The 62,486-nt window shown below is 37.1% G+C and overlaps 3 protein-coding genes across 3 annotated transcripts; all 3 read left to right on the top strand.

The window, feature by feature from the left end:
• Positions 1 to 11,724: 11,724 nt before the first annotated feature.
• LOC311581810 (olfactory receptor 6F1-like) lies at positions 11,725 to 12,684 on the top strand (the record flags this gene model as incomplete). Its single annotated transcript, XM_084754341.1, has 1 exon — positions 11,725 to 12,684. One exon carries the CDS (start codon positions 11,725 to 11,727, stop codon positions 12,682 to 12,684), a length of 960 nt encoding a protein of 319 aa, XP_084610467.1.
• Positions 12,685 to 21,977: 9,293 nt separating this feature from the next.
• On the top strand, positions 21,978 to 22,985 carry OR14A2 (olfactory receptor family 14 subfamily A member 2; the record flags this gene model as incomplete). Its single annotated transcript, XM_084748150.1, has 1 exon — positions 21,978 to 22,985. The coding sequence occupies one exon, from the start codon at positions 21,978 to 21,980 to the stop codon at positions 22,983 to 22,985; it is 1,008 nt and encodes a 335-aa protein (XP_084604276.1).
• A 27,733-nt stretch (positions 22,986 to 50,718) lies between these two features.
• OR6F1 (olfactory receptor family 6 subfamily F member 1) lies at positions 50,719 to 51,660 on the top strand (the record flags this gene model as incomplete). Its single annotated transcript, XM_084748139.1, has 1 exon — positions 50,719 to 51,660. The coding sequence occupies one exon, from the start codon at positions 50,719 to 50,721 to the stop codon at positions 51,658 to 51,660; it is 942 nt and encodes a 313-aa protein (XP_084604265.1).
• Between the last annotated feature and the right edge of the window lie 10,826 nt (positions 51,661 to 62,486).

The raw sequence follows: 62,486 nt of genomic DNA, 5'->3' as shown, positions 1-62,486 counted from the left end.
CAAATATCATTTATCATTGAATTAGAGAAAATGTCAACATAAGTAGTTAATAGTCCTCACAGATGAATGGATGTAAGGCTAAAATCACAGGTCAATGTACATAAATGCAGAAATATGTTGTGTAATATTCAATATCATTCATGCATAAAACTTTCAATCTTATGTAAAACAGAATATTTGTATTGTGAAAATAAAGTCGTTTTCTTTTGTTTGATACAAGGCAAAATTGAGAATATCATCTCATCAATTCCACTGGACATACTAGTGATAAATCTTTACAAAGGCTACAGACATAAAAATAAAATGAAATTACGGTACTTGCATTAACTCATTGGCCTTCTGTGTGGTTTTTTGTTGTTGTTGGTTTATTTTTGTTTTTAGATTATAACATAATTACATTTCTTCCTTACATTTTTACCCACAAAACCTCCTTTAAATACCTTAGTTCTCTTCTTCACATCAATACCTACTTTTATTCAAGTTTTTATGGCATGCAGAAATGTATTTGTATACACATACATATTCTAAAATAAACTTCTTCATTTTGTATGTTTCTTGTATGTACGTTTTCAGGGATGGCCTTTTGGCTCTATACAACCAATTTAGAACTTCCACTAGGGCTCTTTGAAAAACCAGTTAGCATTAATAGAATTTAAATATTACAGTTTTTTGCTGTAAAAGTTGAATATCTATGTTTAAAATATAAGAAGGTACTATTTTAGTTCATATAGAAATACAGAAATAAATTTACTAATCCTAAAGTTTTAATGTGTCAGATACAAATACTCATATTTGTACATTTTTGACTGTTATACAAATACACATTTAATATTTCTCTTCAAACTACTGAAAAACTTGGAGAGATATTCAAGAGCATTGTTTCAACATCATATGTAGCAACAAATAATGAAGAAATACTGATTGCAAAAGATATTTATTACCTTTTGATGATACATGTCAAGTTCTTTATAAATCTAGAGAAAAGAATGAGTCATCTGAGAGGAATAAAATATAATAACACTTCTTATAATGAAAAAACCACAGATTTATAACCAGATATTTTCCCAGCTATAAATGTAATTTTAAACTTCTGGTGAAACCTACGACAGGTATTAAGTCATTCTTCAAGTAACCATTTAATGCTTATGAGTAATAAGAGAGTTTAATATTTATAAATTGTTTTATCAATTTACTTTAAATTTTATTACTTCAAGTTTAAAATATTAAATAAGTTATTCTTGGTTTTCTGCTGAATGTGTATACAGTTGAAATGGAATTTAAAGAGCCAAATTTAATAAGATTGAACGTCCTCTTTGCCAGTATTTTTAAGAGTTGTTCCCTAAACTTAATACATTAAGCACCATTTATCTATTTTAAAATGAACTATATATTATTTCAATATATTAAGATATATTTCTAGTAAAATAAACTATTAAAACACACTAAGTAAAGTATTCATTATTCAGTCAAGAAAAAAATCTCTACAAACAGAGAGCGGTGACTAGAGCACTAGATTAATAGTTAGGGACATTTGGTGGCCATGAAGGTGAGCTGAATTCAGATTCCAATACCCACACCGTGGCTCACAAGCATCTATAACTCCAGGTCTAGGTGTTTAACACTCTCTTATGGTCACTAAGGCTACTTCATGCAGGTGGTATGCACACATCAGTACAGGCAAAGCATCCATACACACGCATTTATGAATAGATAAGCATATATATGTGCATGTGTGTAACATCAATTAATGAAAAAAGAGATTGTAGAGTTAAAAGAAAGCAAGTGGGGAATATGGGAGGGTTTGTTGAGAGGAGAGGGAAATGAAAAATAATATAGTTATAATTTCAAAAACTAAAATGAATAAATCTTTTTAAATGTTTTAAAAGAGTTTTACACTATTTTACACATTACGGATAATGCAACTACTCTATATGTAATACATTCATAGTGTATTAATATGGTTATACAAATATTATACAAAATTTATATAAATATTAGAATATAATACAAATACATTATATTTTGTATAAAATATTTTAATCCTTAAGTCTTTTCAGAATTTGTATATAACCAGCTGTGCACATTTTTAAATGATTGAATAAATCAAATGGTTTCACAAGTACAAAGTATTCATTAGATGGCCTAGAAACACAGCCACCAGTCTTTTTATTTTATGTATGACATTTTAGTCCACCATGATATTGCTGTCACCTTTGAAATGAAACATATATGAAATAGTAGAGATTTTTCTGTGAATGCTTTTCCTTTAAAGTAATAGACTGTGTTTTCACACATCCTCTTAATGAAAATTACTGATTGCTCCTCAGGTGAAAACTATAACATCTATTTTTCCAAAATATTCAGGGTTTGCAATTGGAACTTTTCCCATTTTAAAACTTTCAAATTATAAAAAGAATTACTATGAAATTCCGCTATAAATAAGTGGAAGATCAGGGTAACAACCATGATCACAGAACACTCACCTAGGCTTTGTTCATCATTCAAAATGAGAACAGAATTAAGCTCTCCTTTGTTAACTTTTGCAAATTAAAGTTTCTCAGATACTTCACTAAAATGTTCCTATATATACAAGGTAGTAGTAAGTCTCCATTTGAAAAAAGTCCATCTCCAAGTGAAAAAAGTCTTTCCTTTAGAAAAATGAGTACCCTCATTTTGTTTTATCTTAAATGTGCGTATCCTCCTGAGTTCAAAGGCTCTGAGAACACAGTCCTTAATTGGACACAATGCCCATTGCTAATTTAGGTAGCAGTGGTTTCTATTTAACTTGAGAAAATGGACCAAATTAAAACCCAGGAATAGAATTAGGCTCTAGGACCAAAGTGTCACATATATCACCTGAAAGTACAGAGATGGTTATGGAGAAAATGAAGTAGTCTAGGCAGCACAAGGAGAGTCTCCACTATCTGAAGTATGTGTTTAGGACCTGCATGGAGAACAGGACAATATTCTCTGTGATTTTGACATCACAAACAAATCAGATCTTCAATCTCTCTCCTTTTCTCTTCTCTTCATAGTGATATGATAATCTACGAGAGATATTGAAAGAGCAGAATGGAAACCATCCCTTTAAAAATTATAAATAGATATCACACACGCGCGCACACACACACACACACAACACACACACACACACACACACACACACACACACACACACACATATTTGATTATTAAGGCTGTGGTATTTGCCCTGTTTGGGTCATGAATTGTTTTCTTCCTGTTTTCCCTTTAGGAATAGGAATCATTATGAACTAATGTGTATAAGAAATATGTGAATTAAACTTAATTTTATATGTGTTCACATTTAAGAGTCTTTTGAGTTTCAGTAGAGACTTACTGGACTTTGAAATGTTTAAATTGTTGAGATGTGGGGGATTCTTATAGATATGCTAAATGTATTTTGTATTAAAATGAGCATTGTAACAAGACCCCAGGCCTTAGTCCAACTGCATCCATGATATAATTAATAATCAGGCCATAAAACTCCAAGCTGAAAGTCCTGCCCCAAATCAAAAGATACAATTAAACTACCTCTCAGATTGACAACAGAGATTCCCAGGAGTATGGGCTGAAACCAACCGCTCAGGACTAATCAGACAAGAATTTTCTATAACTGTTAAGCTAACCAGTTTAGCTGCCCATATCTAGATTAAACAATATCCAAAGACCCTGGGAATACAAAGGGAAACTTCAGTCCATATACCCTCATTTGGACTGGTAAGCTTCTTGGGGCCCTACCAGGCACACCGGCATGTACCTCCTGCCTGTAAAGCAACCCAGAACTTATTATTCCCATGAGTTTTATTTTTCAAGAAAACACATGTACACTTGATCCTATAATATGTATTCTACAGCCTCTCATTGGAAAAGGTGAGTCAAGCCATCTTTACTTTTAAATTGGACAGACACAGAGGAAAGTTACAGTAGGTGACTTACCTGAATCAGATTGCCCAAAGTATTTAAAAATTCTCCAACTATGATAAGACACTAAATTCTGACCTCCTGACCTTCCATCATAGATTTCCCAGGACCGTTCTCCTATAAATTATAAATGATCTCCTGTTGGGGTCTGTGGAAGAAAAACAGCTCTAGAACTCATGGATTGCGGCCCACTGCTTAGCAAACCCACGATGGGTATGTCTTGGCAAGGCATAACCCCGAGAACTATGTGTCCTGAGGACTTCATGCTGTTATGGAGCATAGCTCTGCTTGTTACCTTTGCAGTCCTTATGATCCCCTTAATATGTGAATTGTATGAGTACCATAAAGGAGGCTTCCAGCTGCTCACTGGGCAGTATTATTGGCATACTCAAAAACAATGCTTGATCTCTTTCAGGCATTGCTGCTATAGCAGATTAATGATTTAACCACCACCTTTTGAAAACAATCTACAAATGTATATTGTTAACAATGATTGTTACTCTAAGAAAGAATTTGTAAAACTAGATTGTTCAACAAGGTTGGTTAAAGATGTTTTTGCTAGTGTCTCTAACTTAGAAAGTCTTAGGGAAAAATAGATTGTTTAGTAAAGTAAGGTAAAGATATTTTCGCTATTGGCCCTGATGCAGGAAATCTTAGGGGACAATTGAAGTTCAAAGAAAATACACTCTCATTAGCAAGGCTAGGGACTTTTTAAGGATGGCTAAGCAAGAACAGTGGACCAAGCAGCATTGGCTGATGTGACTCTTTCAGGCTGGGCTGGTGATGAAATAACAATTGATTTCCTTATTCTATTTTTCTGCCTCAGCTTCCTGATATGATTTAATAAAACATATTAATGAGTAGATAAGTACCTTTAGGACTTAAAGTAGAAATGGCTGATTATTTTCCTGCATTTTAAAATTAATTCATTCATATTACATCTCAATAATTATCCCATCCCTTGTAACCTCCCATTCCTCCCTCCCTCCCGCTTTCCCCCTACTCCGTTCCCCTATGACTGTTCCTGAAGGGGACTTCCTCCCCCTGTATATTCTCATAGGGTATCAAGTCTCTTCTTGGTAGCCTGCTATCCTTCCTCTGAGTGCCACCAGGCCTCCCCCTCAAGGGAACATGGTCAAATGTGGGGCACCAGAGTTCGTGTGAAAGTGAATGCCAATTCTCCACTCAACTGTGGAGAATGTCCTGTCCATTGGCTAGATCTGGGCAGGGGTTTAAAGTTTACTGCATGTAATGTCCTTGGCTGGTGCCATAGTTTGAGCAGGACCCCTGGGCCCAGGTCCACCCATCATGATGTTCTTCTTGTAGGTTTCTAGGACCCTCTGGGTCCTTCTATTTCCTCATTCTCCCATGCTTCTCTCACCTAGAGTCCCAATAGGATGTCCTCCCCTCTGCACCACTTTCCTGGTAAGTGAAGGCTTTCATGGGACATGCCCCTTGGGCTAATATGCAGATATAAGTGAGTATATACCATTTGACTCTTTCTGCTTCTGGGTTAACGCACTCATTATGATCATTTCTAGTTCAATCCACTTGTCCACAAATTTTGGGAATTCCTTGTTTTTAATAGCCAAGTTACTGTATTCCATAGTGTAAATGTAGCACAGTTTCGTTATCTATTCCTCTACTGAGAGACACTTAGGCTGTTTCCACGTTCTAGCTATTATGAGTAAGATTGCTATGGACATGGTTGAGCAAATATTCTTGTTGTGTGCTGGGGCATCTTCTGAGTATATTCCAAGGAGTGGAATAGCTGGGTCTTGAGGAAGTCCTACTCCCAGTTTTCTGAGATAGCAACAGATAGATTTCCAAAGTGGTGGTACTAGTCTTTAGTCATCAGAGAAATGCAAATCAAAACGACTCTGAGATTCCATCTTACACCCATCAGAATGGCTAAGATCAAAAATTCAAGCGACACCACTTGCTGGCGAGGATGTGGAGAAAGAGAACACTCTTTCATTGCTGGTGGGGCAGATTTTTTTATATAGGAATTTAGATTTGTGATTCTTTTAAGATCTTTATAAGATTACTTCTTAAGGTATTGATTCCTTATTTGTAACTTCAAATTGCAGCATGCCAGTAAAGAAAAGCTGGCTGAGAAATTACCTTGCCTGCTTATACTCTGTTAATATGTAACCAGTTGCTTATGTACAAATGTATGTGGGTTCTCAGAAATAACTTGTTATTCATGTTTGTTCCTTACCCAAAATACATAAAACATTTGATGATGTGAAGGTATTGGGGAACATGATTTTCTTATGTATATTCATTACAATCATTTATTTATAGAGAAATAGAATACAAACACACTGTGATTTTTGTGCTTCTTGAAAGATTTTGTTGGGGCATATAAACTGTAAGAATAATGATAAGGAGAAGGATCAGAAAATGGGTAAGAATAAGGATAAGGATGAAAATAAGAAGATAATAAGAATAAAAAGAAAAGAAGCTTGTTGAAACTTACCTTCTGGAGTCTGTCTTATTTCATCATTTTGTGTGTGTGTGTGTGTGTGTTTCTTTTTTCTCCTTCTTTCCCTTTGTTTTTTAGGTGCTTGCCACCATCAGTGGAAGCTCCCACTAGGAGCCATCAGCTCTAACCATAGCTTGACACCATCAGATAAGCCCCCTTAGGAGCCATCAGCCCTAGCCACAGCTTGACACCATCAGTGGAAGCTATTGCTGGTGACTATCAGTTCTGGCCTGGAAGGTTGCCCTCAGAGAAAGTCTACAGGTTCACCAGCCAGCCAGTCACAGGATTCATATCCCACCTCGGTTTTCCCTAGTTGATGTCAAAGCTGAGCTTCGATAATCTCCTCCTAGTCTGTAAGACCAAAATAAATTTTATAAAAGCACAACTGAAGGGATGCTGTAAGAGTTATGAACCGTGAGCAACAGCATGCTAGCAAGAATGCCCAAATTTGTATTTTGGGGGACAATTGACTCCAAGTTGATGAGAGGAAAAAGAAGACTCTCTAAAAGTTAGATTTCTGCCTTCCTTCAGATACCAATGCAAAAGACTAGGATATAAATTTGATAGTTAATTATTCCTGTCTCTTGATACCAAATTTTGCACAAATAGCAAGGCCTCTTTTTATATACCAGCTTATAAGGAAGCATATATCTTTTAATCTGGACTGAAACAAAACGAAAGACATTTGAAGCTTTAAAAATGTCTAGCTTTGGCTACAATCATAACACTTTAAACTATCTTAACACTTTTCACCCATTTTTCTATGAAATAAAAGGATTTTAAAATAGCTTATAGCTCAAACTTTGGGGCCATAAAAATGCCCCATGCCATACCTGTCCAAACAACTCTTCCCTGGAAAACAAGATGGCTATGATGTTTGTCTAATGCCCATATGCCCCTGTACCATTCCCTACTAGTAGACTACCTTATAGTCTTATTTTAGAAGCCCACTGCCATGAATCCTACTAATCTCTTGCTGGATGATGATTCACAGGTGCTTATCAACGGCAGTTATGTAATGAATGATGAAACCAGGTATGTGGAAATGCATTAGCTAATTAAACTGAAAGAGTTTGGGCCAAAGCCAGGTACCTCAACCAAGAAAAAAGAACTAGTTGATCATAGCAAGGTTCTGAGATGAGGATAAGGTCCATCACCATATACATGGACAATGGCTAGGCTTTTCCTCCAATGTGTGTCCAAGGTATATTCTACAGAGAACGAGAGCTTCTTGGCACTGGATAAAAGGGCAATAAAACAAAACAAAACAAAAAAGTCCTTCCTAGAGGCTATTTTGCTTCTTCTACAAATTTCTACCCTTCCATTGCTCAGGACATTAAAAAATTACTTCCTTTAGGCAAGTAGTAGTATGCTCTACTTACCTGGCTGCTGGACAAATGGCCCTAAGACCTGTGAGGATTTTTGATACCCTGGTGGCGTATGTTGATCTGGTGTAGCCAGAGAAAATGGAAAGCTCAAGCCCTCAGTGTGATGGAGGACACCAGATTGAAAGATCATTATCCAAGTAAAATTGGTGGTACTCTTCCAGGTATCTGGCCTTCACCAGGCTCCTCTTCTGGGTCTACGAAACATTCTGAGTTCCATCGACCAAGGTATGGTATACCTGGACTGGACAGCCTGACATGGAATGGCTCAGCCAGATGCCAAGTTTGTGCTAGAGTAAAACAAATATTAGACAAGACTTTAAACATGAATTGTATTAGATTTTGTCAAATGCTTTTTGGGCATCTAAGGAAATGACTCTATATTTTCTTCTTTCTGTGCTGAAAATATCTGGCCCTGGGATTTTTTTTTTTTTGGAATACTTTTGATATTGCTTCTATTTCTGTATGAGATATAGGATTATTTAATTTGTTTACTTGATATTCATTCAACTTCATCTTCAGATCTTGAACCATTCTGTAGCTGCCATTTTATTCTGGCATTTTTGTTTGTGTTTTTATGCTGGCCTTTATTCATCTGGTTTTCTCTGGTATTGTGTGGTAGTTTCAGGTGTCCTTCACTGGCTGTTGAGAGCAACTCATAGGTGATTAGCTATAGGTTGAGATCCCTCATGTGTAGGCATCAGGGAACCCTCCAGTGTATCAGGTGGGTGACCTAAGGTCAGACCCAGGAACTTCCATGGCCCAGACAGTTGACATGAGTTCAGATCTATCTGTGTCCACAGTGTGGTGTCTCCTCTAGGTAGAGAGACTCAGACACTGCTGTTTCGTGCTCCACTGTTTATTCTGAGACACAGAGCACAGATGCTGCATGCTGGGGGATGTGGCTAGACTTTGAAGACTGAGCCAGTGCCAACTTGGACCTGGGAACCTTCTGTGGATTGGCTCAGTGAAAAGAGGTCAGATCCTCTTGTGTTACAGACCATGGGGTCTTCTTTGGGCTAGAAGACCCACTGCTGGTTTTGGCCCAGTCTTAGACACAGGCACATTAGCGGCTAGACTTTAGAGACTGTGGATATGACTGCAGGGACCCAGAGACTTTTTTGTATATTAGTCTGGTGGCTAGTGGCCAGAAGCACCTATGTTCCACACAATGTGGACTGTTCTTACCTTTGAAACATCAGCAGTGGTGTTTTAAAACTCTTAGTTTGGTCCTTCAGTAACTGTAAAATTGCCGCTGTCCTGCTGATCAGACTCAATATCGACTCATTCACTCAAGATTTTAATAGCTTTGTGACAACAATCTTACCATCTGTACATGCACCCTGTATATGTTCGTATTTATCCTTTTTATGAAACTCCCCCTACCTTTCTTTCTACTGTGGGATATCTTTTTTTTTTTTTATTCCATGCTACCAAATATTTCAAATTTTCATAAATGATACTAACCCAGTATTGTTTTTATTTTTGTTTTGTAAGTCTCAGATTAAATATTAAGATGTTTTCATACTGAAGTAGTTTATACTTTACATATTAAAGCTCAAGCTTTAAGGGGAAATGTTTTGGAGGATGAAATGTCAAGGGCTAAATTTCTGTTGCTATACTTTAAAGAGCCCAGACCATAGGCAGTGGCAGCTAATGAAGTCATCTGGGACACCACCCTTAGTTCCTGTTGTGATAGGTCTAATTCTGGGAAGAATCTCTTTTATTCTTCAGTCCTCAGGGCAAAGCAATCTGACCCTCAACAAAGGGAATTCCTCAGGGGATCTATGTGGATGCCTCAAGGCTCTGGAATGATGAAATCATGGTTCTTATCAAGTAGATCTCTGGACTCACCTTCTATAACTTGGCCACAACAGGAAAAAGAAACTGAGAAAGAAGAAAGACTATTGTGCTAGGAAGCACACAGAGGGTGCATCATGGTCAGTAATACGTGGAGATGGCTCTTTTCGTTTAAGTTTAACCAGCAGTGTACTCCTTGCACATATTTGCTGAAAAAGAAAATTCAGAGTGTACCTAACTGATAATAATACATCTTCGGAAAATAATGATGCAGAACAACTAAGGTAAGTACACTAGAGGAGAAAACATACATGTCATTCGCTAGTTATCTGCAGGCAATGGAGAGCTCATCCAAATAACTGCCAGTAGGGCTTTCGTAATTTTGAGAATGCTATTAATGGGATGCAATATTCTTCCTCGTGTATGCACTGAATGACTCTCTACATTAAAAGCTTAAAGATGTGTATGGATTACTTTCTATATTTGAGTATTACTTTAATAAAGGACTTTATTGATTTTGAATTCATTCTCTCTGTCTTCCAGTTCATTTTCTTACTTACTTCAAGGGAGGAGTGTGCTGTCTTGTCATTCCTTAAGCAAATTTAGAATGCTTATGTATTTTAGTGAAGTCACATGGTCTTTGAAAGGGGATGGCATCAGTCTGATTTCATTTGCAACCCTTAGTTAATTAAAACAATACTCACTGTAGTTTATGTTCCTAGTGGTGAAATAAAAATTATGCAATACCATTCTCCTAAAAACAATAAAAATAACTTCTGCATTTTGGCCTTTCTAAATATAAGTTAACATTATTCTTAAATAAGATTTAAAAATATTCACACACTTAAAAATTAGTTCTTGATTTTTTTGTAAAATGTCTCCTAAATTACAAGTTCTATTTAATTTTTCAAATCTTGAATGAGTTTGCAGCCTGAAAACACAATTTTTTGTTACAGAACTGAGGTGACATCCTCAGCATATTTAGGAACTGATACTATAAGTTCAAATAGGGGCAAATAAAATATTAAGAACATAGCACACTTGGCTCTTTAACTAGGTCTGAAAAATATCTTCCCAGAAAAATATTCCTTAACATAAATCATAGAATCTGAGTAATAAACTTATAGCATCAAACATGCATATATCATTTTAATGGAGTTTTATAAATTTAAACCTCCAGAAAGGTTTGAAAAAAGAACCTCCAGACAGACATCAAAATGACCCTATTTTAGTTCTATTTCTTCTTTCATTGTGATAGGAGGTATATATTCAGTATATTTATTATAAGGAGTTCATAATTTTAAAATTTTGACACATATAAGAATATTTAATTTAGGTTATGAAGTTATTTTAACTTTGTATTCCACTTAGATACATGTAGAAATATATAATATATACTATACCTGAATATATCCATTGTGAATTTTAATCACTCTAATGACAAGAATTCTCACTTTCGTAAAATTTGTTTCTGATCAATATCAGAAAGGAGGAAGATTCAAAAATCCTAAACATAAATAAGCCAGAGTTCAAGAGAGTTAAATGAATATTCATAAACAAATAGTGTGGTTTAAACTCATGTCCTTTCTTCCTCCAACTCATATGTAAATAAATATCATCATTTTAAAATTGTAGGTAGTACTCTTAACAGGTGCACCATACAGCTGTGAAAGCCTTTACTACCAACTGTATCATCTGCAGATTTCTATATCTGCACATTAGGGAATGTTAGAGAATGTTAGGGAATGCTTTCTTCAGTGTCAGGCGGTTCCATGTTCTTCCTTGGTTTTCCATCAAGTTATGTGGATTACATTCATGCCTTACAACCTCAGTAATACAATGACAGGTGTGATACCTGTTTAATTTGTTTTTACTTTGAAGAGGCAGATGATTAAAATATGTACATAACCTATTTTCAATATGAAATTAGAAGGCCCATGTTTATTATATGTAAAATGTCAGATATGTTTCGAAAGCTTTTATTTTCTCTGGTTGCTAGGGATCATTTACAGCCACTGTAGAAATGAATGATTTGTTCCAGCCTTGTTTATCACTCACCTAAGATCTACTGGGTACTGTTGGACCATTCCAGGGCAGTGAAGATGAAATATGGATGTAACAAACCGAACAGCAGTGACAGAGTTTATTTTCCTAGGATTTCCAGGCTCCGCCTCGCTGCAGCTCTCACTGTTTGTGATGTTTCTTACTGTGTATTTGCTGTCTCTCATGGGAAACACCCTCATCATTTTCCTTATTCTGATGGATTCCACACTACAGAAACCCATGTACATTTTCTTAGGAAACCTGTCGTTCCTGGAGATCTGGTACACGACAGCCACGGTGCCTAAGTTACTGGCCACCTGTGTCACAAAGGTTGTCACTATTCCTGTTGCGGGTTGTGTTGCTCAGTACTACTTCTTTTTCTCCCTGGGAGCCACCGAGTGCATCTTGCTGGCAGTTATGGCTTATGACCGGCACGTAGCCGTTTGCCGTCCCCTACACTACTCACTTCTCATGAGTGTTCACATTTGTCTGCGGTTTTCGGCTGGATCTTGGATAGGGGGCTTTATTGCCCCCCTACTACCCACTATACTCATCTCTCAGCTGAACTTTTGTGGCCCACAGAAAATCAACCATTTCTTTTGCGACTCGGACCCCATCTTTAAACTCTCCTGCTCAGACACATACTTGGTGGAGGCCTTGGGTTACACCTGCAGCTCCGTGGTGATTCTCAGTTCTTTCCTTCTCACAATGAGCTCCTATGGCAACATTGTGGTCACAATAATCAAGCTGTCTTCCCGAGAGGCGAGGAAGAAAACGTTCTCGACTTGTGCCTCCCATCTCACGGTAGTTACCATCTACTACGGCACCATCATCTTTGCCTACGTCCGACCTCCATCCAAGTACAACTTCACAATCGGGAAAGTGATTTCAGTTTTCTATTGTGTGATCACCCCATTAGTCAACCCTCTCATATATACCCTGAGGAACAAAGATGTGATGAAAGCTTTCCAAAAAATTCTAGCACAAAAGAATTTTCTATTGAACAGAAATAAGCATGAGTTTTGAGAAAGCAGCAATGATGTTTTGTTTGGAGGGAGTCTCAGGCCTCATTTGATCGTGGTAAGTATTTGAATTTGTTTTTTAAAAATGGAGCTCTGACATGACCGTTCTTTGCATTTTATATTTTGCTTTGAATGTTACTTAAAAGTTATTTTATAGTTATTTTATTTATAATCTTTAGTACAATATCAAAATGATAAAAAGAGTAAACAACGAAAGCTTTTCAAAATTTGTTTATTTTTAAAGGAAGCCTAGACCATCAAGTCTGTAGTAAATGAAGCATGTTCTTCCATCTAAAAGACTAATGGAAACTTAAAGTACCTCAAATATACACTCATTCAATAAATATTTATTAAACACATGGTGAAGCAGACACTATTTTATAGCTTTTCAAATTATTTGTTAACATGGATAGAGCTACATAATTTTACTACAAAAATATTAGATAAACATGATCTTTCTGAGTAATGTGATATGGTAAATAAGTGAATAAAACTTAGAACATTAGCAAGCATATCATGATTCAAACATTTAAGAGGGTTTAGAATGGAATAACATAAGAACGGAATATTTAGCAACCTTAAGTAACCATTTAATTCCAGTAAATATTAATTGAACTGGTACACACCCACAATATTAGCTTCCTAGGATACTGTGTCAGGATAATTATGATTTTATGCAACATAGCAAGTTCCAGTCTCGAGAAAAAAGAAAAATAACTAATTTTATTATCATAGAGATATGCAGGTTTTTTCATTGTTTTATAGAATTCTTCTTTGCAAATTATGAGTCTTTATGGTTTTCATTTATTTTAGTGCAGTTTAGAAACAAAAAAGATGGCAAGGCGATGGAAGAAGTAAATCGCCAACATCTTTATGGTGAGTGTTTGCACGAAAGCCCATCTTCTAAATCTGAGAGCCTTGACTGAGCATCATCTAAATATATGAGAGGATAAACATGCCGCCCTAGAAACAGAGTGACAATCTGCAGACCAACAATACACCAGCTGAGTGCTTCCCAGAATGAATCTCAAGAGCCACTATTTTTAGGCAATTAAGAGAATATGACAAAGTAGCAGTTGGCTACTAATGTTCATGGTTAAAATTTTTTTGGAACTCCAAATTGAAATCTTTCTGGAATACATAAAAATATAAGAACATGTTTTATACTTTGTTTTTTTTTTATTAATTTGTTCATTAAAATCTTAGCCATGTACATAATATATATGGTCCCTGCATGTCTTTTCTTTTCCCTATTGCCAACGAAGTCCTCTGGATTGTGGAAGACGCCACCCCACTTTCATATATTCTTATTATGACCCAGTAAGTTTATCCAGTGCCTCTGGTTAGGGATTGATGTGGAGCTATCCACTGGAATATGGAACAATGAATACAAAACCAAAGAAAACCTTATCTTTCATCCTTCACCTGTCAGTACCGTTCTTTGGAGGTTTCTGTCTTTATGAGCCCCTCCCCAGGGTATGGATATTTACCGGCTCATCTTAAGTATTCCTTGTGGAAGCATGACTAGATGCTATGAGTTCACAAATGCCATTTTCTTGGCAGGCTCATAAGACAGAATCCCATGTTCCTTCTCTTCATCACTTACCTTTTACATTCTTTCCATCACCTCTTTCCCAGTGTTCCCAACCCTATAGGATGTGTTAAGAATATCCTCTTGGTAAGTGAAGGCTTTCATGGGACATGCCCCTTGGGCTAATATGCAGATATAAGTGAGTATATACCATTTGAGTCTTTCTGCTTCTGGCTTAACTCACTCATTATGATCATTTCTAGCTCAATCCATTTATCCACAAATTTCGGGAATTCCTTGTTTTTAATAGCTGAATAGTATTCCATAGTGTATATGTACCACAGTTTCTTTATCCATTCTTCTATTGAGGGACACTTAGGCTGTTTCCATGTTCTGGCTATTATGAATAAGGCTGCTATGAACATGGTTGAGCAAATTTTCTTGCTGTGTGCTGGAGCATCTTCTGGGTATATTCCAAGGAGTGGAATAGCTGGGTCTTGAGGAAGCTCTATTCCCATTTTTCTGAGATAGCACCAGATAGATTTCTAAAGTGGTTGTACTAGTTTGCATTCCCACCAGCAATGAAGGAATGTTCCTCTCTCCCCATATCCTCGCCAGCATGTGGTGTCGCTTAAATTTTTGATCTCTGAGACAGAGGGGAGGACATTCTAGTGGGACTCTAGATGAGAGAATCATGGGAGAATGGCAAAGTAGAAGGATCCAAAGGGTCCTAGAAGCCTACAAGTAGAACATTATGATAGGCAGATTTGGGCACAGGGGTCCCACTCAAACTAAGGCACCAGCCAAGGACAATACAGGCGGTAAACCTTAAACCCCTACTCAGATCTAGCCAATGGACAGAACACTCTCCACAGTAGAGTGGAGAGTGAGATATTACTTTCTCACATACTCTGGTGCCTCACCTTTGACCATGTCCCCTAGAGGGGGAGACCTGGTGGCACTCAGAGGAAGGACAGCAGGTTACCAAGGAGAGACTTGATACCCTATGAACATATACAGCGGAAGGTAATCCCCCTCAGTCACAGTCATAGGGGAGGGGAATAAGGGGAAAATGGGAGGGAGGGAAGAATGGGAGGATACAAGGGATGGGATAACCATTGAGATGTAACAAGAATAAATTAATAAAGGAGAAAAAATCGAAAAAAAAAAGAATATCCTCTTTAAGATCGAAAAATCCACAGTAACTTAATCTGAGCACCTTGACCAGCTGAATTTTTGCATCAGCTATTCACAGAATGAGAAACTTCCCTGACCAAGACTTAGGACACTATGGGTCTCATTATAAATGTACTTATTGAGAAGGAAGTTTGACCTGTCCACTTAGCAAAATAAAAATAGTATTCGTACTCAGAATCTATTACCTTTCCAGTCATGGGACTCTGATCAGTTTGAAAGTACAAGGCATGAATTAACCTCTATGGAGTAGATGTCAGATACAATCAGAAAATGAGTGTTTAGCCACATATGGCCCATACCATTATTGCACACAGTGACACTTGACTTGCAAATTTGTCTTTCAATATTGAAAGTTCATACCTGCAAATATGGTAGCCAACTACCCCCTAGTTTCTATAGTTAAAGCTTCATACATTTGTATCAACTTTTATCAAAATAACTTTTCCATGTAAGTGTGATGCTTAGGCTAAAAATAATATCATCTCTTGAACATTTAATTTTCCACAAAAAATATCAAAGTTATATGCCAACAATATCGATTCTGAACTGATAAAAGGGTGTTTCTCTATGCTGTCCCTTTAAGAGTAGCTTTATTATTTAATTGACGGTAGTAATTGCTTTTCTATAATCAGATTCTGTGGATGATATTTAATTACATATTGAATTACTGACTTTGAAATTTCCATTTTTCAATAACTCAATTAACTCACTTCCATTACTTTATTTGTAATTCTGCTTTGACTTTCAAGTTCATTTTCTTCGGTAACTATATAGCTTCATGAAACTACTTACATATTTGAGAAAGGCTGAGTCTATGTTCTGATGCCATGGTCATTTATATTTGACATGAGTATAATCTGTCTCTTATTCCCTCTAATCTATTTGCCTTCTGTTTTGACACATGTATACAAGTAATAGGAAGTGAAATGTGATTATATTTACAACTTGTAAATATTTATGTAACTTCCTAATTAAATAGTATTTAAATGCCTTGGTTTAATTGCAATATATTCTCCTGTTATTCATATTTACTAAAATCAGTAGTACTGTTTATATTTTGGCTAATGCATTTGTTTTGAACTCTTTCTTTAAAATCACTAGTATGCTGAATTTTAATTTAAACATGTGCCAATTCTCCCAATTATAGCTTTGAATCTGGAATTGTGTAATATACAATATAGAATTTCGAAATCAATTATTTCCATCACCCTTAAGAAAACTAAAACTATGCCGCTCTTACTGTTTAAGTAATAAATCCCGAGACCTTAGAATCGCCATTTCCAAAGAGTCACTCTTCATGTACAAGGAAAACTAACTCTGATTTTACTACCACATTATTTTCTAATACATCTCCTTTAGTACAAGCAACAGAAGGATCTGACATTTTCATGTCTACAGCATGGGTAACAAAGCATTATCCTTTAATGTCAGATTCTTTCCTCTAAAACTTTTTTCAATATTTTCTCTATACCACAACCAGAAGTAACAGTTTAAAATGTCGATCAGACCACTTCTATCCCGATTTAAAATACAAATGTCTTCATTTCCGTAAGAATGTAAGTAAAATGTTGTTTATGACCTAGAAAAACTTTGTGATTAGCTATCAAATATTTTATTATAATTACAATTACTGTAACTACCACTGCTACCACTGCTTCCACCACCACCATTACTACTGCTACTGCTGCTACCACTACTGCTGCTGCTCTGCTGCCGCCGCTGCTTCTGCTGCTGCTACTACAACAACTACTACTACTGTTTGATGCAAAAATCTGACATTTGTAGCCAAGATTGTCCTGGAAGTCACTGTACGTAGCAGTTATTTTGCTTGCAGCCTCCCAGGTGCTGTGATTATAGGTGAAAGCCACAACGCCAAGACTTTTCTTGTCTGTTCTTTTGCCTAAGTAAAAGTGCTCTTGAGAGTCCTGCTATCATGCACGAGTCTTGCCTTTCTCTATACAGCTCATTGCACATGCTGCCCATGCTCACCGAGCAGACTCCTCTTCCCTCTTCTTTTATGCGTACATGAGAGCTGTGCTTCTCTTCCTTGAGGATCACCCCTCTGATGTCACTTATCCTGAATAACCTGTCCCAGCCCTGGAAACCTTAGAACGCTAGTCATCCCTGTGTGATTACTTGGTACTGGCCAGTTAAGCTTGTTTATTTTTTTTTTTAAAGCGCACACATTTCATATGACTAATGACTATGCATTTATATTATAGTATTTATTTGACTTTTGATACTATATTACATAAAATGTTTAAAAATCAAAACTATATAAGAAGAAATATATCCGAACATCTTATTTTCTTCATTTGTTCTTATTTTCTCTTGTCCCTTCAGTTAAACAATTCAAAGAACATTCTTAAATTTTAATTCAGCATTTCTTGATATTTTTCTGAGTTTTAATTTAAGAGAAAGCTCAGAAAAATGCATAAATTGGAATTTGCAATCATTTCTACAAAAGCATAGAATTATATACATGGCAATTATGATGTGATTTTTCCCTCATAATTACATATTTTTGAAGAACCTTCAATACCATGCAAAAGAGAAGTTTGTATTTTTCACTTTTATCATGACTAATATTCTATTTTTTACATATTCTTCCTGCATTGTATAATTTTCCTTTTACCATTTAGTAAAAGGACTAGAAGCTGAAACACACACACACATACACACATATATATAATTATATGTGTATATATGCTATATACAATTATACATTATATAAAATATGTGTAAATATGTAGACATATAATTTATATTTGTATATATGTAGATGTAGACATGCATGGGCCGAGAGAGAGAGAGAGAGAGAGAGAGAGAGAAGGATTTTCAAAAATACAATTTTCTTTTTTAAGAGAACATACATTAAAATTTCAAATAGAGTTAGGCATGGGGTACACTCCTTTAACACAGCACTTGGAAGGCACCGCTAGGCAGATCTCTGTGAGTTTATGGCCAGACAGTTCTACAGAGTAAATTCCAGGACAGCCAATGATGTGACACAGAGAAACCCTGTCTTGAAAAACAATCTGATTAGGAGGCTGAGAAGATGGAAGACGGCTCAGTTGGTAAGAGTATTTGCTTACAAGCTTGAGGACTGAGTCTCAACCCTCAGCACCCATTTTAAAAAAGGACATGGCTACACATGCCTGTAATCCCATGTTGGAGGGTAGAAAGCGGTAGGAGGAGTTCTACCTGCGCGGAGCACCAGCAGAATGTTAACCTGTGCCCCCTCTGCTTCATAATTTCAGGTACAATGTGAGCAGCCATCCCATAAACCTGACTTCATGCCTTCCCTGCCATGATGTCTCCATACACTCTAAACATGAATCCAAAAGAGGCTTGGTTTTTGTTGTTTTGTTTTTTGTTTTTGTTTACCTGGTATTTTTGGTAAAGCAATGATAGAAATATGTCAAGATTCCTCAGGCAAAGTGTCTGTATATATTCTAATATTTATTAACAACTATAATAATATATTCTATACATTATGTTCAGTATAACTTAGAGTATATGTATTTAGTTTAATACAATCCTGAGAAAAGTATGATCCATGCTCTTCTTGATCAATTCTAGTATATTTTCTGGGGACTGCTCAGTCCCTCTTACAGAAAGAGCCAATTATAACACTAATAGTCTTAAGAGAAAAATAAATAATGAGGAAGGCTATTCAAAAAGATTTTCCTTTGGGGAACTTGAAAATTATTACCAAGTGTCTTTTAAAAAGATCTGTTACAGACCTTTGGATTACATGAAGTTTCAAAGGAAATCTAACCAAGATTTGTAAGAGGGTAAATGTTATTCGAGTCTATATTTGCTTTATTCTATACTGAGAAATGATCACCCTTTTAGCACATACTTTTGTGTCTTATCAGAAGCCTAAATTGTAATCACATGTAATAGTGACATAGTTTCCAAACTTTTATGTGATCCATCAACAATCTGAATCTTAATATACAGTTTAAAACTTTCTTACTCAATTGGACCAGTTGGGAAATCTTTGTACATATATCTGAAGGCTAATCAATTTACCAGGAATTTGAGGGATCTGAATTGTTTTAAAGTACAGATTTCAAATTTCTGTTGATAAAATTTTAAAATATTCTTTCTAAAACAAAGATTTAAAAGTCTCTGAGATATTATGAGAATTAGGGTATTAGAGTAGATACCAAAAGCAACACAATTTATAAGTGATGTCTTCTGTTTTGCATGTTTTTCATATTTTTTCAACCTGATGGTTATAATGGCTGGCAAATGTCACCGCAATTCTCATCACCCTTCCATGCTTTCTTTCCTTTATCAAGCAGCCACATAGCGAATCTCCAAGAGCAGTTATTTCACTCTCCTACGGTTTTGTTTGAATGCTTTGTCTATTATTTTAAAGTACTTATATTTTGGCTCCTTCTCGGGAGAACAAGCTTTCCACTACCCCACAAAAATTCATTTTTGTCATCATCATTTAGTCGCATGTCTAATTTATATGTTGAAATGTATCCTTTTTCAATGAAGCGTAAGTCAATCCTTAAACCCAGTAACTAGCAATGTACATACAGATATAGCTTGGATATACATAGGATATCAAAATATGTTGAATCTCACAAAAGAGTTATTCTGGAAAAGAGGATGCGACAAAGAAAAATATGGAAAAACAAATGAAGGAAGTATTTTGATGTGGTGGTCTCTCAAGATTCCTTTACAAATATACTATCAGGAAATCAGGAAATACTGACATGATTTTATTACAAAGATGTAAAGCTGATCAACTCAATATTTTTCTAAATTCGTTTTAGAGTTTTTCAAATTTTTCTAAATTTTCTGAATTTTTCTAAATTCATTTTCTTCTTTAAGACATATCTATTATTTTATTTCATGTGTACTTGTTCTTTTCTGCATTAATGTTTATTTACATTGTACCTGCCTTGTGCATAAAGATGGCAGACACAGGTGTGCGGTTTCTTGGAACTGGAGTTACAGTCAATTGTGAACCACCATGTAGGTTTGAAAAATGAACTCACATATTCTCTAAAGGCAGATATTATTTTTAACTGCTGATCTGAGGCTACAGACCTTCACCATTTTTCTTTTCTTTCACTATCTTTACCTTTTTATTTTTGAGAATATTCTTTGATTACAATATTTCTCCTTCTCCTTATCTAACTCCAAACCCTCACATATACCTCTCTGCTATCTTTCAAATTCATGGCCACTTTTTTTGTTATTATTATTTTATCTTAGTAGCAGATATGGAGAGTTAAGAATTAGGACACATGGTTATTTTACACATTAATAATTTGAGAAATAATATTTTCTTGGGGGGTGCTTGCAAAGAGTTTCTCATCTATCCTTGGCTGTCCTTGGTTCACTTTGTAGATAAGGCTGGCTTCGAACTTACAAAACTCTGCCTGCCTCTGCTTCCCTGAGTGCTGGGATAACAGGTATGTGCCACTGTGCCAGGCTTAATATTATTTACTTAAACTTAGGAATTTCAATTGTTTTGTTAGCAAAATCTTATGCCATGGGAAGCCTGGCTTTAGAGAGGCCATGAAAATTGAAAGTGCTTAATCATCACAGAAAGAAAAAAGCAATTGTAAAAGACAGGGAAGGAGTTTCATAAATATAAATATATAAGGTAACTATGTATTCAAAAGTAGTAAGAAGAACTCAAGGATTACTAGGAAATAAGGATAAGCACCACAGATTCTCAAGCCCTCCTGGTCTAACTGGCCTGACTGATTGTTATCTCAGTTCTGATCCATAAAGAACCTTATCAATAAGACAAAAATTGTTAAGGCTAAATTGGAGATAAATCCTCACTTGATACATAGAAAACTGCTTCTGTTAAGAAGAAGAATGTTTATTTGCACTGCAAGGTGTTTATCTATCAGATATGTGATCTAGAAAGGAGACAAATTCATCCTGAGGAGAAGATCACTCCTGTTTTGGGATAACTATTAAAGGATTTGAAATAAAAATTGAAGCCAATGAATAAAGACTTCCAGGTGCCACTCAAAGAGTCTAGAACATATCATAAAAGGTGGCAATTAGCAATCTTTTGAAAATATTATAGATACTCTGGTCTTCAACCTTGAAGAAAGACACTTATTAAGTTTAAGTGAAGGCCCCCTGAAGAATAAGCATGTCAATTCAAAGTTGATCAGTGCTCTGACCAAAGATTAAGACCAAGGAAATAAAACAGTGAAGGGAGGGACTTGAAGGATTTATTCTGCTGTTTGTTGCACACAGAACAATTGCAGTTTCAAGCAAAGAGACAGTTATATTAGAAGCACCATATATGTTTTTATTATTTTAAAAAATTATAATAAATCATAATAAAATAAGTTGTCATAAGTGATAAATTATTACAACTTATGTACCAAGTGATACCTAAGTATCAAAGTATTACTTTGTCTAAATGTGAATTGGGAGCTATAACAATGCAGAAGTACATATGTAGTGTTCTGGCTCCACTCCCATTGAATAGTTCTGCACATCAGTGTAACAATTTTGGAAATTTATCAAAGTTTTTCATCTCTCTTACCTGACAGGCATGGGAAGAAATTAGAATGCCCAATGTCACTAAAATAACAGGATTCGTCCTTATGGGATTCTCGGATGTTCATGAGCTACAGACTGCGTGTGGAGTGTTCTTCCTGGTGATGTATCTTGCAGCCATCATGAGTAACTTCCTCATCATCACTCTCATCACTCTGGACCTGAAACTCCAGACACCCATGTACTACTTCCTGAAGAATTTATCCCTCTTGGATGTCTTTCTAGTGTCCATCCCAATCCCAAATTTTATTGTAAATAACCTAACTCACAAAAATAACATTTCCACTCTGGGTTGTGCCTTCCAGGTACATTTAATGACTTCCTTTTCAGCAGGAGAAATATTTGTCCTGACTGCTATGTCTTACGACCGCTATGTGGCCATCTGCTCGCCCCTACACTATGAGTCCATCATGAGTATTGACAACCGTGTGATGATGGTTGGTATTTCCTGGGCTACTGGGGTACTCTTTGGAACTGTATACACAGCTGGCATATTTTCCATGCCTTTTTGTGGCTCCAATGTGATCCCACAGTTTTTCTGTGATGTTTCTTCATTGCTAAGGATTTCCTGCTCTGAAACATTTGGATTAATTTATACAAGTGTTGGAATTGGCATGTGTCTATGCATGTCTTGCTTTATCTGTGTTGTACTCTCTTACTTTTATATTTTCTCCACTGTACTTAAGATTCCTACAACTAATGGTCAGTCCAAAGCATTTGCCACCTGTGTCCCTCACCTCACTGTTTTCACTGTATTCATTGCAACTGCTTGTTTTGTCTATCTGAAGCCATCCTCAGATGTACCATCAATTTCAGACAGGCTATTTTCTGTGCTATACACTGTGTTGCCTCCAGCACTTAATCCTGTGATCTACAGTCTAAGGAACAGTGATGTCAAGGATGCTCTGAGGAGATTGCAGCAAAATCTCTGCCCAAGGACTTCACTCCATTTAACTGTTCAAAGCATCTGTCTGTGGTATAGTGCTTCACAATTTACAAGCAAGTTTTCCAATTTTTGATTTTTAAAAGACAACCATTTTTACTCTTTTATGATAAAGCTGTTCTCTTTGGGGAATATAAGTTCTTAAATGGATTGGGAACTTTTTTTCATGGTAAGATTCAACATCTGATTATTTAATAATTCCTTATCTAATTCATTTAGAAACAAAATGAAACAACATGAGTAAAATAGTTATATATGAGAAAGGAACAATCAAGGTAAATTTACATATGGTTTCTGTGCTTGCCTTTTTCATAATTAGAAAGAACAGTCAAGAAACCAAGCCAGTAAACCTAGTGACTAGTAAGCCCAATCCTTAAAGCAGTATCGTATGTTTAAATAAAAAAACAAACCTGTAAGAAGATCTCATGATATAAGTTATAAAAGATAAATAATGGCCATTCAGGTTGAGTGCATTATCAGAAAGACATTGGAGAGTTCAAAATTTGTGTGGCTGTTTTTAATGTAGTTTCTCCAAATACATTGTTCACATGTGAGAGAAAGCAGAGATTCTCAGTCTAAAGAATGGGTCTAATTAAACTTTTAAGTGATAGAGAGTTTAAAAAAGCAAGACCCTTTCCCATAATACAGAAGTGTTTTTTTTTTTTAAATCTACTGTGGAGAGGAACCTCACTACTCTAAAAGCCTTGAAGGGGCTCTCTGAACTGTGAAGATATTTGAACTTTAGGCATCTAGTACCAGGGTTTCAGATACTGTGAGCTGTCACCAATACTGGAACTGGAAACTTTTGGGTACTATGGGTATCTTTGTGTCTGTCATGTTCCTGTAAGTAAGTAGCCCTAATAAACACACTGGTTCACCACGTTGGACTTCGGTTGAATTTTTTTGGTCTGTATTTACTTCTCTATCTTGGCGTAAGTAGGTGTTGTTTCTCCACAGGAAAAGTTAGCACAATAATCATCCATGAATGTCTTTCAGCCTGCCTGTAGTACAGGAAAGCATAACCACTAACTATATGGAGGTGAGTGTGTCCATTGGTATCTAGAAAAATGTTTTACAACTTACTACACTTGTCCCTGAATTTTTTGTCAGTTTGTTTGTTTTTTAAGACAGGTATTTCTGTGTAGTCTTGGCTGTCTTTGACTCACTTTGTATACCAGGCTGGCCTAGATCTCACCGAGATCCACCTGCCTCTGCTTCCCTGTGTGCTAGGAATACAGGCATACATCACTGCACATGGCTCCTAAAATATTTTTTGAGGTAGCCTTCAAACACAAAATATTTTTCTTTATCATGTATGAAATCTCTCGGGAGATTTTATCCTCTATCAGAATTATTATCTGTCATTTCTGTTTTCCAAGAAGTTCCCATAGCATACAACCACTTTCAATGATATCAACAATGTTTTATGGTCACTTTGACAAAGGGTTAGTAGATGAGTGTCATGGATTGAGGCAATGTCCATTTCCCTTATATCCTATTGAATATAATACACACTTATTAAGACTAATCATTTATCCCTATCATCCAATCAGAACCCAAATGCACTCACTTTTCTGGGATATGCTGTGCAATTTCTAAAACCACTGCCAATAACAAATCCCCTGAGCAATACACTTGTCTCTAAAATCGCCATCCAGTGAACAGTACATCAACTTCCACTAATGAAACTTCATGATAATAAGTACAACTTGTAGTAAAATAAACCTACTCCAAACTCTAGCTGTACAAATTTTTTGGTGATTGAACCTCAATGTAATCTGAAGATCTAAATTACAACAAACAGGGAGACAAATAAACCACATCACACTGGAGACTTGCAGTAATATTAGCTAACCCATAAAGAAAACCATTTCCCTGTCCTAACATGGTCTCCAGAAGATAACACTCTCTGCTGTTTCGTGTTCAGATCTCATCTGTGTTTATTTTACAAATAAACTGTTGTTTACTGGTTTTTGTATCTGTTTATCATTTAGTTTATTGATGAGGCTAAGAAACTAGGAAAAAGTCACCTGATTTTCTGTACCAAACTCTCTACCCTCCCACCCCCCAGACAACTGTTGTCTTGACTAAATCCTGCCTTTCCCTGAATTGCTGAGGACACCCTGTACTCACAGACTTGAAAACTATTGTTCCAAACTAGATCCAAGTAAACCAACTTCTCTATTTTTTAATTTATCTTTTTTCCTTATTTGCCACTTTTTGCCACATGCTGTGGTCTTCTTCCTCTGAATTTAAACTCAAATAATATTTATTTTAAGCACAAATCAAAGGAACTGGCAGCCACATTTCTTATCCAGTTCCTCCTGATGAAAAGAATAGGATGAAAATGAGGTCCAAGGAACATCAAAAATAGCATACATAACAGCAAAGGAGACTGAGGACTGTAATTCTTCTCAACTACAGTCTACATAGAACATCTGACCTCAGTCTCTCCAGTGTCAACTGTGCTACCTGTATCCTCTTCCTCTGAGGTCTGACAAGGCTACCTGGCAAGAAGGAATTGATCACCATTAGGAGGCCCTAGTCTATGTCAGAATTACTCCCTACTCCCCATATTGTTTACCAATCTACTACATCTGAGAAGAAGTGTGGGAAGCCGCACTCACATTCACCATTACAAGATGGCGCTGACATCCTGTGTCCCATGCTGACAAACAACTAATCTGCGCATGTGCGAAGGGATTTTCCACTTGTTGTGCTCTGCCTCTCCCGTGGTGTCATCTCGCCCGATGAGCAACAGCCAATCAGGGACTGACACATCCTAAGCGGAGGACAGTTTCCTATATAAGGGATGGGTTTCTGCTGTTTGGGGTCTCCATTTTACTTGTTGTAAGCTTATGCTCTCCCTCTCAAGATGCATTAAAGCTTTACTGCAGAAGGATCCTGTGTGTGTGTGCAGCGTCGTTCTTGCTGGCGAGATGGTAACGCTAGCCACATCTGGTGCCGAAACCCGGGAAGACCACACCATCGTCAGCACCTTCGGAGACCCCCTGACTACAGGGAGGATTCAGAACTGCAGGGTTGGTAAGTTCGGAGAGGTATGCATATTTTTGAAATTCTTGGGCTGTGTCTAGCTGTAATATTTACTGCCGTAATTGTCAAGAGGGCAGTAGATGAAGGACAGGTCGCCCTAGAAGAAGTTCAGGATAGCATGTCAGAAACCGAACGTAGTGAGAGGTTGGGTGCGCGCAGGAAAAAGGATGCCCATAAAAAGAAAAAAAGCTCAGGACCCTCCTGTAAAAGGAGTGCAACCCCCCTCAGGACCTAGTTCACTGCCGAGAGAAATATCGCAAAGGTTTTATCCTTTAAAGGATCTTGAGGCATTGAATATTGATAGCTCTACAAGCTTTAATACCTCTGACAATGAGACTCCTGATTCGGAGGAAGAAGCCGAATTAGAGGAAGAGGCAGTCAGGTATGAGGAAGAGAGATACCACCTAGACAAACGAGAGGGTAATAAAAAACCCTCCCTCAATTCATCTCGCAGGGTGGCACCCACTGCTCCTCCACCCTACGAGCTGCAGTCTGGATTTTCCTTCTGGCCGGAAAAGATTCGTAAAAAATTACATAATTTTTTTCCTGTGTTTGAAACAGAGAACGGGGGTAGAGTCCATGCGCCAGTGGAGTTCAATCTAATAAAGGACTTGGCTGAATCTGTTCGCAAATATAGGGTTAATGCAAATTTCACCCTGGTAATGTTAGAAAGAATTGGCACTGGTGCCCTAACTCCTTCTGATTGGCAGATGGTGGCCAAGGCCGCACTTCCAGATATGGGCCAATATATGGAATGGAGAGCCCTGTGGTTTGAGGCCGCTCAAACACAGGCTCGGGCCAATGCCCTTGCACTTACCCCTGAACAGAGGGATTGGACCTTTGATTTGCTAACAGGTCAAGGTCAATTTACTGCAAATCAGGTAAATTACCATTGGGGAGCTTATGCTCAGATTTCACAGACTGTAATTAAGGCCTGGAAAGCACTCTCTAAAAAAGGGGAAGCTAATAGGCGCCTCACAAAGATTATTCAAGGCCCTGAGGAGTCGTTTTCCGGTTTTGTGGCCAGAATGACAGAAGCTGCAGGGCGCATTTTTGGAGATATTGAACAGGTTGAGACAAGTTTTTCAGAGACCCTTTAAAAGTGGGAAACTCTTCATCATGTCTGATCAGGGTGGCTCAGAAAGGGCTGCTGAAAACTAAAGACTTGAGAGACTCATGCTAAAAATGGAGTCGCTCGCGCAGAAACAGCACGAGGAGGGTAGGAGGAGGAAGAAGGCGGAAGAGGCCGCGCCCAAACGAGATAATCCGCCATCTTGGTGTGCCTCGGAACTGGCACCGCCGCCTTATGCGGACACTTCACCTTTATCAGCACCACAGGGGAACTATCATTCTCTGTGCCCAGAGGTTTGGAAGCAGGCTCGTGCCGTCTTCCCAGTGTTTGAAGATGCCAACACCAATGGCCATGATTAATGGAGGAGCATTTGGTAATGCTACTCTCAGCTGGAATACATCTGACCTTTTTGAAACTTCTAACAGGTGATTCGGCTCAGATGCGAATGGAAATGTCAGGGTTATGCATTACATCTGTGCCATATAACAATTTTACATGAGCTGCTAATTTGTCTAAGAGTCTTTCAGCTTATCTCCAGGGGAACTGGTCCGCAGAGTTTGAACATACCCTAAGAGATCTGCGCCTCGCCATTGTCACTGTGAATTCCACTCCAGTGGACATTACCACCGCTGAAGGCCTTGCCTCCTGGATTCAACAAGCTATGCATCATCTTAAGGAGTGGGCGGGTATCGGGGCTTTAGCTATGGCCCTTCTGATTATCAGCTTCCTCTGCCTTGTGTTCCTTCGACGCTTGGTCATATCCCGAAACAGAGACCGTGCCCTAATTGCACAAGCCTTCTATGCTATTGAGGCTGGACAGTCCCCTCAGGCTTGGCTGGCGGCCTTTAAGTCCTGATCCTCGTCACATTCGGGGTGCAAGGCAAAGCACTGCACAGGAGGTACATTGTTTGCAGTTAATGGCTTCCTGGAGAGCACATCTGATTGCATGTGGGCTGACACCCAAAATCCCACCTCCAGAAAAAGGTGTCGGTCGGGTCCAGAGCTAGGCTGGGGCCGAGCCCCTAGCTGAGTTCTGTTGTACATCAGTGGCCAAACTTCAGGGCGGGTTCCGCACATGATCAAGGTGAATAACCTGGGTTATGGGCGGTCATACATCAGTGCCCTCTGGAGATCAGACCTCTACTCTCACCCGTTTCGTCCTGCTCTTACAAAATAAAACAGGGGGGACTGTGGAGAGCTGCAATGTGCCGTGCCTTAACAAGGCGCAGGTTTCCGCCATCCCGACAGCGAGCGCTCTCTAAGATAAACAAGTCCTTATATGGCAAAAGGCTGTGCAAGGGTAACTTATGATCTGATGATGAGCAGTCCTGCTCTGATGCGGACCTATGAGGAGGTGACACCTGGCATGAGCTGATTGGCCCTTGAGTTGTACTTAAGCTTGGCCCTTCCCTTCTTCGGGGCCATTCCCACTGAGCTTAATCCTGAGTAAAGATCTCGAGAAGAAGTCTGGTTGTTGGCATCTTATTTGTGCTGGACGGTCCAGCGCCGACAAGTGGTTTTAACTGGCCCAACTGGGCTGTGAACAAAAATTCCCTGGACTATGTGTTACCTCAGTTCAATATGAAAATTTCACTAAAGCAGCTAATCTGTCAAAGAGTCTCTCTAAGTTTATTTTACAGAATTGGACAGCGGAGTTTGAACAGACCTTAAGAGAATTGCGGACTGCTATCATTCAAGTCAATTCCACATGGCTGGATCTGTCACTTACTGAGGGATTCTCGTCATGGATATCCTCAGCCTTCTCCTTCTTTAAAGAATGGGTTGGGGTTGGATTGTTTGGAGCTGCAATCTGCTATGGATTAGACCCTATGGTTGGTCTGTAAACTCAGGGCTCAAACAAAAAGAGACAAGGTGGTTATCACCCAAGCACTTGCTGCTTTAGAGTCTGGGACCTCCCCTGATATATGGTTAACCATGCTTAAGCAATAAGTCACTGGCTGCTCAGCTCTTGCACCCTCAGAGTCTCATCTCATTGCATGAGGTAGAGTGAGTAAGCTTCAGCAGCCCTGGAGAGTTGCATAGCGAAGCATTGCAGTAGAATGGCTCTGCGGCAAAAATGAGCTAATTCTAGGGAGGCATGTCATCTTGCATGAAGGTTGCGTGCCCCAGTGTCCTTCCCCCAGAAAAAACGGCACAGGGCCAGGCTATGACCTCTCCGGGTGAAGAGCTTAGGCCTTCACCTATCAAGTATGCAGGCCTGATATTTTGTTTGGGGATTTGACCTCTGTCTCCACTCTCCTTGTTGGGTGTCTTATTGCTTCTTAATAATAAGAAAAGGGGGAGATGTGGGAAGCCGCGCTCACATTCGCCATTACAAGATGGTGCTGACATCCTGTGTCCCATGCTGACAAACAACTAATCTGCGCATGTGCGAAGGGATTTTCCACTTGTTGTGCTCTGCCTCTCCCGTGGCGTCATCTCGCCCGATGAGCAACAGCGATTCAGGGACTGACACATCCTAAGCGGAGGACAGTTTCCTATATAAGGGATGGGTTTCTGCTGTTTGGGGTCTCCATTTTACTTGTTGTAAGCTTATGCTCTCCCTCTCAAGATGCATTAAAGCTTTACTGCAGAAGGATCCTATGTGTGTGTGCAGCGTCGTTCTTGCTGGCGAGATGGTAACGCTAGCCACAAAGAAGGTCTAGGTCTACATACTACATGGACCTTGGTTGGCACATCAAGCTCTGTATTGTAGTGTGGTTATCCTGAATTACGTGGCTAATATCCTCTTATTTGTTAGCATATACCCTGTGTGTCTTTCTGGGTCTGAGTTACCTCACCCAGGATGATTGTCTCTAGTTCCATCCATGTGCCTGCAAATTACAAGATTTATTTGATTTTTGATAGCTGAATAGTATTCCATTGTGTAAATCAACCATACTTTCTTTATCCATTCTTCAGTGGAGGAACATCTAGCTTGTTTCCAGATTCTGGCTGTTACGAACAAGGCTGGTATGAACATAGTTGAGCAAATATCTTTGTTGTGTGATGGACCAAGTTTAGGGTATATGCCCAGGAGAGGTATGGCTGGGTCCTGAAGTAGACTTATTCCCATTTTCCTGAGATAGCACTATATTGATTTCCAAAGTGGTTGTACAAGTTTGTACTCCCACCAGCAATGTAGGAGTGTTCTCATTTCTCCACATCCTCACTAGCAGGTGCTATCACTTGAATTTTTTATCTTAGCTATTCTGATGGGTGTAAGATGGAATTTCAAGGTCGTTTTGATTTACATTTCCCTGATGACTAGAGATATTGAGCACTTCTTTGAGTGTTTTTGTGCATGGTGATAAATAAGGGTCTATTTTCACTTTTCTAGATGTAGCCATCCAGTTAGACCAGTGAATATGCTTGGTGAATATGCTATCTTTTTTCCATTGTATGGATTTGGTTTCTTTATGAAAAATCAAATGCACAGAGGTGTGTGGGTTTATTTCTGGGTCAACTATTCAGTTCCACTGGTCAAACAGGCAGTACCATGCTGTTTTGATTACTCTTGCTCTATAATATAGCCTTGAGATCCAGGGATGGAGATTTCTCCAGAAGATATTTTATTGTACAGGATTGTTTTAGCTATTCTGGGTTTTTCATTTTTCCATATGAAGCTGAGAATTAATCTTTCAATGTCTGTAAAGAATTATCTTGGAATTATGATGGGAATTGCATTGAATACAAAATTGGTTTTGGAATGATGGACATTTACTATATTGATTTTCCCAATACATGAACATGGGGGGGTCTTGACATCTGATATCTTCTATTTCTTTCTTTGGAGACCTAAAGTTTTTTTTCATATAAGTCTTTCACTTGCTTAGTTATACCAAGATACTTTATACCATTTGTGCCTTTTGTGTAGGATGTGATTTTCCTAGATTCTTTCTCAGCACATTTGTCATTTGTATATAGCAGGGCTTCTAATTTTTTGAGTTAGTTTTGTATCCAGCCATTTTGCTGAAGGGATTTATCAGATGCAAATGTTTCTTGGTTAAATTTTTAGGGTCACTTATGTATACTATCATGTCATTCACAAATAGTGATAGTTTGACTTCTTCCTTTCTAATTTACATCCCCTTGGTCTCCTTCAGTTGGCTTTAGCTGGAACTTCAAGTACTATATTGAAGAGATATGGAGACAGTGGACAGCCTTGTCTTGTCCCTGATTTCAGTGCAATTGATTTAAATTTCTCTCCATTTAGTTTGATGTCGCTTATAAGGCTTCTGTATACTACCTTTCTTATGTTGAGGTATGTGCCTTGTATTCCTGATCTATCCAAGATTTAAAACATGAGTGGGTGTTAGATTTTGTCAAATGCTTTTTTGACACCTAAGGAAATGATCATGTGGGTGTTTTTCTTTCAGTTTACTAATATGATGGTTGCATTGATGGATTTCCATATATTGAACCATCCCTGCATGCATGGAATGAAGCCTACTTGGTCATGGTGAATAATATTTTTGATGTGTTCTTGGATTCTGTTTGTGAGGATTTTTTGAGTATTTTTCCATCAATATTCATAAGAGAAATTGTTCTTAAATTCTCTTTCTTTGTAGAGTCTTTCTGTCAAGGTGACTGTGGCCTCATAGAATGAGTTTGGTAAAGTTCCTTCCATTTCTATTTGTGGAATAGTTTAAAGATAATTGATATTAGCTCATCTTTGAGGGATTGGTAGAATTCTTTACTGAAACCATCAGGCCCTGGTCTTTTTTTCTTTGGGAAAATTTTACTGACTGCCTCAATTTTCTTAGTAGATATAGGACTATTTTATTTGTTTAGCTGATTTTGATTTATTGTTGATAGATAGTATCTATTAAGAAAATTGTCCATTTTGTTTAGGTTTTCAAATTTTGTGGCATATGGGCTTTTGAAGTATGACCTTATGATTCTTTGGATTTCCTTATTGTTTGTTCTTATGTCTCCTTTTTCATTTCTGATTTTGTTGATTTGATTATTCTCCCTTTGCCTTTTAGTTACTTTCTCTAAGGGTTTGTCTATTTTGTTGATTTTCTAAAAAAAAAAAAAAAAAAAAAAAAAAAAAAAAAAAAAAAAAGCTCTTGGTTTGGTTGATTGTTCTCTTTGTTTCCATTTTATTTATTTCAGCCCTGAATTTGATCATTTCTAGACATCTATACCTCTTTGGTGAGTCTGCTTCTTTTTGTTTTAGAGCTTTCAGGAGTGTTGTTTAGTTGGTAATAAGAGATCTCTCCAGTTTCTGTTTAAAGGCACTTGGTGCTATAAATTTTCCTCTTAGCACTGCTTTCATTGTGTCTCATAAATTTAGGGATGTTGTGCCTTCAGATTCACTAAATTCTAGAAAGTTTTTACTTCTATTTTTTATTTCATTTCTTACCCAGATATCATTGAATAGGGGATTTTTCAGTTTCCTGAGGTTGTAGTCTTTCTGTTGTTTTTGTTGTTATTGAGTTCCATCTTTAATTCCTGGTGTTCTATAGGATGCACAGAGTTATTTAGATCTTTTCATATGTGTTTAGATTTGCTTTGTGACCAAGCATATGGTCGATTTTGGAGAAGGTTCCATGAGGTGCTGAAAAGAAAGTGAATTCTTTTGTGTTTGGATGAAAAGTTCTGTATATAACAGTTAGGTCCATTGACTTCAGACATCTTTCACTTTCATAGTTTCTCTATTTAGTTTCCACTGCAATGATTTATCTATTGGTGAGAGTGGGGTATTGATGTCTCCCATTATTAAAGTGTGGGGTTGAATGTGCGACTTAAGCTTTAGTAATGTTTCTTTTATGAATGTGAGTGTTTCTGTATTTGTGGCATAGATGTTCAGAATTGAAACATCATCTCTATGTATTTTTCCTTTGATGAGTATGAGATGTTCTTCCCCATCTCTTTTGATTAGTTTTGGTTGAATGTCTATCTTATTAGATACTAGAATGCCTACTTCAGCTTGTTTCTTGGGTCAATTTGCTTGGAATGCCTTTTTCTAACCCCTTATTCTAAGATAATGTTTATCTTTATTGCTTAGGTGTATTTCTTGTAAGCAGAAGATTGATATATCCCGTTTTTGCATCCATTGTGTTAGCCTGTGTCTCTTCATTGGGGAGTTGAGGCCATTGATGTTGAGTTATATTAATTACCAGTGGTTAATGATTCCTATTATTTTGATGTTGGTAGTGGTAGAGAGAGAATGTGTGTGTGTGAGATTCATTTCTTTTGTTTGTGTGGGTGTGGAGTTATTCATGTCCTTTGTTTTCCTGTTCAGTTGGAGTTTTCATTCTAGTATCTTCTGTAGAGCTGGATTTGTGGTTAGGTACTGTTTGAACTTGGTTTTGTCATGGAATACCTTTTTTCTCCAGCTATGGTGATTGACAGCTTTGCTGAGTATAGTAGTCTGCATTGGCATCTTTGGTCTCTTAATGTCAGCATGACTTCTGTCTAGACCCTTCTCATTTTCATAGTCTCTGTGGAGAAGTCAGGGGTAATTCTGATAGGTTTGCCTTTATATGTGACTTGGCCTTTTTCTCTTGCAGCTTTTAATATTCTTTCTTTTCCTTGTATGTTTAGTGTTTTGATTATTATGTTGTGGGAGGATATTCTTTTCTGGTCCATTCTATTTGGAGTTCTGTAGGCTACTTGTATATTTATGGGCATTTCTTTCTTTAGGTTAAGGAAGTTTTCTTCCATGATATTGCTGAAAGTATCTTCTGTGCCTTGCAGTTGGAGGTCTTCTTTTCCTTCTATCCCTATGACTCTTAGGTTTGGTCTTTCCATAGTGTCCCAGATTTTTTGGATATTCTGTTTCAGGAGCTTTTTATACTTAGCATTTACATTGACTGCTGTATGCATTGCTTCAGTCATATCATCTATCTCTAAAATTCTTTGTTCTATCTCTTGAATTCTGTTGGTCAAATTTTTGTCTTTATATCCTGCCCTCTTCTTTTGGGTTTCCATTTCCTGAATTATCTTAAATTGTGCTTTCTTCATTGCTTGTATCTCCAGTTTTAGGTCTTGAAACTTTCTATTTATTTCTTTCGCCTGTTTGAATGTAGTTTCTTCAGTCATGTATTCAATTCTTTCTTTGTGTATTCCAGTTATACTTTGAGGGATTTATTTTCCTTTTTAAGGCCTCTATTATTTTCATCACCTCAGATTTAAAATCCTTCTATTGTGTGTCAGCTGTGAATGTGTCTTTAGGGCTTGTTGTCATGGTGAGACTGCTGATTTCTCATGGTATAAAATGGCCATGGGGATTGTTGATTGTGTTTTTACACTGACTTCTTCCAACTTTGATGACTGTAGTTGGAGTGTATGCTCAGTGCTGCTTGGACCTCATAACTTTCTGTGGCTTTTTTGGGTGATGTAACATCAGATGCACTTGTGGTCCTAACTGTGGGGTCTGGTCAGTGTTAGAAGCCACAGATGCTGGCAATTTTTCAGTCTCCAGCTAGTTGTGTGCCCTGTGGAGTTCAAGAGCTGTCTACCTGCCAGGAGTGTGGCACTAGCCTTCGGAGACTGTGTGCCTGCTTCCGTAGGGACCAGGGACTTTGTGGTTTTGCTGGATGGTCAGAGGCCAGACCTAATTTTGCTTCACAAAATTTGGATCCATCTCACCTGTGGGTCACCAGTGTTCAAGATTTGTGGTTCTCTGATCATCCCTTAGGATGTTTAATTGGCACTGCTGACATATTGAACTTCACTATCCATAAAACTTTATGTTGTTGATGCTGTTTTTGTGTTGTTGTTGTTGTTGTTGTTGTTGTTGTTGTTGTTGTTGTTATTGTTGTATTAGGGATTTCAGGACCAGTTTGTGTGGCTCAAGTCTTGTATGTGTGATCTAGTACCAGACAGTAGCTATACTGTCAGGGAATATACTATTATTGAAAAATTGTCCCTAAGTTCCCAGCAGCTATGAATTACCAATACCTGCTCAGCTAAGGATAGAATTTTATGTCCAACTCATTCTTCTACACTGGGATTGTTCTTCTTTGGTATTTTACAAGTTGTGTAAGTGCTTCCACAACACTTGTGAGTTCATATGTATCTAGAAAATATTCTCTTATAGTCATTCTTTTTCATCTGGCTTTTATATGCTTTACACCCATCTTAGCAGTAATCATTGAGTCTTGGGCCCTGTGGATGCAAAGTGTATATTCCATGTAGACCTGGGTAATCTGTAGACTCTTATTCTTTTTATATCTACCAGTTATAATTGTCTGTATTAACCAGCATCTGCCATAAATAGAAACTGCTTTGATGATGGTTGAGTGATGTATTGAGGTATGAGAAAAACAAAAAGATATTATAGGTCATTTTTATACTTTGTGCATTTAGGGGCATTCTAGTAAAAAGCTCCTCTTTAACAGATACTGTGTTGTCAGAAGTTCATACTATTTTCTGTAGATAAACTTGTCTTTGAAAAATATTATTAAAAATTTTTAAACAGAACTTTTATAATCTATTAAGGACCAGGCTGGAGAGATGGCTCAGCAGTTAAGAGCACTATATGCTATTCCTGAGTTCAATTCATAGCAACCACATGGTGGCCCACAACCATCTATACTCTCAAATGCTCTCTTCTGGGATGCAGTTGTGCATGCAGATAGAGCACTAATATACATAAAATAAGTAAATAAAGTCTTTAATAACTCTATTAAGGTCTTTAATCCATTTGAACTTGAGTTTTGTGCATGGTGATAAATATGAATCTATTTACACCTTTCTACATGTAGACATCCAGGTAGACCAGCACCTTTTATTGAAGATGCCATCTTTTTCCATTGTATGGATTTGGTTTCTTTGTCAAAACTCAAGTGTCCATAGGTGTGTGGTTTTATTTCTGGGTCTCTGATTCCATTGATCAACCAGTCTATTTCTATGCCTGTACCATGTTTTTATTACCGTTGCTCTATAGTACAGGTTGAGGACAGGGATGGAGATTCCTCCAGAAGACTTTTTGTTATACAGGATCGTTTTAGCTATTCTGGGTTTTTTGTTTTTCCATATGAAGTTGTAAATTGATCTTTCAAGGTCTTTAAAAATTGTGTAGGTGTATTGATAAAGATTGCCTTGAATCTGTAAATTGTTTTTGCTAAGATAACCATTTTTACTATGTTGATTCTTCTGATCCACAAACAAGAGAGAGATCTTTCCATCTTCTGATGTCATATTCAATTTCCTTCTTCAGAGACTTGAACACTACATCTGAGAAAGGGCTAATATCCAAAACATATAAAGAACCCAAGAAATTAAACAACACCAATCCAAATATCCCAATTAAGAAATGGGGTTAAGAGCCAAACAATTCTCAACAGAGGAATATCGAATGGCTAAGAAGCACTTAAAGAAATGTTCAATATCCTTAGTCATCAGAGAAATGCAAATCAAAACGACTCTGAAATTCCATCTTACATCCATCAAAATGGCTAAGATCAAAGCTCAATTGACAGTCCATGCTGGCAAGAATGTGGAGAAAGGAGGATATGTCTTCATTGCTGGAGGAAGTACAAACACGTACACCCACTTTGGAAATCAATCTGGCACTTTCTCTGGAAACTGGGAATAGGACAACTCAATACACTGCTATTAGGGCTGCACGCCACCCTCCCCGCAAGGCAGCCAGAGGGAGCTGCAAAAGCACAGTTAGCAGATTTGCACAGCCACTGGCAGGAGGTGGTGGGGTCGCCAGCCTCAAGGTGTTCCAAGATGGCAGCACCTATCACTCACTGTATCTGATCTATGGCGTGGCAACCAGAGACAGGACTGGGAGCCACAGACTGCAAGAACTGGAAAACACCAAGTGAGGGGGGTCCCACACACAGCAGACTACAGGTAGATCTGGCCCTGGGTCAATCAACATAAAACCAGACACACTAAATCTGTTAGGAAAAAATTGGAGAAGGGCCTTGAGCTCTTAAGCACAGGAGACAATCTCCTGTACAGAAGACCAACCAGTCAGGTTATAAGATCAACAATTAATAAATGGGACCTCATGAAGCTGAAAAGCTTCTGTAAGGAAAATGATACTCTCAACAAAACAAAAGGACAGCCTACCCTATATCTGATGGAGGGCTAATAAATAAAATACATTTTTTTAAATTCAAGAAATTAAATACCACAAACCAAATAATCCAATTTTTAAAAAGGGGTACAGAATTAAACAAAGAATTCTCAACAGAGGAATACTAGGTGGCAGAGAACCACTTAAAGAAATGCTCAATGTAATTAGCCATCAGGGAAATGTAAATCAAAAGTACTTTGAGATTCCCTCTTACACCTATCAGAATGGCTAAGAAAAAAACTCAAGTAACAGTACTTGCTGGAGAGGATGTTGAGAAAGGGAAACACCCTCCGTTGTCTGTGAGAGTGCAAACCTGTACAAACATTTTAGAAATCCATCTTGCATTTTCTCAGAATATTAGGAATAGTACAAGACCCAGCTATACTATTCCTGGGCATATAACCAAAAGATGTCCCACCCTACAAAGACATTTGTTCAACTCTGTTCATAGTGGCCTTATTCATAACAGCCAGAATCTGGAAATAACCTAGATGTCCCTCAGTCGAAGAGTAGATAAAGAAACTGTGGTGTGTTTACACAAAGGAATACTGCTCACCTATTAATACAAGGATATCTTGAAGTTTGCAGGCAAATAGATGGAACCAGAAAAGATCATTCTGGGAGAAGTAACCCAGACCCAGAAAGACACTGATGGTATATAGTCACCTATGAGAGGATATTAACCACATAATACAAGATAATCACACTACAATACAGAGATTTAAAGAAGCTAAATAACAAGGAGGGCCCTAGGGCAAATGTTTAATTTCCTTTCTGAAGGACAAATAGAATAGACACCAGAAGTGGTTAAAGAGAAGGAGCAGGACTGGAGCCTACTCTGGAGGTCCTCTGAGAGACTCCACCTAGTGGGAATTTGAAGCAGATGAAGGACATGGAGGAGAGAGAAACTCCACAAAGAGACCAACAGAGCCAATAAATGGGGTGGGGCTGCAGAGATTGATGCACCATTAAGGACAATGCATGCTGAAAACCTAGCCCCACTGCTCAGATGTGTCAATAGGAAGCACAGTCTCTTTGTGGGTCCCATAGCATAAGGAGTAGGGGTTACCTCTGATATGTACTCTGGTACCTACTAGTTGATCACTTCCCTCTAGTAGAGTGGCCTTGCCATGCCACAGAGGAAGACATACAGCAGTCCACATGAGGTTTGATAGGCAGAGGAAATCTCCTTTTTTATGATTACTAGGGAAGGAAGGGAAAAGGAGTGGGGCTGGTAGATGATCAGGGAGGGGGCTACAATTTGGATATGAATCGAACAAATTATAAATAAAAAATAAAAAGAATGAATAATATAGTCCTCCTTTACAAATCAAAAAGTAAATGAATAAATAAAAAGCCTGGCATTTACACAATGGTATTGTTACCTTTAAGTGTGCTTTTAGTAAAGACTATGGTGAGAAAGTTCTGAAAGATGTAAAATGTGCAAATTTCCACGGAATGTGTAGGAGGACTTTTGAAGTTGTAGACAAGAACATTGTATACAGAATATCTTTAATTGCTTGCATTATTTGGAAATATCATTTCACACATGGAAAATAAGAATGTCCTTTGAAAGTAAGCTCTCAGCCATCATCTTGTGAAATTGTACATGTATTGAAAAAAAAAATGATTCTTAAGCAAAAAATGTCCTAGTGGTTCTCTGCTGCAAAACTTTCACTTAGAAAAATTCAGGGACCATTAAAACTGTGACCCATGGTCCAAGCTATATCCTGTGTTGACTGATAATTCACTGGTACCAAATCATGATATAGGTTTTAGTAGAAGGGTGTATAGAGACTTAAAATCTGGCTCCAGAAAGCTTCAGAAGTTAGAAAATGTGTGGTAGATTCATGTGTATTGCATGGTAGTAGAGTTTAAGACAGAATTGGAGAAGTATAACCTAGGACACAATGAGACCCCAGGACAGTTGCCACACCAAGAACATGGGGCATCGACCAAAAAATGCCATAGATGTGCTGAACAGCCAGCTCAATGAGAAACATTACGAGCTATAAGTTAAAAATGATGTATGAGTGGGATAGCTCAAGTCTATGGGAGTTCACATGATTCCATCATAAACCCCAGATTCCACTTAGAAAGCTAAAATTTTTGCATTTTGTTAGCTTTATAAATTCCTTTGAAATGATCTTTCCTTCATGTTTCATCATTATTTTGTTTTATAAGGAGAACATTTGTTCTGCACCTTTTAGTATACAATATATTATATATCACCTTTAATGGATTGTACTTACATGACTTAAAATCAATCCTTCTTTTCTCATGATGTCTTTTTTCAAATACATTTTGTCAGAACGATAAGAAAAGTAATATCTGAATAGGGGTCTAGGTTTACTGTATGCATTGTTCTTGGTTGGTACAACAGTTTATGAAGGCCCCCCAGGTCCAGATCCACTGGCTTTTATAGTTTCCTTGTTGGGATCCTGAAACCACTGGGTCCTTCCATGCCCCAATTCTTCTGTATCACTTTTATCACTCACCCCTGAGTCCAATATTGAGTCCCAGCATCTCTCTTGATCCCTTGCTGGGTAGAGTCTCTGAGAAGACATCTATATGAGGCTAATATCCACCTATAAATGAATATATACCATGTGTGTCTTCCTAGGTCTGGGTTCAGGATGATATTTTCTAGTTCTACTCATTTGCCTTCAAATTTCATGAGTTCCTTGTTTTCAATAGGTGAATAGATACCATAGTATTGTGTAAAGGTACCACAGTTTCTTTATCCACTCTTCACATTAGGGACATCTAGGTTATTTCCAGATTCTGGCTATTATGAATAAAGCTGCTATGAAAATAGTTGAGCAAATGTCCTTGTTGTATGGTGGAGTTCTTTAGGTATGTGACCAGGACTGGTGTAGCTGGGTCTTCAGGTAGCACTATTCTTAATTTCCTGAGAAAGTGCCACATTGCTGCCAAAGAGGTTTTACAATTTTGCACTCCCACCAGTAATGGAGGAATGTTTCCATTTCTTACATCTTCACCAGCATGTGCTGTCACTTTACGTTTTGATCTTAGCCATTCTGGTAGGTGTAAGATGGAATCTGAGTCATTTTGATTTGCATTTTGACAGCTCATTCTCCACAGTTGTGGGGAGAGTGGGGACTTCCTCTGGCATGATTTCTGTTGCTGCCTATTTGATCACTTTTTCTTGTTGGGGATGCCCAGAGGGCACATAGAGAAAGAGGAAATAGGCTACTGAATGTGACCTGATAAGCCATGGTCATAGGGTGTGGAGAAGGTCCCCTTCTGTCAGATGTCTAGGGGAGAGGAATAGGGCAGAAGAGGGAGAACCGTAACAGGAAGATACAAGTGAGGAGATAACAATCAGGATCTAATCTGAATAAATTAAAATTAATTAAAGCATTGTTTCAAATATTTTATTACAAATATTTTTCTCCTTCAGTAAATAAAAACATAATAAATACAAAAGGTATGGGATGAATCTTTAAACAAAGTTCCTAAATTTTTTGTGTTGTATTTGTTTAAAACTATAATGTTTCCAACTCTATGTACTGTATATATAAGAAAATGAACAGCAAATTTAAATCTGGGGTAAATAGGAGCATTTTCTTCATGATGCATTCCAGTGTATATTCTGTGTGGACTATGGTCCATAGCAAACATTGATTATTTTCATACTAATTGTCTTAAGACATGGTATGATAACAAAGCTATTAAAATATGCCTTTTGGGAATCCCAGGAAGTAGCCAAGTGACTTAAAAAGGTGTGTTATTGATGTTTCTATTATATTAGGTTTCAAAGGAATCCACATTATAGTTTATTAAAAGGAACATTTTTCTGTGGCTTATATTTGCATACAAGCTATTAAAATATGCCTTTTGGGAATCCCAGGAAGTAGCCAAGTGACTTAAAAAGGTGTGTTATTGATGTTTCTATTATATTAGGTTTCAAAGGAATCCACATTATAGTTTATTAAAAGGAACATTTTTCTGTGGCTTATATTTGCATACTTATGCTAAAACATAATTATAGTTTATCTCAGAACTTTGAATTTTCCCATAGCCCTAAAAACAAAACAATGTCTTATAGTTTCCAAAAGAGATCTGCATTCTAATGAGTAAGGGGGAAATACCACCTCAAGTTGACCTGCTGGGAAGTCTTCTTACCCATAGTTGAAGAATTACCCTTTTCGATGAATGTGAAGATTCTCAACTGTTTTAAGGTACAAAATTTAAATTTTCTTTAGTAACATGTTAAAATATCATCTCTAAAACAGTTTTAAATTGTTATAGATAATGAGGAAATTGTGACTAATATGGAAAGCAATATAATTTTGCAGTGATTTATTCACCCTTATTTCTCCTGTTATATATAGCCTGAGAAACACCGATGTAAAAAATGCTCTAAGAAGGTTGCAGCAAAATCTTTGTTTGAGGAGCTTACTCATTTAATACTCCAAAATATTAGAGAACTATATGGTACATCATAGGTAACAAGGACATTTTAAGATTTTTGTGAAGAACACTGTTGTAGTTATTATTCAATTTCTGGAACAATATAATGTTTATATTTTATATGTTTGTAGAATTTATTTTATATGTGTGGTTTTGGCATTCTTTTGTTCTTTGGTCATATATCACTGCAGTGGCCCTAAGAATACCGAGGGTCTTAATACTTTATTTTTGTATCATTTATCCACACTATTCATTGTTCATCAGTGGCAGGAAGAGGCTTTTAATTTGATCTGATGCCAACTTCCTTAGCCCATTGAATCATCTGTATCTTTTTAAGTTTACATTGTTATGATTATCTTGTTCATAAATAAGTGTAGGGGGTGCTAAGAGTAACACATTTCAAGCAAGAATGTCCAAATATTCTTCAGATGTACATATCATAACATCATTCTCCAACTATATTTCTTTACTTAAAGATGGGAAACCTAGGTTAAGACTTCCATTTCCTAATTTCAGTGGAATTCAAACAAAACATAGGTTTATCAAAATCATGACATTGGAAAAATATTCATCCATTTAGGGAAATCCAAAGAAGTCTTCAGTAATCTCCTGGGGAGCTATTTCCCTTCCAGAGGGAGAAAAATGAGATTCCAAGCTTTAAACTAACTTTATTCCTGTGTAACTGGAAGTATACAGTACCCAAGGAGTCTGCTATGCTACTTCAAACTATATCCACTCGCAGAAGTTACAGCAAGGAGACAAAGAACAATAGGCCCACATGCTTCCTTTCCATAAGGTAGTTGACAAAACACATCTAATTATTATGAAGAAGGAAGTTAGGGATTTCGCTGTTACCTTTAACTAGGTTCTGTTGAGGTTTATGTGTGAGTTCAGCCTTCACAGATCAAATTTAGCTGTTTGCCAGCATTGAGAGTAGAACGCATGCTGAAGCTACCATCTCTTGACTTAGTGTTTTCTTCAAACCGAGGAGAATTGGAGACTTTGGGGATTACATATCCTTCAGAGACCTTATCCCCTGGTGGTAATGCTTCTCAGAGTGGAGCAAAGACCTCTGCTAGCAAAGCTGGAATACCAGGTTCATCAAGATTAGGCAGCCTACTTGGCCAAAGTCGACACAGCAGCAGCAGCCAGTCGGATCTGACTGGCTCTAGCGGCAGCTCATCTGCCCTGAGCTTCACTGCATGCATGTCTGACTTTTCCATGTATGCATTTCACTTCTATGGTGCAGGTAAACAGATATCTACTGTTTCTGGTCTCACATCTGGATCAGGGGTACTAGGGAATGTGGATGAAAAACCCACTTTCTCTCACTGGTCGAAAAGACTCACTGAGTATAAAGCTTGAGTTTACAAAAGCGAGCTTGTCTTCGATAAGGTGATCAGGAGGTGCCTCAATTTTTGAAAGTCAGTCTGTAAGCTATAATCAATATATCTGCTGGTTGTGATATAGGGTCTGCTTCATTTAAGTACAATATGCTCTGACTCAGTGAAATCCTGCCATTTCCAATGGCCTGGTATAGGAGAAAAATATTGCAAGTCTCATGTTCCTTGGAGACAAAACTGTAAATTTGCCCATCTTTGGTCCAGGCACTCCTGATTCCATTGAAGGGCTGAGCCAGCACCTTTCTTCTGAGTCCTCAAGGAAAGCTTACTGCAGAGCCTGGGATCAGCCAAGTCAGTAAGTCTCTTTCACCCATATGCCTCAGTCACCCAGTGTGTTCAGTGAGCGTATGGCCAACAATACCATGTGACCAGAGACAGAAGCACAGAGCCTCAAGGCCCTAGCTTCTATCAGATCAAGGAGTGTGTCAGACCCAGAAGATGCTCCAGCACACAGCAAGAAAATTTGCTCAACCATGTTCATAGCAGCCTTATTCATAATAGCCAGAACATGGAAACAGCCTAAGTGTCCCTCAATAGAAGAATGGATAAAGAAACTGTGGTACATATACACTATGGAATACTATTCAGCTATTAAAAACAAGGAATTCCCAAAATTTGTGGATAAATGGATTGAGCTAGAAATGATCATAATGAGTGAGTTAACCCAGAAGCAGAAAGACTCAAATGGTATATACTCACTTATATCTGCATATTAGCCCAAGGGGCATGTCCCACGAAAGCCTTCACTTACCAGGAAACTGAGAGGAGAGGACATTCTAGTGGGACTCTAAATGAGAGAATCATGGGAGAAAGGCAAAGTAGAAGGACCCAGAGGGTCCTAGAAGCCTACAAGTAGAACATTATGATAGGCAGATTTGGGCCCAGGGGTCCCGCTCAAACTAAGGCACCAGCCAAGGACAATACAGGCGGTAAACCTTAAGCCCCTACCCAGATCTAGCCAATGGACAGAACACTCCCCACAGTAGAGTGGAGAGTGGGATATGACTTTCTCACATACTCTGGTGCCTCACCTTTGACCATGTCCCCTGGAGGGGGAGACCTGGTGGCACTCAGAGGAAGGACAGCAAGTTACCAAGAAGAGACTTGATACCCTATGATCATATAGAGGGGGAGGTAATCCCCCTCAGGAACAGTCATAGGGGAGGGGAATAAGGGGAAATTGGGAGGGAGGGAAGAATGGGAGGATACAAGGGATGGGATAACCATTGAGATGTAACAAGAATAAATTAATAAAGGAGGGAAAAAAAGGAGTGTGTCAGGCTCTTCAGTTACTTGGAGAGATTCAATTTCAAAAATTTCAACTCCTGTTAACAAATCAAACAAAGCAGCAAGCCAGCAAGGAACTCCATGGGAGACACTTGTGGTCACTATCAACTTGAAACAACTAAACATTCAAATGAATATGAGTAATTGGTGGAACCATCGATGTCAATACTTAAGAAATGGTTGCTCATATTTCTGAACATCCAAGTCAGCAACCCAGCCACAAAATACAGATTGCCTTGGGTTCTACTGAATCTTAAGTTGATAACATGTGCTCAAGTATGCTCATGGGTATCTTCATTAATGCTAACCTTAAGCTGCAAGATGGATGGAAAGTCATATAATGCTTTGGATTCAAGCATGACTGATAAAAGTGAAATTTTTGTGCATGGAGGTTTGAAGTGGTATATTTTTCAAGTAATGATATCAGGATGAACCACACTGGACCTGATAAAAATAGGAATGAAGCTCCAGGAGTTCTTCACACAACAGTTTGATACTAGCAAGAGAGCTCTGTTAACCTGGGAACCTGTTCTTTATCTTCCAACCGATACAATGACTAACAACCTGGAGAAAAATTCATAAAAGAATTTGTTCAGTGCTGCACACCATCGACATTGGCCTGGGGTTTTAAATGTGGTGTCTGGATGCCACATATCTTTAATTCAGATTTCATTACCAGAAGATGGCATGCAGTTCGGAGGACCCATGAGCTTACGTGGAAGTCATATGACCCTGATTTGTTTTCATGGTTCAAATTTCCATTCAAAATCCTGAGCACTTTTTCATTTAGAATAACCATATATTGCCTTTTGGACTGAAGCTCAGAAAATCTGGGAAGATGGCTCTAGTGATCACTCTACCTTCATTGTTCAAATGTTGGATTTTCATCTCGCTGGTAATACCATGGTTACTAAACCATGTGGTGCTCTGGAAAGTCCTATGACAACAACAACCAAGATAACAAGGCATCACCATGAAAACTGCCCCATGGAGTAGCAGGTGTGAAAGAATGGTCCAACTATGTCACTGCCACAAGGAATGAATAGTTAAACTTATTTTGTAATGTTGATGCTAATGACATGGAGAATAATACTACTATGAAGAATTCTAGTTTGTTGAGTGGATTCAGAGGAGGTTCTAGCAACAGCCATGAAATGGATATTATCTTTGCATTACTAAGGATGCAGCATGAATTTAAATCAATTCATATTCAAGAACTACAGGAGCCTTCATTACAAGACACCAACTTGAAAACCAAGGTAGAATGCAGTGTGGTGACAGTGGTCACTGACCACATCTGTGTGACAATGGATGCTGAGCTCATCATTTTTTCACCATGATCTAGTGTCAGCGTATCTGAAAGAAAAATAAAAGGCTATTTTCCCACCTCTGATTCTATCTACTCGACCAGGACAAAACTGTCCAATTATTATACATGATGATAACTCCTCTGACAGAGATAGAGAAGACAGTGTCACTTACATACTGTGGACTGGTGAGGCTTTACATGCAACACATGGCATCTGGAGCCTACTCTTAGATTAATTTCTTGGACTGGAAGGAAGATTGATGCAGTAGGTTTTGATTATATTCTTCAAAAATTGGGCTTTCAACATGCCAGAAGTACTATTCCCAAATGGCTTCAGAGAAGAGTGATGGACCCACGGTACAAGGTGCTGTCCATTTTCATAAAAAAAAAAAAACAACTTGGCAGTGCCCTGCAGGAGGAAAAGGAAAGACAAAGAAGAACACTAGAGATGTTGTTGATTCCACTGTGTGATCTGACATTTCAAAATGTCCCATATCTTCATCTTATGCACTGACCTCTGTATAATTCCTTTCAATTGGAGTAATTGGGATAGTTTCTAGAGGCTTTTCCAAAAAGTCCAATAGTCAAGGACTAATAACTATTTCCTCTGGTAATGACTGAAGTGCTACCCAGGCATATAGCTTAGCTGTTTTTACTCCTTCACTGGTCAGTGTTTCTTTCCCTACAATAACTGTTTTAATTATATGACCAGGAATTGTTCTTCTCTCTACCTCCTTCACTCCCTTCTTCCTAAAAGCAAAAACAGAACAAAAATTAAAGAAAACAAAACAAAACAAAAAACAAACAAAGAGAAAACAAAAAGATCATCCTCCGTACACCTCCATAAGAAACCAAACCAAGCCAAACAAACAAACAAAAACCATAGAGTCAATGTTGTGTTGGCCAACTACTTCCTGGGAATGAGGCCCACCCTTGTGTATGGTTGTCATACCCGGTGACAGTACATTGGAGAAGACTGGTTTTCCTTTTCCCAGCAGGTAATTGCAAATAGTTAGGGGTGGTTGGATTTATCTCTTCTTATCCTTAAATAGAAATACTGCCAAGTGTGGAGAAACTAAAATTTACTTTTAAGGTAATTATACTTGATATTTACTGATCAGTTGGTGTGTACTAGAAAAGTTCACATCTTTAGTATTTATTTCTTTTGTTTTCAATAAGTGTCTAGGGGTGACTGTTGAATTGTAGATTGTGATCAGGAAATAATAGAGGAGAATAAGGCAGTTTGGAATAGAGTGGCTTAGTATTAGAGGCTGTTGGATTAGTCCCAACACACGAATACTATGTCCTCCTTCTATATTCAAGAAAAATGAGAAAATTATTCATTTACAATAAAAATATTAAATATAATAGAATGTCTTGTTATGCCTTATCCTGAAGTATAATTCTACAAGTATAAACTTTGAGAATTATATTATTTTAATGGTACTATCAAACTAAATGAAGTTCACATTATTTTTATTTCTGTTACAGATAATTGTTATGAAAATATCAATCTGAAAAATAAACAGTGCTGAATAAATACAAAAAATTATGTCAAGAAGTGGAAACTGTCATTGTTAAATGAAGACTTTCATACATATAGACACATTGTATTGGACAAAGTCTAAAATATTTGTTTTACAACAGTAATATTTGTACAGCAATAGAATTTTTAAAAAGTGTTTTGAGATTTTTTTCAGTGTTGAATTATTTTTCAGTAATAAAATATCCTTAGAAAAATAGTAAAATAAAATATTCTTGATGCTTTTGGCCAGTCACTACAATTAATAATTCATCTGTTAATTTCTACTTCTTTTCTTTGATTATTTTGGGGGTTATTGCTGTTAATTTTTATCATAATTCTAAAATATACAAATTCATGTTCCACCATTGAATTTTGTTCCAAAACCATTACTTTTTTTCTTTTTCCTTTTAAACAAAATTATACAATATAGTTTTATTATATTATTTCCCCTAACTCCTCATAGATGCACCCTCTCTACACATCAACTCCATGTTCTTTCTTAGAACACACACACACACACACACACACACACACACACACACACACTCACACACACACACACACACACACACATTTAGAACCCCAAAAAGCACACACAAAAAGGTTTCCTATGGCCTTATAGCCTGCAATGTTTACTGAAGAAAAGAATACTACCTCATTATCAGTATATCAAAAAGCCAAATTTTCTGAAGTTTGCCATTTAGAAAGGTTTAGTCAGAAGCCACAATTTCGGACATGGCTCTAAGCACCCAAGAGAGAAAATTAACTTCCTCTCAAAGGTTTCATCTCTACATAAGCCGTACCTTAATAGCAAATTGCTTTCAGTAGGGAGCACATTATGATAAAGTAAGGAAGTCAAACATCAAGTGGAAAGTTTAACCAGAAAAAGATGAAAAAGAAACAAAGTAAGGAGGGTTTCAAAGAACGTGGATGATAGCATGTATCAAATGGTAATAAATGAAAAAGAAATACAATAACTATAAGGAAGTAAGGGACACAGAGACAGACAGATAGACACACACACACACACACACACACACACACACACACACACACACACACACACGAGATAGGTGAGAGAGAGAGGGAAAAGAGAGAGAAAGGAAGAGGGAGGGGAAGATTAAGATTAGAATAAAATGTAGTTCTTTATGCAACGAAATTCATGGGCTAACAAATTGAGAAGGGTGAGGTTGGAAGACAGCATGTGGCATTTTTGACATTTATGGCAGAAAGAACTACAATGGGTAAGCAAAAGGATTATATTATATTAAAAATATTCTTTCCAAAGATAAGTTTGTTTTGTGTTATCAGATTTGTTTATATTTTTGGTTAATGTGAGACAGCCAGTGTAGCATTTGATTGATACTTCCAATCTATATATCAGGAATATTCAAAGTGTAATTATTCTTGGTTCAAAAAAACTCTTCTTTTTTTATAAAATGATATTATCTTATATATTCAAAACTTGAACATTCTACCCATAAGAAATTTAAGCTATTATATGCATTAAAAAACCATTCAAAACACAGTATATTTTCATAAAATTTATTTAGTTTTAACTTGTTAGCTACTTTTTTAAATCAAACAATATTTTAGATATAATAATTTAAAACTATTTTCTTCTCCTTCCTTTCTTTTTCTATGACAAGTGCCTCTGGAAAATTCAGGCTAACCTGAACTAAATCCTTTTGTCTTCATATGCTGAGTGATGTAATTTCAGATATGCAGCATTATTATCATACATGTTAATGTGTAATAGTGTATAAGGTATTGGGTTATATTATAGCATTTTTGTATACACTTTGATCTTATTTGATTCTTCATCTACTTTATTTCTTTACCTTCCTATCTTCCTTTTGTTGACTTCATTTGGCAAGGTCTTAGTAGATTTTAGAATTATTACTAAATCCATCCAACAATAGAGCAATATACATAGATTTTTAAAATATGGGAATTGATATTCATGTATTAAAATAATGTTACTTATTAATACCAGAATAATCACATATCTTAATCAAAGTAAAATAAAATTGGCAGATATTCTATCTGTTGCATAATTTTTATTCTTTTAAATTACAATTGAAACATTTTAAATAGATGATGTTGAACATATTTCTTCTATTCTTTCACAAATTTAGGATGATATCATTTAATGCTGATATATTCACAATAGCTAGGAAATGGAAACAACCTAAATTGTATTTTTTTTTTATGGTCATGGCCTGCTTTGTTTTTTTAAATATATTTTATTAATTTATTCATATTCAATCTCAACTGTTATCCCATCCCTTCTATCCTCCCATTCCTCCTTCCCTTCCATTTCCCCTTACTCCCCTCCCCTATGACTGTGACTGAGGGGGAACCTCTTCCCCCGTATATGCTCATAGGGTATCAAGTCTCTTCTTGGTAGCCTGCTATCCTTCCTCTGAGTGTCACCAGGTCTCCTCATCCAGGGGACATGGTCAAATATGGGGCACCAGAGTTTGTGTGAAAGTCAGACCCCACTCTCCACTCAACTGTGGAGAATGTCCTATCCATTGGTTAGATCTGGGTAGGGGTTCAAAGTTTACTGCACATATTGTCCTTGGCTGGTGCCATTGTTTGAGCAGGATGCCTGGGCCCAGATTCGCCTGTCATAATGTTCTTCGTGTAGGTTTCTAGGACCCTCTGGATCCTTCTATTTCCCCATTCTCCCATGCTTCTCTCACATAGAGTCCCAATAGGATGTCCTCCCCTCTGTCTCAGTTTCCTGGTAAGTGAAATCTTTCATGGGACATGCCCCTTGGGCTAGTATACAGATATAAGTGAGTACATACCATTTGAGTCTTTCTGCTTCTTGGTTAATTCACTCATTATGATCATTTCTAGTTCAATCCATTTGTCCACAAATTTCGGGAACTCTTTGTTTTTAATAGCTGAGTAGTATCCCATAGTGTAAATGTACCACAGTTTCTTTATCCATTCTTCTATTGAGGGACATTTAGGCTGTTTCCATGTTCTGGTTATTATGAATAAGGTTGCTATGAACATGGTTCTAAATTGTATTTTTTTAAAGAAATATTTCAAATGATTTTGTCCTCCGCATCCATTATCATTTCCAGATATCAATTTATGCAAGAACCTGTTGTCTTACAGTTGATCAATATAGATTTTATTTGTTTTAATATTGTTATCATCATTATCATAATCATTACCATCATCATTATATGAAATGTAGCTCAGGGAACATAAATGTTCATTCTGCTCACGAGTATTATTAACTAGCAAATAACAGACTCCGCAACTGTCAGATGAGGTTTTAAATATAATTTAAGTTGTTGTACCAATTTCTGAGCAGGTAGAGGCTATTTTTTTCAATGCAGTGCCATACAGATATCAGTATGAGTCATTTTGAAACACTTAGGCTTTTGAAGGCTTGGAACAAGAGGAGACAAACAGAGGCATGAATTACATACGGAACTCAAGATAACCCCCAAAGCAATCTATAGTGGAGTTATCAACCTGGCCTTAGCGAACGAACTGTTAGAAAATCTTTGTACATCAATTTCCTGCATTAGTTGGCAACGGTAACACATGTTTCCTGATTCAAACACCAAGTTTTTCTGATTTCATTTCTTTTCACCTTTCTAGGACTGCACTAGTGGGATAAAGGCCTCAATGAGGAAAGTGTTTCTAGTATGAAAATCAGCACAGTGATCAGAGAGAATGGGACTCTAGCCCAGGACTTTCTCCTGTTGGGGTTCCCTGGGTCATACCACCTCCAGCTTTCTCTTTTCATGCTTTTTCTGGTGATGTACCTCCTCACCATCGGTGGCAATGCAGCAATCTTGATATTAGTCAGTACTTCCCACCAGTTACACACACCCATGTATTTCTTTCTGAGCAATCTGTCTTTCTTGGAGATCTGGTACACCACAGCTGCAGTCCCGAAAGCTCTAGCCATCCTTGTGGGGAGGAGTCAGACCATATCATTTTCAGGGTGTCTTTTGCAGATGTATCTAGTTTTCTCATTAGGATGCACAGAATACTTCCTCTTGGCAGCTATGGCTTATGACCGCTACCTTGCCATTTGTTCTCCTCTCCACTACCAGGCTATCATGAATAGCTTGCTCTCAGCGCAGCTGGCCCTTATCTCCTGGATTTGTGGTTTTCTGGCCATTTCTCTGCCTGCAGCCCTCATCAGTACCTTATCTTTCTGTGGCCCTCATACCATCAATCATTTCTTCTGTGACATCGCACCCTGGATTGCCCTGGCCTGTACCAGCACTCAGGCAGTGGAGATCGTGGCTTTTGTGATAGCTTTTGTGGTTATCCTGAGTTCCTTCCTCATTACTCTGATCTCCTATGTCTACATCATCAGCACCATTCTGAGGATCCCTTCTTCCAGCGGCCGCAGAAAAGCTTTCTCCACCTGTTCCTCCCACCTCACTGTGGTTCTCATTTGGTATGGGTCTACAATCTTCCTTCATGTTCGAACTTCCATCAAAGACGATTTGGATCTGACCAAAACTGTTCATGTCCTCAATACAGTGGTGACACCAGTTCTAAATCCCTTCATTTATACCCTTCGGAACAAGGAAGTCAGAGAAACTTTCCTGAAGAAATGGAGGAGAATCTAAATTTCCTGAAGTGCCTTGGATGTATTGCAAATGGTCTCTATCACAGAAACAATGTCTGCTACTTCATTAACATATTTTATCACTTGTATGAATACTTTCATAAAGTCATGTGTGTGAGATGTCACATTTGAAGACTTAGAAATGTTTAAACAAAACTATAACAGAAATCAGAATGTACATTTATATTAAGACACAATTTCTCTTCCAATTAAGTATACTAAAATACTTACAAATTAGAAGCTGATAGACACACAATAAATCATAATTTCATAAGAATGTGAACAGAACAGGCCAAAATATACAGGTATATATGAAGTTCCAGTATAGTTTGAATGTAAACTCAAGCATTACAATAGAAAAGGTAGGGTTATGATTATTGCCAAGGCAATAGATTTTAAGTAACCAATACTTTAAAATGAAAAATAGTGTTCCCGAAATTAAAGTTCAGTTGATCTTTCTCTACCAACCAAACATACAACAGGAATTTAAGAAAAGAAATTGGATTTATGTATTGTTTTGTCCATAACTGGACACAGAAAATTTCTCAGCTCACCTTCCTTCTGACAATATTACAATTTAAAGAAAACATGAAGACAAAGCCAAAAAATAAATAATGTTACCAATAATGGTACCAAAATTCTGAATTGTCTTTTTCTGGAAAATGAGTGCTTTCTTGGGTAATAGAAGGCTGGTTGTCAGCCCTGGGATATAACTCCCTGGGAAGATTTTTAAATATCTAAGCATCTGTAATATTTTCTCCAATTCATTTTCCATCGCTCTGTCTCAAGGGGTTTGGAGCAGTAAGGGCATCTGAAATAAAGAAGCAAAAGTAAAGAGTCATATGTCTCTAACAGAAAGAATCATCATACGCCAATTTTATTTATTTATTTTTACTTTTATTTATTTATTTACTGAAACCAATCAGGAAGTCCTGAAATTAGAAGGCCTTTAGTGCCTGGAGGCCATCCATTAAATGTTCTTCTTCTATAAGCTTTGGATTTATTTACTTTCAGAAGGACTATTAGAAGTGACTCTATTTTTTGTTGTTGGTTTTTTTTCTTCTTTTTTTATTTAATTAATTTATTCAGATTACAACACAATTGTTATCCCATCACTTGTATCCTCCCATTCCTCCGTCTCTTCTGCTTTCACCCTATTCCTCTCCCCTAGGTCTAAGACTGAGGGGGACCTCCTTCCCCACTATATGGTCAGAGGCTATCAAGTCTCATCTTGGTACATCTCTCCACACCAAGGGGAGATGGTCAAATATGAGGCACCAGAGTTCATGTCAGAGGCAGTTCCCACTCTCCATACAACTGTGGAGAATGTCCTGTCCATTGGTTAGATCAGAGTAGAGGTTCAATGTTTAATATTTGTATTGTCTTTTGTTAGTGTAATAGTTTGAGCAGACCCTCCTGGGCCCCAATCCACCCATCAATATGTTCTTGTAGGTTAACTCACTCAATATAAACATTTCTAGTTACATCCATCTGTCCACAAATTTCAGGATATCCTTGTTTTTAATAGCTGAGTAGTATTCCATATTTGAGACATGCTTTGGCTGTGGAGTCCAGGCTGGCCTCCCACTGCTTTGGTAGCCTCACGACTTAAGCATTATAAAGGCTACTATTACTAACAATTCTCTCACATGATATCACCTTATGATAATTTAGTTCCCACAGTAATAAAAATCATGTATATATATGTATATATATACATACAAGTATATATATGTATATATATATACATACAAGTATATATATTTACATATATGGAATTAAAATCATATATGGGTGGAATTGTCTTGAGTTTAATGGTTATATAGATTCTTTAATATCTTATTTTAAAGTTGTATATCCTTTATTTTTCTCTTGTCTCCTCAAAAACTTTTGACTGCTCAAGACCTGCACAAGATCAAGCCACTCAACGTTTCAGAATGGGTAGAGAGGAGCTCTTAAATGCCAAACACTGGTTGAGGAGTATTGATAGCTGATGGCTGCAAAAGAAAAGGAGGATTGATTTTTTTTCAGGAGGTGTGATCCGATCTCATCTGTAAACCTATTACAATTTACAGATAAGGATAAAAGAAAATGAGAAAAATCTGTATATAAAGACAGTGTCTTTTGCCATGCAGAAGCTTCTCAGTTTCATGACGATCATTTATTAATTGTTGATGTAATGCTAATGATGTTCTATTAAGAAATTCTGTCCCCATGCCAGTGAATCCAAGGATATTCCCCACTTTCTTTTTCATCAGATTCAATGTATCTGGCTTTATTTTGAGATTTTTTATTTATTTATATTTGAGTTTTATTCAGGGTGATAAGTATGTATATATTTGGATTCTTCCACATTCATTCAATCAGTTTGACCAACATCACTTTTTTGAAGATCTTCTCTGCTTCCCAGGGTAAGCCTCTGGCATTTTAAAAATAAAAAATCTTTTGGACATAGATGTGTTAATTTATGTCTGGGTCTTAAATTTGACTCCACAGATCAGAGTGTTTGTTTTGTGTCAATATCATGCTGGTTTTAGTACTATAGCTTTATAGTAAAACTAGAAATCAATGATAGTAATACCTCCCTCAGTTCTTTGATTATCTAGGATTTTAGCTATCCTGAATTGTGTGTGTGTGTGTGTGTGTGTGTGTGTGTGTGTGTGTGTGTGTGTGTGTGTTCATATGAAGTTGAAAATTACTCTTTCAATTTATGTGAAGAATTGCTTTGGAATTTTGATGGTGATTGCTTTGAATCTGTAGATTGCTTTTGGTAGGATAGACTTTAATGTGTCCAACATTATTAGCTATCAGGAATGCCAAAATTAAAACTACTTTAGACGGTGTCTCATTGCAGTCAAAACTGTTATCACCCCAAAATTAAGTGGCAGATGATAAGATGATGGCAAATGTGTGAGGAAAAGAAATTCAAATTCACTGCTTGTGAAACAACAATGACTGATAATTTGTCGGATAACATTTCAAAGCAATAAAATTACTAAGTCAGAAGTAACAAAAACAGCAATAGCATCATCATCAACAACAACAATAACAAAACAACAAAAATTATACAGTAACTTTAAATCTAACTTTTTTTCTATGAAATGAGCAGTTTTTAAAGAAATTAAGTGTTAGTTTATTAAATTAAATTTATTCTTTGACAACTTCACAAATACATGTAATTCTTTCTGATTATTCTTGCACCTTAAACTTTTATTTTCTTCCCTTGTCAACCCTCTCCCCATCTACTATAAGAACTTTCTCCATATTTATGTCTCTTTGTTTTGTTCATGACTCACTGATATTAACCTTAGTCCTGATATTTAATTATAATCAACTGTTATCCTTAATATTGGAATGCATTGAGTGTTTTTCTGCCTTAAAAATTAGCCTTTCACCTTTAAATTTGTGGTCTCCCAAAATAGTGAATGAATAAAGTGTGATATTAAACATAAATATCTAATGTATTTAATCATAAATATTATGAAAATAAAAGTGCAATGAACAAAATTAAAATGATGAAAAGTATCAGTGGAAGAAATGGTGAAAGATTGTATGAATGCAAAGATAGACTTAGAAAGACTGTAAAGAAAAAAAGCATGACAAAGAATGAAGAAAGCTTATAGACCTTATCATACAGCAAATGAAATTTATGAACTAAAGCATAGAAGATAAATATAAGCTTCAAAAACTCACTTAAAGATAGAAAATATTTTCCAATTCTAAAATCAATACATTTTATAGAATTTCATATCTTTATAAATCGTCAGTATTTCTAAATATTAACAATCACTTTTTAGAAAAAGAAATAAAAATGTAGTAAGCAATAAACCTGTGAACAAATTTATCATAAGCCAAGTTAATGGGAAAATGCAGTTTTAAAGGAAAAGAGAGACATCCCTGAGCCCAACCTTGTTTTCTCTCTAAATAAGACCAATAATAACTTGTAACCATCTTCCATTGAAAATAACCCTCTGTGGCCCAAGAAAGCCACAAAAACCCTACCCAACCCCCTTGAAGGAAATGTGGTGTTGTTCTCCTAAAGTTTCTTCTAGCTGATTTGGGGTTAATAATACATTTGAAGGGGCCCAGATAAGACTGTGGGAATGGTTAAATAAGCTAGGAATAGTTCTTGTGGTCCAGTTTCTAAATGTTGAGAAATTCCAGGCTTAATTAGAGTCCTGTGTGGGAGAGTCTGAAATGCTGAACCAATTGTGATTGGAAGCATTCCTCAAAGGTGTCCTGGGAGCTGTTTTGTTTTGATGAGGAACAGCAATTGAAGCATTTGGTGCTGGAACATGAAAGATGCAAGATGTTTGCCTGTCTTCAGTCAGGTCCACATAAGCAAAAAAGTTGCATTTCTTCCCTTGTTCCTTTTTCCTCTCTTCCCTCTTGACTAAAACTATATATGCTAGCCCTATCATTTCAATAAATGACTGTCCTCTGACACAGTCTCCTGGGTCATTTATACCTGTCATACTAAATAGCATAGTCACTGCCACCCAAGTCCTTGATCCTCTGTACGCTAAGACCTCTAATGAGCAATGGCCTATCACAGTCAGAGAACCCCCAGCTTTAAACTAAAGTCGATTCTAGACATCAAGAAGAGTGAATTATAAGACGAAACAAGTGGGAAAGAATTTAATGTCTTTATCTGACATCATAGTCACCCATGCTTGTCTGGTACATGATCATATGGTACAGTGTCAGGCAGAGTGAATCTAGTGCCTACAGGGTTGCAGTACTATGTCTTCATCCAACCTTATCATGTTAGTGCAGAATGAATAAAGACACTACCTATAGCAAGAAGAACCATGACACAATCAAGAATTATATAAATGTTACACTCTTAGTGTTTTGGCTATTTGTATTTGACAGCCTTGAAGAAAACTTCTTTCCTATCTTGGTGTATCTAAAATTGCGAAATGTAAATCAATCTCCATCACATCTTGTCATTATCAACTTAAAACATCTATCTAGACCTAAAATCATCTTATCCCCCAAAACAAACAAACAAATAAACAACAACAACAAAACTAAGCTTCTCTGTAAAACTAAGCTATCTGGTCTTCAACCCCATCAGACACTTGAGAAGGAAGAGTAAACTTGATTACCTGAGTATGCTGGGAGTGCAGGTTAGTATCTTTCCAAATAAGATGACAAGGATAGTTTGTTACCTGAATAATAGTCACCCAAAACTCTATGCCATTGGAGTATCACCTTCAGCCTTCTGTCATAATATATCTGAAAGACATGTTTGTGAAGCAGGAACTATTGAGGATTTGCTTACCCTGTCTTGGCAGAGCTTGGCCATCAACTCTGCCTGCAAGCTTGCCCTTTCTTTTTGGCAGAATTCTGTCTGAGGTATAAATGAGGACATTCTTCCCAGTGCCTTGTTTGTCACATTGAAGCCATGTCCATAAGGAGGTCCTTGATGCTCATCAGCTCATCATCCTCTTTGAGGTAGGCTGGGTGTTGCCAGGAGTTAACCCGTCTCATTCTCAGTGAATCTTTAAAATAATAAAAACATTTTTTAAATGCCATATTCTGCATGTCTCTGAGGTTTTTGAAGACTTTACCTAACTATCCTACCTAACATGTATATTCTTGTGATAAAAAATACACTAGTAACTCACGTGACCATGAATTGGTCAACTAACAATTAACTTGTATAACTTATTTATCCTAAAAATCCTACAATAGCACTTTCAAAGTATTGGAAGTAGACCTTGTATTATAATAGAGTTACATGGGTGTAATACCTCATATTAGAGTATGTGTGTACATATATACATATATTTGTATATATATATGTATATATATAGTGTGTGTGAAGAATAATCTTACATTTGAATTCTATACCACTGTATCTTGTCAGCTTATGAAGGAAGAGGCGACAGACAGTGCAGATGATAGGCTGTGGTCAGATGATAGGGGAGGAGGCCTCCTCTTTCTTCAGACTAAGAGAGAAATGGAGACGGGATGAGGGAGGGAGGGGCACACAGTCGTGATGTGAAGAATTTAAACTGCAGAACAAGAACCTAACTTCTAATGCTAATCCTACTATATGCTTCCTTTTAGCTACAGAACCCGTATGAATTATTATTAGATGCCATTCTCCATATGGCATGAATGAAGATTTACAGATGTCTTTTTTTTTTTTTATGTTCATACAAAGAGTAGAAAACCAGCATTAAGTGTTCTGTGCATCATGCACACCTTAAACACTTATAATTTTAGGAATGTATAATGATTGTGAGAAATTATATGCTTTCAGAACAAAGGAACTGGACACTGACATTCGATCAGACCTAACAGGTTTCATTCCTCTCAGCATGCTGGACACTGACATCCTGTATCCTCCATGTTCCAGCACGAAGTGCTTCAATCACTGTTCCTCACCAGAACAAGAAAGCTCCCAGGACACTTTCCAAGAAAGACTCCAATCAAAACGGGTCCAGCATTACAGATTGTCCCACACATGACTCTAATTAAGCCTGGAATTTCTCAACATTTAAAAACTGGACCACAAATGCTATTCCTAGCTTGTTTAACCATTTCCCCAATTTTATCTGGGCCCCTACAAAGGTATTATTCATCTCAAATCAGCCAGAAGAAACCTTAAGAGAATGATGTCTATTTCCTTTAAGTGAGGTTGGTAGGATTTTGCTTGCTTTCTAGGACTGTAGAGAGTTATTTTCAATGGGAGTTGGTTACAAGTTGTTATTGGTATTATTCAGAGAGAAAACAAGGTTAGACATAGAGATGTCTTTCTTTTCTCTTATTTAACATTCTTAGATTTTCTTGTTTTTAATAGCTGAGTAAAGGCTTTCATGGGACATGCCCCTTGTCCCATGAAAGCCTTCACTTGCCAGGAAACCAAGACAGAGGGGAGGACATTCTAGTGGGACTCTAGATGAGAGAAGCATGGGAGAATGGCAAAGTAGAAGGATCCAGAGGGTCCTAGAAGCCTACAAGTAGAACATTATGATAGGCAGATTTGGGCCCAGGGGTCCTGCTCAAACTAAGGCACCAACCAAGGACAATACAGGCCGTAAAACTTTAAACCCCTATCCAGATCTAGCCAATGGTCAGAACATTCTCCACAGTAGAGTGGAGAGTGGGATATGACTTTCTCACATACTCTGGTGCCTCACCTTTGACCATGTCCCCTATAGGGGGAGACCTGGTGGCAATCAGAGGAAGGACAGCAGGTTACCAAGAAGAGACTTGATACCCTATGAGCATATACAGGGGGAGGAAATCCCCCTCAGGAACAGTCATAGGGGAGGGGAATAAGGGGAAAATGGGAGGGAGGGAAGAATGGGAGGATACAAGGGATGGGATAACCATTGAGATGTAACAAGAATAAATTAATAAAAAAAAAGGAAAAAAATAAAAGAAATAGCTGAGTAATATTCAATCGTGAAAATGTACCACAATTTTTGCATACATTCTTCAGTTGAGGGGAGTCTAGGTTATTTACAGACTCTGGTATTATGAATAAAGCTCCTATGAACATAGTTGAGCAAATGTCCTTGTTGTATGGTGGAGCATCTTTCCTGTATATGGCCAGGAGTGGTATAGCTGGGTCTTGAGGTAGTACTATTCCCAGTTTTCTGAGAAAATACCAGATTGGTTTCCAAGGTAGTTGTATAAGTTTGCCCTCTCACCAGTGACGGAGGAGTGCTCCCTTTTCTCCACATCCTTGCCAGCATGTGCTGTCACTTGACTTTTTGATCTTAGCCATTCTGATAGGTATGAGATAGAAGCTCAGAGTTGTTTTGATTTGCATTTTCCTGATTAACTAAGGATGTTGTAATTCCGGACAAGATAAGTTATGTTTACTGGCTCAAAAGGAACCACTTTTTAAAAGACAAGCTGTTTAATTTGTGCCTGAAATTTGAAAGCTACATAAAGTTTCTGTTTCTCTATCTCATATTGATTTTAATTTGTTGTTTAACATTTAAACATACCGCATCATTAAAAATACTAATATAATTCAATAAAGGTAGTAGTATGGAATCTGTGAGGATGATCTAACTTCCACTAAGGCATATTTTCTCTGGCATAAACAAATCAAACAAATCTATATGTTAAACATGAAGATACATATTCACTTCCAATAATGGTTTGTAATAATGAGAATATTAAGCAAAGGGGCTAGGGATGCTATAACCTTAACATGAGTCTGTCTCATAGATTGTTTGTATGTGAAGCACAAGCATAAACAGCACTGAAAATATGGGCAGAACAGATTTCCAAACCGTTCATTTCAGAAAGGCATTGCATTTAAGGTTGTCTGTAATATTCAACTGAAAAACTAGCTGCATCCAATAATTTATTGGTAGATCCCTGTTTGACCATTTAGAGGGCCACATAGCATATTCTTACATATAGTCACAATCTTTATTTTAGGTTTATTTTTTGCTATATATATTTTTACATTATTTTCTTTTTTTTCAAATCTATGGTCTTGCATATGACAGGAGAGATTTCAACCACTGAGTCATTGCCCATTCCAAATTCTACTGGTAAAGTGAGAAAGAAACCCTTAAACAGCTTTCATCCATTCATCCCTTGAATATCTTTTGTCTCCAAAGTCTTTAATAATTTGGGCCCTCACTCTATATTCTTGGATGACATAAGGACACACAAGAACCAACTCATTCCATTTTGTGATTTTTAATCATTGTAGGCAGGCATGCTTTAATTGTCCCTTTGAGATCCATTTACTGTAACTCCAAGAAGAGTGGCTCAAGGTGCTTTCTCTGGGGCAGCCTTGATTTGAATGAGGTCTAGCAGTCTTGGTGAACCATAAATATGGGGAAAAATAGTATTTAAAAAGCACAAAAAAGATACTTAGATGTGAAAGTGACTGGTTACATCCATATTTGAGATTTTTCTTTTGATTTAATACAAGCCCCTATTCAAACATGCTAGCCAAGCACTGAAGTGAGTATTTGTAAATGTTCTGAATATGCAATTGTTTTCTAAATAGGGATATTTTATAAACTAAATAATATGTTCGTTCATTAATTTAACCTCAGCATAAAATAGAAAATCTATTTAATTAAAGCAAAGGTTTTTTTTAAATACATGTATTTATCTTGGCTGTATGAATTTTCTTATTTCATGTAAAACATATACAAACTAGGCTTGGGATGTGGCTCAATACTTCTGGATCAATATTTAACAGCAAAAACAAAACAAGTAGAAAATAATGAGATATTGGATTTTAACAGAATGCCCATTGGTGAACACAGTAAACAAAACCAATATAAATCGTTGAAAAATTACTTTGAAATAACTATTTAAAGTTAGTTTAAAATTTTAATTAGTAGCATAATTTCGCAATCTGATTGCAAACACCTCTCAGGAAAAATTCTTTGTGTAGATATTTCTATCATTTATTAGCAGTTCATATTCTACTTACTGTAGTCCAGAATGTGATCAACTCTGGAATAAAACAGGAGGTTAAATATGAATTCAAACCATTATTTCTTTCTAAATATAAGGAACAAAGTGCTTTGGAAGGTTTGTGTATTGCTGAAATTTAAATGAACAAGCACAAAAACCTGAGATCTCCTATTTTATCCAAATGGTACCAACAATTTTAGCCTAAAGTGTCTTTTGATGAATATGCCCATTTGATGGCAAAGCATGAACAATTTGTGATGAGCTAGATCATGACTTTTTAGGATAAAGATGAAACATATATATATGTATTGTCACATTCAACACATTTTATGTTTTTGGTTTTGGGGTAGTATGGATCAAACTCTGTGCACCAGATGGGCCTGAAAGTTGTGAGGATCTCCCTGCCTCGTTTTTTCCCCCTGAGTTCTGCTATGACATGTCTTTGTCAGCACATGACATTTTAATTTTTATAACTTGTAGCCTTTCTGTATAGTCAGGATCTTTCTTTCTAATCTTTCCTTTGTCACTTTGAAACTGACAACAACAAAAATTACCCATTATCCTCTCTATTTTAGTTACATCAGCTGTGACAGAAGCTAAGCTAAAGACGATGTCACTTTTTAAGCAATGCTTGAGCACTTTTGACTCAAAAGAGTTTAATAGAGAATATCGTAGTATGATGATGTCTGACAGAAATCAACCAGGAATAGGAACACATGAGATAATTTCTACCATCAGATCCCCATGAAGGCCAAATACTGCTGTGGTCTGTTTTTAGCACCTTATGTGGGTAACCCTCAGCAAGTTTGGCCATCCCCTTCTTGATGGCAATGATGCTAACAATGTCTGAAGACAGAGATGGCAGAATGATTGAGACCTAACAATTCTCAATAACTTTAACATTGGTGTGTAGTCCACATATTGTCATTAGATGTCATGGATCCATATGACATGTCCACCATGTCATAATGGTGACTTTATGATATGAGCGTGTTGGTTAACTATCCATATTACAAATTATTTATTATGTAGAATAAGTGCAATAATATTGTGATACGTAGTCATACTCTAAGATTTAATGAATATTTTGGTGAGTTATACAAAAAGTATCACTATGAAATATACTCCATAGTTTAATAGTCTGTGTTCTAGTCTTTAAATCATTCATCTGTGAAGAGCTTCCTGCTATTTACTCAGCATTGGGCCTGACTCCTTCCAAAATGATCCTGCTTATGGTATTTCTGTATGTAGTTGCAGACATTGCATTACTTTATATTTTCTGATAACTCAATTAATAATAAAAGACAAGTCCTAACTTACATGTCACTAAATTATCTTATTTCTAAAACCCAGAAGTGGTTGTAAATATATAATCAGGTCAAGATGACAGCATAAATGTTTGCTCTGAAT

The sequence above is a fragment of the Acomys minous genome, assembly GCF_964271855.1.
Source record: "Acomys minous genome assembly, chromosome: 2".
NCBI classification, from domain to species: domain Eukaryota; kingdom Metazoa; phylum Chordata; class Mammalia; order Rodentia; family Muridae; genus Acomys; species Acomys minous.
The sequence above is the reverse complement of the archived record's forward strand: the minus strand, read 5'-3'. Positions and strand labels throughout refer to the sequence as shown.